Genomic DNA, 60948 nt, shown 5'->3' with positions numbered 1-60948 from the left:
TCTGCCATTCTTCATTTTCAACTGGGGTTTTAAAAGTATATTCCTGCTGCTGCATTGTAGTGAAGATAAACTGTGGTATGAAGGTATTTACCTGCATTGGAGAGCACATTCTAATATCTTGCTGCATATCAGCCTGCTTTGTCAGGCTGATGTCTGACTTTTTTGGCATCATTCCCCAGCTCTGAGATCTTTTAAAAATAGCTGTGGTCCGTCCTACTTTACATGACACGGAGACCTGGAATATATCAAGTCTGATGGATAAGAAGAAAAAAAAAGCTGAAGCTCAAACATGTTCACAGGAGGACGCATTCACAGCTTTATATTAGGAAAACATAGGAATTATTACAGTGGTGTAACACATTTCTGTGTTGCTTTAGGTGAGTCGTTACTCTTTCTCAGCCTGTTTTAATTGACAGTGATGTGGTGAAGCTGTTTAAACACTGAAGGATTTACAAGTCTGGAAAACGGGGTGGAGGAAACTTAAAGGCAGTTTTAATAGGCAGCATTTTTCTTGCGCACGCACACACACACACACACACACACACACACACACTGACACTTCTGTTACTTGCAGGTGGTAATATCTCTTCAAAATAACTTTATTTTTTATAATTATAACATCAAATAGACACACAAATCTCTCTTTCCATAATCCCAATATTCACCAGCATTAATTTGACAAACCATTGATCCAGTGCATCACAGCTCTCTCTTCTTAATATTAACTGCATTGATTTTGATGTTTAAGACAGCGAGAGAGCTCCTGTGGCTTAACCCTTTGAAACCTGGATCGACATCAGTTTTATTGTGCTGCGTTCAGACGCCTCTCACAAGCTAAATAACTATTTAAAACCTGAGCAGATTGGTTTGACTTCTTTTGAAAAATGAGGGGTGTGTGTGGTTTTTTTTTGTGTGTTTTAAATTTTTCCTTTTTTCGGTTAATTTACTTGTACCTTTGAACTAATTTCTGGCTATGTTGTGGGCCATGTCTTGTCTTCACCCCATGTTTTTGAAAGAAATACCAATTAGCTCAAGTTTCAAAGGTATAATGTATCAAATTAATCCTTTGTGGTGTTTAAAATGTGCGTTTTACTAGTTTAATTTAAATGTATTAACTCCAAATCGACCTGATTGTGTAGGTGGACATAAAAAGTTAGAGCCCTGTCATAAAATGCACCCCTGAAAGAATTTATGACTATGAGGGGAACAACAGGAAATAAAAAGTGTGGCTCCTTCTGTGATAGGAATTTGAGGCCTGGAGTGATTCAAGTTTTGAACCTCCGCATTAAGATGCCTTCCTTCTGACAAGCTCTCAAGATTTCACAGCGTCTTCCATTTATGGCTTGTTCCTTCAAACCATCTGAGCCTTGTTAGCTCTCTGTGCTTCATCATCAAGTCTTCTGTGCTGCAAAGAGCAGCTATGGAGAGGAGCGGCGACATCCTGTGTTACCTGACCTTTTCAGTCTCTGTGGCAGTCTGAGGTCTCACAGTGGATTTGACAAAGTCCTTTGTGATCACCTCGTCCTCGCCCAGCCGGCGGACGCAGCGCTGGACTGTTCTTAGTACCTTCTGTAACCTGCGGTCCAGCGCTAACAGGTGCGGCTCCGTCAAGATTGGCTGTAAAGAGTCTCCCTGCAGAGACTCCCTCATCACATCACTGAGTCTGTACTCTGGTCGGGCCAGGAGCTGGAGCCGCAGCAGTGTGGAGCGCTTTATCCTAAAGGGCGAGAAAAGAGAAATTCAATTTCCCTCCGAAACTTGTTTCCTTCTTTAAAAATGACAATAGATTTTCCCTATTTATTAGTTTCAGATAGCATTTTAAGTGTGTTCAGTTTTGATATTAAAGGAGCTGTGTGCGATATTTAGGAGTCTGAGCCAGGATTGTCTGCACATGGCTCTCAACATGGAGCTGGCTGAGAGATGCCCTGTAGCTCACCAGGTTCCACTTGCACTTTGCTGCCCCCCTTTCCTGTCTAGCTTCTGTCATGATCCGGGGTTTTGTCTGTTATCTTGAGGACTAAGTTTTGGGGTTTTATGTTCTGTTTCCTTGTTTCATGTTATTCATTCATGTTGTATCTAGAGGTCAACACATTATCGGCCTGGAAAAACCAATATCAGTCAACCCCTAGTTGTATCTGTTTCCTGGTTTATTTTGTAGATTCACTCCTCATGTGTCACGTCTGGCTTTACTTCCTGTCTTTGTGTGTTTCCTCACCCTGATTAGTATCACCTGTTCCTCAGTCCTACAGCACACTTGCTTGGAAACAGTGTGCACTATTGTGCTACGGTTTCCAGATTCAACAACATGTTTCCTTGAAACAGCGTGAAATGGTGCACAACGCTGTGCAACTGGCTTTGAGGTATGTTTTCTCCTGTTTGATGGGTGTGCTGGAGGTGTACCCAATCAGAAGTGACAAACATATAAACAAAATTCTGGTAGATCTTAATTTATTGTATACAGATTGAAAAACAACAATTTGTTCACAATTGCTTTAGCGACATAGATGTAAATTTTCCCATGCCAATAAAGCCTTTTTATATTGAACTGAAATTAAACCCATCGAATTAAAAGGCAGAGCACCAGTGTGACACAACTGGGTGTTCAACACATTGCATTTTCTGTTTAAATACATGCTTTGTTTTTAATCAGGGCTGATCTCCGCCCAGTTCTCACTCTCCCTGTTTTCTGTCACACCTGTCTTTCATCTGCCTCGTTTGTCCTTGCCTGATCTCAGTCTTCCTGGCACACCTGCTCTGAATCAGTCTCATTAGCAATAATCTCGTGTTCCCTACCACACCCTTGTCATCAGCCAACCCCTTTGTTTACCTCCTTTTGCCCGTGTCTACCTTCTCCAGCTGTGTCGTGTTCCACTGATTAGTTTCTGTGTATATATACCTGAGTCTCTCCTCTTCTCTTTTGTCAGTTTATCTGTGTTTGCTGCTGAGTTTTTCCTGTGTTCTTTGCTGTGTTCATGATGTCCCTTAGTTTTGGAGATTTTTTTTTAAAATCAGCATTAAAGTTTGTTCTACATTTTGGTCATCATCATGAATTAAACATAACAGCTTCAGCTGTATTTTCCCAAAAAAAAACCCCAAAATAATCTTAAAAAATAAAGTGTGAGGTGGCTGAACAACAGCTCCAACTGTTCCAAAAAAAACAGCAACAGTGTTGACAGAGCTAAGGGCGTTAACACAGGGTGGGCGTTATCCTTCCACAATGGTTATCAGTGGTAACCGCCATATTAGCGCAATGCAAAGCAGCAGCAATTAGTTTATCGGGAACATGCACGGACAGGGACTCACATGCACTAACGTGCATGCGTGGCAGGACCATCCACCACAACAGAGAACAGAGAAGCTCAGTCTACAACACTGAGGGAGTGTGATGTTGCTCTCTGCTCAGGACTACTGTATCTGTATCTTTACATAGCAGTAAAGCATCAGTAGTTAGCTGCTCTTTTAATACTGTGAAAGTCACATACAGAAACTTTAAACCTGTTAAAAGTGCAATTAAAAAGATACAAAAATACAAACGCTACCTAACTTGACAACATTACACTTACATGCAGCACTGAGATAGAGGAGCCAGGATGGACATCTCATCTTGAGAGTGCTTCCCAAACCTGAGCACAAGATGCAATGAGGTAATGAAACCATAGTAATCTCACAATAATTCAATGTTCTCAATCAATTTTTTTTTTGTCCCATTAGACCAAAAGCTCATTTCTCCAACAGCTAGTAATCCCAGACTCATGTTTCTCCAAAAAGAAACACACCCTGAAGTTGCACTACCCAAATGCCAAAAAAAAAAGTATTATATGTTTTCTGTTAACTTCTTGATATAATACTACATACAAATATATTCATCAAGAATGATTTGGTCACTGTGGGGTAAGGTTTAGGCACAAGGACCACTTGGTTATAGCAAACATATTTTGGATTAACATGCCCATGTTTGGTGGCATAAATGTTGCTTGCAAAGCAGGACGGGTTGGTGAAAAATAACTAGCTTCAGTGCCTCTGGGAAACGCCACAAAGTGTTGGTTATATGTGTAAAGAGCATGAACTGGTTTTTGGTGGCTTAGGTGTGGGAAAGACACTTGGGCAGAGAGTTGTTTTATGATTATATGTTATTATTATTACATTTTTCTTTCTTCATTTATTTTAGTGTTCAAAATAAAGTATATACAGTGAAAATAAATTAATTCAAAACACCTGGGATCAGTGGCTCAAATGCTGCTTGGAAACTGATATTAACTGAGTTTTTAGCAGAACTTTAGAACTTTGGATGTTTGTTTTTAGGATAAGAGGAGTTGAAAAAATGTGCTTTTGGTCCAATGGGATATTTTTCAGACCAATGGGGGTTCTGGGAAGTCGAAACAATGACATGTCTCCTTTTTCTCACCCTCTGGCATTGTCCAAGTGGAGAAGAAATCCTTCGTCCCCAAATTTTGTAAAAATCTCATAGTGGTGTCTGTCCATGTTGCCTGTAGCAGAAACACAAAAATGTATTTGATCTGACAGTAAGAGTTCAAGTTCATTTATGTAAATAGTAAATGATAAAATGTTTTTACATACTTGTGAGGAAGTCAAAGATGGACATGTCTATGATGTTGAGGAGCCTGTTGCCTGAGTTATAGGGATACAGCTGCTTTACCGTGTCACAGTAGAAGGGATTCACTTCCCACCTTTAAAAAAATATAAAGGACACAAATTACATCATTCACGAGATCTGATCCAGGAACTGTTTACAGCATTTGGATGTTTTTGACCAAACATTTGAAACAATTTGAGAAAACACTGTTTAAAATCACCCCTCGGGTTTTAGATTTGAAAGTATTATTGTGATAATACAATGAAGAAATCCACAGATTTATGGATGAAAACAGGAAGAGGTGGTTAGACGAATAGTGGATGGTGTAGTAAAGAAAGAAAGGGTCAAATTAAACAGAGCACTCTTTCATCTGTTTACCCTTAATTGGAAAAGCCTTTGACCATAGAGATAAACATCTGATTTAATTCAGCATCAACAGAATTTATGGGACATCTGGTCTTTTATTTAATTTTGAAAATACTAGAATTTACAGTCTGAGTGGAGGCCACCAACTGACTAAACCGCAGTTGGGTTATAGTCCGTAAAAGACCATACATTTGCACCTTTTAACCAAAACATTTGGCGAGCATATTTTCAAAAACATCCTTGCCACATACACACTGAACAAAAGTGAATATGAAAGCTACACTTCAGGATAAAAATATAAAAGCAACACTTCTGTTGAAAAAAAAAAAAGATCTAAGACTTTTTCTATGCACACAAAATACCAGAGCTTTTGCCCGCAAACTGAATGCTCATTTGTCTACCATAAGCCATATCTAGTGTTGTTTCTTAGAATTTGGCAGTACATCCAAGCATCCTCAAAACCACAGACCACATGTAACCGTTCCAGCCCAGGACCTCAACATCCAGTGTCTTCAACTGAAAGATCGTCTGAGACCAGCTTCCTGGACTACAATTTTGCAGGTGAAGAAGTCTCAAATAAGTCTAGAAAAAGTCTGAGATCTTTTATTAAACTGCATATATATTTATATTCAGTGTGTTATAATATTAAAGAAGTAATGCAAATACGTAAGTAAGTGTGTTAGTATGTCTATGAAACAAAATGTTACTCCTCTTGAGTGCACAGATGTCTTACTCTTCACGTCCAGCAAAGGTGTAGGAGCGTATCCAGGGGTTGGGGATGGAGATGCGGGGAGCGATGCTGAGGCCGGGCAGATATGCAGACAGGGAGCCCTCCAGCAGGTCAGGGCCCCCACACACCGCGTATTCCGTCTTACACACGTACAGGCACTTGGCAAAGAAGCACGTGTTGTTTGCTGTTGGGATCAGAAAGAAATGGTTGAATGCAAAATGACTTTTGTGTTCACATACAATTACATGCTGTTTGATCAGCTCTGCTTTTCTTGCCAACTGTGTGCTGCGCCACCAACTAGAGAAACATCAAACCAGAACCAAAATAACTCACAGGCTGAGTTTAGCACTGATATGTGTTGTTTGCAAAAATATAGGGACACACTGCAGATACTAAAGTGTTGCTAAAAATCAAAATCAATAGAAAAGTGTCACAAAACATCCACTAAGCATTATTATACAAATATCCAAACTTCAAAACTTTTCAAAGAATCTCAAAAGAAATCTAAACACCCACTCCCACCCTCAGACAGCCTGAGTCCGCCACTAATGAGTTGTATTAACCCTTTAAAACCTGACTTGATGTTTTTAAAAAAGCAAAACCCAACATCAAAACAAACAAATAAAACAAAAACAAGAAAATGACCTGAAAAAAAAGTTATTAAAAAATAAACTTGTAATTCAATTCGCTCCCTGAGCTACCACCTTATCGTGGTGGAGGGTTTTGCGTGTCTTTGCGGGGTTTTATGCCTCTGGTAGGGTCACCCATGGCAAACAGGGCCTAGGGGAGGGACCAGATAAAGTGTAGCTCACTGGACCCCTTCTGATGAAAACAAAAAATGGTTCAAAGCTTCCCTTGCCCAGATGCGGGTCACCTCAGCCCCCCCCCCAAAGCCAGGCCTGGGGGTGGGGCTCGATGGCGAGCGCCTGGTGGCCGGGCCTTTACCCGTGGGGCCCGGCCGGGCACAGCCCAAAGAGGTGACCTGGGACCTCCTTCCCGTGGGCTTACCCGTAGGAGGGGCCAAAGGGGTCGGGTGCCATGCCAGGTGGGGACCTTGGCAGTCCGAGAGGGATGTCTGGGCTTCCCTGCTTAGGCTGCTGCCCCTGCGACCCGACTCCGGATAAACGGAAGAAAATGGATGGAAAATAATTTCAAATATATAATTAAAATAATAAGAAATATAGTTTCCTGGACATTTTTTTTTTACCTAGCTTAAAAAAAAAAGCTAAATCTACTAATTTCTTGCAATGTGCAGCACATTTCTTGTCAATTTGCTCATTGCCTTTTCCCCATGTTTTTGAAAGAAAATCAAACCCATTAGCTCAGTTAGTTGTAAAAGGTGTCTGAACGCAGCACAAATAAAATGATGTCAATCCAGGTTTCAAAGAGTTAATCTTCTCATCTAGTGCTCTGCGAAAAAAAAGTGAATTAATGTACTTCCCTAAATGTTAAAGAATTTGTTTATAAAACACCTGCTGGTTCTTTACCTGGTGAGGTGAAGAAGACAGCTCGTAGGTCTTCATTGTGGGTCACCTGCAGGACTTCTCCTGTGACGTTCAGCAGCCTGCCGGACACCGGTGGGACCCTCCGGAAGTCCAGGATCCTAAAAAATAAGTTAATGAGATCAAAAATAAAATTGGAACTTTTTTTCAGTCCACACAGTTCATGCCTACATACATTTAATGTAAATGTAATGTGAACCCTGTCAAAATGATGGTATCCTTATCTCTGTCTCCTCATTTCATTTCACAGGAACCCGCGTTTCATTTTCACTGATTCTTATCAATTAAAGCGCCTCACTGACAGCCTCCATGCTGTGTAATTTTGCTGTCTGTGTTCATACACACCATCAAGAGCTTATACCTCCCAGAGGGCCATATTTCAGTCATGTCTCGCAAACAGTAATCAAACAATAATCAGTGTGTGAAGCTGAATGGCTGTTTCTCAGCTTGTTGGCATTCCCCAACTGCTGATTTCTAGAGATGATGATAAGGGCTTGGCAGCCAACGCAGACACAACAGGGAGAGACAGCACACCGCCACGCATTAAAAACACACCGCCATGAATTAAAAACAAGAGAGAGAAGATCTGTCTCTTTATGTTTGATGACAGTAGCTGTTACTGATTCTTATATTTTAAGGACTAATATAAAATATAAGCAGATATGTAGAGTAGTAACATAATTACAGTGTGACGTGGCACTCCTGTTGTTTTCTGTCTGGTGTGGTGAAGCGATGACTTATCATTGTGTGCAGCTTCTTAATGATACTGTCTAGCTCCGATGACTGTGTTTCAGAGTGAATCACCTCAACTTATGTGCAATTACACAAAATGTGTGTGTGTTTTAGAGTTTGCCCATAGCCTGTGGTTTTTACTGATCAGCTAGTTTGGAAATCCAGGGTTGGGCAAACATGTTGCAATCTTTGCATATGGTGGGTGGTTTATCTGTTGGCAGCAGGAGACGTAGTTTTCATTTATAAGTATTTGATGGAAACCATTTAGGATTAATAGGATTATTACATGACTAAGTTTTGTTTCTGTTCATCATCGGTATGCTACGACAGGAATGTTTCCTCTGTGTCTTTAAAGTTCCTCCGCAGGCATTGATCAAACCCCTGAAAACTCATCTCTGATCATTTAAATTACATATTTAGAAGTTAGATAGATAGGTAGATAGATATAATTCTACGCCTTTTGATATAATTCTACACCTTTTGATTTAGTATGCACTATTCTATGAATCTATGAAATTATGCTGGCAGCTAGACAGCTTTTTTTATGTGTTTTGGCCTGGACTTTGTTGGATTTTGTCCACATGCAACCTGTGTTTTAGGTCTCCAAAAACTAACCTTTTGTAGGTAAAGAACAGAGTTTTCGAAATGTGACAGAGTGTGTGCTGATATCTCCTTTTTAAAGCATCACAAATGAGATGATACTTTGTGCAATGCTGGACGTGGTGAATACAAGTTCTGGTTCTAATCTTGCTCAGAGGATTTTTTTTTACATGTTTAGCTATAAATGCACAGATACTCTTACACTTTTTTGAAGAACAGAGGTGTCAGAAAGTGTTACAAGGGTCACTGTTTTTTTTAGCTTTTTTTTCAGGCTTTTGTTTGGCCAAAATTTTCTACTTCTTTGCATGACTTAAGGGTTTTGGTTATAACTTGGTTTTTATATCTAACTGTGGATTTGCTCTTGACCTCAGTTGTTTGTGGGAGGGTTTTTTTGAGAACAAAGGAAGGAAAGCCCCTTTTACAAAATTGCCTGTGTCCATGTGGACGATGCCTTTAAGTCACTGGATCACCAGAGTCAGTAGGATTCATCCTCTGAGGACAATGAATGTCTGTTCAAAATTTCACAGCAATCCATCCAATACTTGTTGAATACTTCAGTCTGGATCAAAGTGAAGGACCGGCTGACATTGCCATACATCCCACCAGCCATGCCGCTAGCATGACATCAAAAGTTTGATTTATAAATAATGACTATGCATTTTATGTGTTTCGCAACTGATCATGATTTAAAAATGTTACCCTGCGGTTCACAATTTTTAACAGCGTTTGAATCCATTCATAACTCATTTTTACATGCTGTGTTCCTGTTTTTAGTTGTACATTTGCATCATGTATTGTGCTTTAAAAATAAAGGGCCGGAAGAAAAACATTTGTTGCACCTGAGTTTGCACCAGAGCCATAACTGAGGCAGTAAAATGACAGATGTGCACCAAGAACTAAAACTTCCCCCAAGGCAGCAGTGCTGCATAAATTCACTGATAGACGGTAGTAAAACAATAAAAACAATGAAGTGATAATGAGTATTATGAGTGGAGAGAAGGGCTGCACCTGTCCAGGTGAAAGGCAGCAATCTCTGCATTGTGTCTCTGAAAATCAACGAAGTAGAAGAAGTCTTCTGGAGTCTCCTCGTCCCTCTGCTGCCTGGAACGTGCACACACACACACACACACACACACACACACACACACACACACACACAGTCAAGACATACACAGTGATTAAGCTGTCAGTTATAATAGTCTACAGTCTATAATCAACACCACAAGTACTGTCATTTTTACACATACTAGATGATTTAGCTTGACTTAAACTAACATGGCGTGAGTTAATGTACTGTAATTTAATGTGTATGTGTTTAAAATGGATTGCAGAACTACAGTCAGCACATTTACATTATGTCAGAAAAAGTCGAATTATTGCATTGGTCTGACTAAAACTGGACTTACAAAATATATGTAAACATGTTAGTCTGACTGAAATTGAACTAAGTTGAATTTATCAACATCAGACTAACATACCTAGATAATGCAGTTGGAGTATGATCAACTCTTTCATGTATACGCCTCAATCGGACCTGAACTGGCCTAGGCGTTGTGCGCATGCTCCATAGTTCCCACGTTGGGCTTTGACCCAGAAGTTGAACAGCTTAAATTGTTGTTGTTGTTGTTGTTGTTGTTGTTGTTGTTGTTGTTGTTGTTGTTGTTGTTGCTGTTGTCACCGTTCAACATGCAACCCTTGCTAACTTGTTTGGTATGTGTTGTAATAGGTCAGCTGGAAGAAGAATCTGCGTATCATTCGTTCACTCACTTTTCAATATGAAACCAAAAATAAAAAAAAAACAGAAAGAACACTAATTTTTTCATTGTTCCTTTCCAAAACCAAAATAAAACAGATAACGACTCGTTTTCTGTTTTCCGATTTTGTGCTCAAATCAAATATGGAAAAACAGTATAACATGATCATATCCCATTTTATGTTTTTAATTTGACGCAAGTGGCATTACCCGGAAGTGACCTGAAAAGACCAGAATTGACCATAACTGCAGGAGACAGTAAAACGACATACTACAATCAATAATTCAATTCGCCCCCAGCTCCACTTAACTGCGCATGTAAACGTAGTGACTTCCAGGTTTTACTTATTGGGCACTGACATTAAGTCCATTGATGGTATTTGATATAGACAGCACTCATTAAATGTGTTTTCAGTCCTCACCTCATTGGTTTGAACATGGCTTTGGCAAAGTTTTGCATCTTCAGAGCCAGTTTCAGGTGATGTCCGCTGGGCTTAACAACTAAAGCAGAGACACAGAAAGACACAGAAACATTTTGTTTGCATTATGAAGAAATTTAAACATTAGCTTGATAGAGGTCAACACAGAGTATTTGCTTTTCAGCTGAATGCCCCAGAGGCCAGTTCAAACTGGAACACTTTCTAGATCTGCCAGTTCCCTGTGATAAAGTAATTGGGGGTTGGTCAAACAGCTTGCGCTCTGCTCTCTCAGCAACATGCGCTTCAATTTCTCTGTCTGGCTGTATATTATGTCACAGCAGTAGGCCAGACTAACCACATACATGCCTTGCCCCTGCTGTGCTCTGTTAAACTCCAGGGTACTGATAGTAGCAATCACATACGGTTTACAATCAGTACATTTTTTTTCTGGAAATGAGTCTAACAGAGCCAAAAACTGGCGTAAACAGCCTGGCTGATGAACAGTGTCGCTCTTTGGTAACTGAAATAATAAGTAAGTCTTTAAAGTTAAATTTAAACAGACGGGACGGATTGTTTTGTTGCATTTCTTCTTGGCAGTGAATGATGTTTGTGTGGTCAGCCACTTCGCTGTGCTGGTGAGGCACAGGCAGGACAAAAAGCAGTATGTGAAATGCTAAAAAAAAAAAAAAAAAAAAAAGGAGCTTTCTTAACCATCCAATTTGCTTTCACATTTTCACATAAAAAGTATACTGCAGCCTTAAAAGGAAATTTTGATATTTTCATGCATTACCAAATTTTCCCATGTTTTTGTGTCAAAGTGACTGTTGGAGACAAGTATTTTTGAAACTGGTCCAGTATTGAGAGAGAGTGCTGCAGCCAGCAGCTGTGCATGTAACCACTTCGGGCATTTGGCATCATCTATTTAAATCCACTTAGGTGCTTGGTTTTTGTCACTTACAGGCTGACATTGCTATTATGATCTACTGAGAAATAAATTGTTTCTCTTTACCTTTTGATGATCCGGTCTATTTATTACTGTGTGTAACCTACTCTTACTCCAGGACAAGCATTGTTCTGAAATCTCACAGACTTTTTCATATTATCAAAATCCATCATACTCTCAAGCTGAACTGGTCAGTGTGCCTACATATCAAAATGTGACATTCCAGGTAACCCTCCTGCATTAATTTTAGATGTTCAGGGATGGCGTGTCCTTTTCTGCTTATTAAATGCATTGTCTCTTTTCAAATTAAACTTTAGCTCTTACAGAAAATGTACAGTTTCTGCTTGTGAAATGCATACAGTCTCCTCTGAAATAAACTTAGAATGTAGGTTTAAAAACTTTTTAGGTTTACTTCTTTAGATCTAGGCAACCAAGAGCATGTGTTTAGGTTTAACACCATGGTTTGGCTTAAACTAAGTACGTCTGTTACTAACGTAACGTAACAGACGTAACATGTGCTATACATGACTAGCATAGTGTGCTTCACAATTCACTTAAAGTTGTTGCTTGTTTGGTTTTTATGTGTGCCTTTCTTTAACAATTTATTACTTTTATTTAGTGCTTTTTTTATACTTTTTTCTTTTCCTTTGTTTGTGTATGTGCATGTTTACTCCCGGTCTGGGAGAAATGAGATTTCAGTCCTGTGCATATGACACAATTGACTATAAAATTGACTTTGACATGCCAGCACACTACCTAGTTATCAAAATAACTAATCTGACTTTTGGTTTCACACACACAAACAGCAGTGTCCTGAGTGAAAGTCCAGAGTTTGTTTGACCAGCCCACCCTATACAGACTATCTTGCTTTTTATACCATGGCAGTTGCCTGGAGCAAAAAAAATTACGTTGTCCGGTGCATCTCACACTGCTGCTAGAGTGCCTCTTTGCGTCCATTTTTGATGCTGAGTGCCACTGACCAAGCACTGCTGTTTGATAAGTTGGGAGTGAGATCATGTTGCAAAATGAGCTAAATATTCAGCTATTACAAAGAAAATATCTGAGATCACTCTAAGCTATGCTGTCTGTACTCCAACATTGTAAACTCTTCCCAGCACTCCTCTCTCTAGCTCTCACTTACATTTCTACTGTTGCTTCCGACAACACGTCACCTCTTCCAAGATTTCAGAGTGAGTTTTCTCCTTTAGCAAGACTTGGTGGCACACAATAACAAACTGAACGGATCAAGAGAAAAATTTCATTTCTCAGAAGAGATCCTTTCCATAATGTTGTCAGACACAGAATAACAATCTGAGCCTGTCAGTGGCAACAACAAGCACTCTTTGAGGGTGTAAATTGACCAAAATGCCATGAGAGGTTACCCTGCAGCATGTTTTGCCACTGCGGTCGCTCTCAATACTGGACCAGTTTCAAGAATAGCTGTCTCCATTAGTCACTTAGACACAAAAAACATTGGAAAATGGGGTCCGGGTCAGAGAAAAACCCAAGAATTCTTTTTATATATCCATTTGTATCTGTTAGATAAAAGCCTTATGTTACTTATATTTATCCAACAGTAGCTTTGCATTACTTCATCCACCACATCTTCTATTTTCCCCCACAATAACATCCACTAAAAGCCCCTTTGTCAGTAACTTTTTCAATTATCCATCCATATATTTGCAGCTTTCACTTGCGTGCTGCTGAGAGGTATAGCAGGAGATGACAGCGTAGTTGTCGGCTGGTGTGTAGGTTGAAGCCTGGAAACACTGGCTTCCCTCAGTGCATGCAGACATCAAACATTTAATTAAAAGCTCTGCCTTTGAACACAAACGCACGCCTGCTTTTTTATGCCCCAGAGCAAGTGTCTTAGACAGACAGACAAATCTGGATTTTGATGCCAAACCAACACAAAATCCTCACTATCACAAAGGCGACAGTGTGTTTGTCTCTGACGGTGCCGCCAAGCACAGGGAGGAACAAGAAGAGAGAAACAAAGGGTATAGTCAGAAACTGAGCACTCATGCTGTTACAAGCTGTACATAAGATATAAAGCTACACAACATGACGTATGAGATGAAGAAACCCAAACAAATATAAAAGCCTACTGATCATACCTTGGGTACAATCACATGCTCCTTTTAGTGCCTTCTCATCTTGAGTGTAATCTGCAAGAAATAAACCTTTGTTAGCTCATAATTTTGCATCTAACAGCCTCTGTGATTCAGCACAACAAAGTCATAAAACTGCTCTGTCACTTTAAGGCACAAACCAGGAGGTAAAACCAATTGATGGCTACAATTTACATCAACCACACCAATCACAGTTAATTTTACACCGACATACTGATGTTTTTAATCCCATCCATCCATCTCTCACCTGCACTGACGACCGGCATGCCCTGCATATCCTTGAGGAGCTGTGGGATAGCAGGGTCATCCCGGGAGTACAGAGCATAGCGGCTAATTCCGAGGTGGAACTTCAGCCAGCTGGCATCGGGGTCAAAGGTCACTTCATGCTCAGTCACGGTGATGTTGGACACAGCCGCTGCCTCGTTGTAGTATTTCATGTGTCTGAGGGTTAACAAGCCGACAAAGGTTAACTGTAGGAAATGCACATGTGATATTGCAACTTAAGCAAAAGAAATGATTATCCAGTGGTGGAACAAGTACTCTTAGTGACTCTAAGTATCAAAGTAAAATGAAAAATGGCTCCTTTCACAGTATGATTTTTTTAAAATAACAACTCAATAAATGCCGTTTAATCTAGTTAAACTACATGCTTACATTTAAATGTCTTGGTTTATGAGTTTTTAAAAGTGGATATTAATATGTTTTTTTTATTTTAACTTGACATTATAAATCAAATGTCAATTGCACAATTTTAATGGTTATAGAATAATGACACCATCAGCATTTAGGTTTTCTGTTAGCCTTGCTTTGCTTTCACTCTGCTCTGCAGGCTGTTGTCATACACTTTTGTATGTATACCTGCAAAAAGTCATGCACCAAGATTTGTATATATCCTACATAATCATGAGCCAGTTTTGCATATAACTTTTCTGGGAGGGCTGCGATCATGTGACTGAAGCATCCACAGTAGCAAAGAAGGAGGAAGTCTCCATAAGAAATCAGGTTGGGTTGGTGGATGGGTCACAAAGTACAGGATTTTCCTGCAGTAGACTGCTGTTTGGAAATGAGTGAAACCAAGGGAACTAATGGACGTAAAAAATGTGTTTCTTTTTCTAAACCTAAACTACATAAATTTACGTTAAGTATGTTACATCATAAGGGGGGTGCTACTTTATTTGACATCGTTCAAACAATTTTAGGGGATACGTTGAATTCTGTCGGTCACTGAGTGCAATCTAACCCGTAAATTGAGCCTTGATTTATGGTGAAAGGGAAGTGCATCAGCTATTGTGCCACCAAAACAGGAAGAAGATAGCGCTTTCGTTTTCCCCGGTGCCCCAGTTTGCAAAGAGTTACAGTTCTTTGCAGGTACTATCCCTAGAAGTGGAAATGATGGACTGTGGAACGACCACTATTTTTAATGTTGTAGTTGGTCAATGTGGAGCTAATTTCAGATAATCTAATGAGTAGATTAGTAGTATAATACTGCATCATATTTTATAAGCATGAGCAGTTTTATGTAAAAAGTAACAATTAATTAATGTAGTGCAATGAAAAGTACAATATTTATCTCTGAATGTAGTGGAGTAGTGAAGAGTGTATTAAGTAGAAGAAAATGAAAAAAAAACGAAAAAAAACAATATGACATACTTAAGAACAGCACTTGGGTAAATGTACTCAAGTTACATTTCACCACTGGTTTTGTGATACTTGGGCTCTTGTTGTGCTCTTACTTAACCCGGCTTGCCAAGTGTTTTATTTTCTTTCTTTATTTTTTTTAATCCATTCCTTGCAAGTTTCGTCTTACAACATTTTGTAAAGGCAGTATTTTATTTTGGAAAGAACACAGATTTGATGGGACAGTCAGTGCCAGAAATTCAAGGCATTCAACAGGTTTTCACAGCAGCAGATCTTACAAGAATGTGTTTGAAATCAAAGAGGCACTACATGAGGAAATAGACTCACAGAGTTTATTGCACACCCTGTTTTATAACTCCTTTTATTTGCCTGTTTCCGCCTGTAGCGCAATTTTGTATTCGCATATAGAATTTTATTGGTTGTCTTATAGGCTCTCTGTCGTTTTTAATAGCAGTTGTAACAACATTTCGAATTTCCACAGCCTCCTCTCCTCTCTGCTATACTTAAATCCTGGGCAACAATAATCTGAGACCAAAACAAATAAGTCTGTGGTGAGTGCAGCACCGCATTGCCAGAAGCCAACCGCACTGAGTGGGACGGTCATCTCCCAACCCAAACAAACTCCATCACGGGCTGCATAAAGTGCCGAGATGATAGAGCGAAGTGCTATAAATATGAGCCATCAGTCACTCAGTGAGCTGAAGTGACAGATCAAGATGATCAGCATCATGGACAAGTGCAGACCACAGAGTTTAGAGTCAAGATAGCAAAGAGGAAGTGGAGAATGTTTCTGTGGTAATCTCTTGAACAAACACACATGAAGCAGGTTGAAAGAAAGGTAAATTTGTTTTAAACCTGTTTCTTTACATACTGGTTTTCATGTATGCTGTCCTAAAGCTCTCCTGGGTGTGTTTGTTGCAGTGTTGAGTTGCAAGAGTTTGCAAGTCTTAAACAAGGCTTTGGGCTATCCATTGTTTTTGTGCACATTTATTAAAGGCAGCAGAGAGTGGGAGATCCATTGCTCATATTTCTTCTTATTTTCCACCATGAGAGCCCAAAATCTGTATCTCTGGAGGGAGTGCACTGTGTCGGGAGAGACAGACAGCTTCGCAAGCCAAGACGGCTACGGCTCCCACAGATTAAGATGGGCTTTAGCAGTTTTAAATCCGTGTTTACCTTAAAGAGAGCGTTCCAGATGCGAGCTCTCAGAATGACATGTTTGCGAGGGGTTTTCTGCTACTGGCCCGCTCCACGTTGGACTTTTATGACGCACAGAATTGTCTACACATCCTGCTGTCTGTCTGTGGGTGTACATCTGTTATCATGAGCACATGCACAAGTGTGTTTTTGTGCTTGGATGTGTGTTTGTGTGCGGTGGGTTTGACTGTGGTGTCGGTGACCCTGCCCTGTGACCACAGTCAAGCCCAAACAAGTCCCTCGCAGCCAAAATGAACATCTTCTTTCACAATAAAGTTGAGTAACACAAGCTGTGTTTCAGTCACAGCTTGTGTCATTCAGCCATTACAAAATCATTTGTACTTTGTACAAAATAAGTCTAAATGTGATTTTTAAAATCCAAAATGACACCTGAAACTCACCTTTCCCAGCGTGACACCTTCTTCCTGTAGTACTCCATCAGCTGCTCCACCTGCAGCAGCCTCTCCTCCGGCCCCAGCAGCGGAGTCTGGATGTTGTACAGAGGGTGAGCAAACAGCCTCCCCAGCTTTGACCCCCCATCAGTGGGTTCAGATGTGGTACCATCCAGGGGCAGCGCAGAGGTCCAGTTGGAGAGCTGCGGGCTGGCGAGACCCCCGTGTCTGGGAAGGGTGAGGTTGCCAGAACCACATGGGCAGAAGTGTCCGGATATTTGCCCCACACTCCGCAGCTTTGGCAGGAGAATAAAGTAAAGGTCAGCGGAGAAGATGGCTGTGAGGGTCACGGCGAGGAAGAGACGGTCTCTCCTCATCATTGTAGCAGAGAGGAAAATGTAGAAGGAAAGTCCTGACTATGTGCTGCTCCAGGGAGTGCAAGGCATCACTTGTAGGCTGCCTCCAGTCTCCCACACAGTCAGCCAAGGCAGAGGCGAGAGGTAAGCAGTCAGAGGTTGGTCCAAGGCTGTCTCTTTCTCTTTTCTCTCTGTGTGTTTTAGTCTGTTCCCTCCAGCTTCACTTCTCCTCCTCCTCCTCCTCCTCCTCCTCCCTTGGCAGCGACTGTAGAAAGAGCCGAGCCGAGAGCGAGCATGTGTTTGCAACAGTCACTGACAGTTTGGCTGCTTCCAGGGAACCTGCTGCTCTGAGGACGAGAGAGTGAGAGTGTGTGTGTGAGAGAGAGGGAGTATGTACACTGTGGCTGTGTGTGTGCAGGTACGTATGTACACAAACATCACATTACAGGTTAGTAGATGGACAGTGAGTGCAATAAGGGTGTAGAAAACACACTGAAGAAGCAGTCCTCGGGAGAAGGAAGGGGAGGAGAAAGTGCACTTCTTCTTGTCACAGCAGATCTGAATGAAACGTCCAGCTGGCGTATCTACTCTGATGCAATGCAAGTGAGTGAGTGTTTGTGTATGTCTCTCTGTGTGTGTGTGTGTGTGTGTGTGTGTGAATGTGTATAGCTGCATGTCCACTTATCATTCATGTGTGAGTATGTAAGCTGACTGCCTTTCTTCCAATTTGTTTTTGGCAGGAAGATGGTGAGTGTGCAAGTGTAGATTTACAGGTTTAAAAATGTGTGTGAACGCGTGACTTGCCTTGACATCTGAAGAAGACGTGGAGACAAGCTTCCCTCTGTCATCTTCCAACCTGCTCATTATGTAAAGTCCACTTTCACTCCTCCTTCATCACATCAAGTCTCCTCTCCTCCTCCTCCTCCTCCTCCCATCTCATGGCATCCCTGCTTAAAACTTTCATCCTCTTTGCTCCTCTACTATCTTTTCTGCCACTCTGCTTCCTACTCTTTGCCTTTCCCTCGTCTTTCCTTTGCCTTTTTCGCCACAGACCTTCAGTCTGTTTCGCTCCAGGCAGAAATTCCCAGCTGCACTTTCCTTCCTGCTGCAGTTTCCCACACATGAATCCTTCACTTTTCTCCCTGTCACGCTGATCTACAGAGAGACGCAAGTTCAGAAAAAGGCAGTGCTGGAAAAAAAAAACAACAACTTCTTGCACAACTTCAAATGAGGAAACATGCAGGGAGAAATAACACCTCCCCTCGTTCACAGGCTACCTTTTCTTTACTCTCTCCCTCGCTGATTCCTGTGAAAACATGCAGTGTATAAATTACGATGGCTGCTTGTTGCCCGGTTCAGCTCTAAAAGCCTTAAGCAGCTTTATACCGAAGCAATGAAGACCTCGCAGGGCATTTCCCAGCCTGCATCTGCGCTGTTGTCGCTGTGGAACATCTGTCGTCTGTTTGTGTGTCTTGTTGTTGTGTGTGTAGGTGTGTGTATGTGTGTGTGTATAAGTCTGGCAAAATTACGCCTGAGTGTCTGGGAGTTGTTCTCCAGGGTGTTTTAGCATCTCTAAAGAGAGAACAGGCTGAAAGAAGTCTTTGCTAATGTTGGAAATTAGTGAAAGGAATCTTTAGCCTGCCATTTAGCCAAATTGTAAAAGAGCTTCTGTTTTGCCTACAGACACACACACACACACACACACACACACACACACACACACACACACACACACACACACACAGGCTAAGTGAGTGACTGCTTTCTGAAAGTGTTTCTGCAAGTGTGTTCACATAATACAGATACAAAAACAAAAAAAGAGGCACTTTTGTTCTTTTGACCAAAATGCATGGCGTAAAAAAAGAAAAATCTGTTTTTAGACCAGCAGAAACCACATATTTCATAACTGAATGAGCTTTCCATTTGAACTTGCTGTCAGTTGTATGTGTTCTCTTTAAACTGTAAATTTAAAAAAATATCCCACAAATAAAAGTTTCACTGACAACAAACTGAGAAATGTATGAATATGTCATTTGGTTTTTATTCCACTGCACAAAAAAAGCTCAAGATAAATACTTTCATTTGACAAAGTAATAAATGTCAAACTATAAGTGTTCATCCGCAGACAGAGGATATTCCTGATGACACAACACATTTCAGCAACGCTATGTTGTCTTGCAGATGCCTGAGGAAGCAAAAGTGCAGTCTAGATGACTTGCCCTGTTTGTCCCAGCTGCGTCTGTTTGTATTTATCCCCGAGAAACAAACCCTGCCATCTCCCCCGCTAAAACATCCAGACCGGTGCTTAAAATAACCAGGTTTTCAGGGATGAGCAGGCAAGCACATGCAAAGATGTTGCAAAATCGAATATGGAAAGACAGCAAGTGAAAATAGGGCATTGAGTTCTGCGTCACCAATTTGTGCAATTCAGCAGACCTGTGATGATACAGCATACAGGGTTGGGCTGAGATAAATGGGTGAGATGGCTCAGTTGTCTGTCTGTCTGTCTGTCTGAGCGACCCAGAAGTCTCAAATATCATGAAATTTCACACTGCTGATAAAAATACAACAATAGGGGTATTGTGAAGCTGCTGTTTCACAAATACAATGTACCACTATTTATACATATCCCATGTCATCATAAGCCAGTAATCTGTGTATAAGACAAGTGTTTGGGAAGGCTAAGATCACGTGACCAGTACACTGACAGGAGAAAATAAAAAGCTGAAAGCGGTCCCACAAGGACACAGTTAAGGGGCATGTGATATATTCATTTTCATGTGTGTTTGTCCAGTTCCTGTTTTATTTTGAAATATTTTCTCAGTGCTCAGTGCTAATTTTACTTCCTGAGTTTTTCCGCCTTTGTTGATCACCTCATGTGTTTCACCTGTGTCTTGTTTCACTCACCTGTTTGTAGTAAGTAATCAGCTCTTGTGTATTTAAGACCCAGTGTTTCCTCCATTCAGTTGCCAGATTGTCATTGTTGCTGTAGTGTGTTCATGCTCACCAGCCTTTTTCTTGTGTTTGATTCCCTGGTTTTTGATTCTGCTTGAACATATGGACTTTGTGTCTTGCGTGATGCCCTGAACAGATTTTTATGCCTTTGCTGACTGCCCTCATGTGTATCACCTACGTAAAGATTTGGATCTGATAAACTTGTAATGGTGTTAGGTGCTTTTCTCTGCAACTGAGTCCAAGTTTTCTACTAAGTCGTTAAATATGGAGTGATTTCAATCTTCTCATCTAACTCTTAGCATAGAAGTGTAGGTCTGTTTCCCAAAATGTCAAAACTATTCCTTTAAAGTAAAAGAGACCAAACATCAGGAATTGTGAGCAGTTTGGAATTGATTAAAAAGAAAAAGATGTGGTGCAGTGTATATCACAAGCTGCTCTGAAGGGGAAATACTGCCGGTACAGTATCCATGTGACACATTTAAACAAACATATTCAATTTACAGTTTCATGACAACTTTATGCAAAAAAAAGGAAAAACAGCATTCATGTCTACATCTTCATTTATATCTAACTGGACAGGTAGGAATCTCACTTTTCCTTCCACATGCTGTGAGCTGAGCCTTTTGCTGCCAGTCAAACACCGATACCACACCCAGGGGATTCTGGGTAAATCCTCAGTGGAAGCATCCCCTGGAAAAAAAATGTAAAAAAAAAAAAGAGGAAAATGAAGAGCAGATTTTTCAGCTTTAGAAAACAACTTTTGTAAAGATGGAGCAGAGTTTATAGAGCAGCAGCAGCAGCATCAAGGCATTTCTGAAACTCTTGCTTCAACAAACATGTAAAGCAGTCAGATGAATCAATGGAAGTCTTTTGAACTTCCTGTCTGACCTCTCAGCGGTCAGTCCACAAAAATTGGCGGCTACAGGAATATCAAGGCCACGAATGCACAGTGTGGTAGCAAAACACATAATATAAAAGGACAAGGTCACAGATGGGAGAAGTAAGCAGAGAGAGAATGATGAAGTTCAGATCAAGAAAAAGATTTAGAGCAGTTAAGATTAAGAAAGAACAGAAGAAAGTGGAGAAGACATGCATTTTCCCATCAGATGTTTCTAAAATAGAATGGCAGTATCCCTCTATTTCTTCTTTTTACCCCTCTTTCATTATGCCCTCAGATTCATTTTTCTGGACAACTTCAGCCTGAGCGTGGAGCGCTACAGCCACAGCCGGGAAGAAAGGAAGTGGAACTGCGCCCTCACATTCCTCCAGAATTGATCGAGCCTTTTATAGTCGCGTGTGCTAACCAGTATTTTTATGTTGGCAACTACTGGATGTCCACAAACCTAGACAATAAACACTCCCACTATAGAGCATTTACATAATACATTCAAAGCTAAAATGCCACTGTCTAGGTCATTTTATTGAATGTTCAGTAGAAAATCAGTCATTACAGCAGCAAAAAGCAGAGCATTTTGAAAAATAAAGTGAGGCTATAACTTTTGCTAAATCGCAGCCACTTCAACTCTCAATGTAGCTTTATAATAGCACAAGTAGCAAAAACTCAGAAATTTAGCAAACTGACTTACTTGATCCAAGTTCGCTCACATTAGCCACAACAAGCCACTGGTCATATGAGACTAGGTCAGACTGTAGCAGCAATTCCCAAATTATTTTATTGAGCAAAGGTGGGTTTTTTTCCCCCATTGTTTAGAAGTCGAGCTTCTCAAATGTGAGGAGAAAAACAGCATCATTAATTCTTTAAAAGTTGCATACTGTTGTTTTAAATGGTAACTGGTATAAAATGTTGGATAATCTACAATCAAACTCGCGTCAAATGACTCTGCAATCGTCAGGGGTATTTATCGCCTCTGGCTCCGATCAGCAGGGAATACAACACCCAGGTGAATGTGCTAATTTTAGCTCCATAACTGTTAATATGTAATGACCACCACCAATAATCAGCCCCCGTCTCCACATAAGCAGAGTGCAAACATTGATTTAAAAGAGTCTGCACAGAGTTTGAAAGAGAGACTGAATAAGTAAGAGATATATAAAGAAAAATAACCACCATAAAGTTTCACAGACTTCTGTTCCTACTACTGTTTAGTGTTTACATGTGGCTTGACCGTGAAATTGAACATGACACATCAAAAAAACCCAATCACAACAACAAAAAACCCACACACAGGAAGACATACTTGTCTGCAGCAGAGACATGCACACTGCTCTGCTCTACTGGCAGTTGGAGAGCAGTTTATGGCTCATTCTTAGGGGGTATACTTGTGTTTAAAAAACTGCATGCACACACTAATTTTGATGAAAAGTGAATTTCTGTGTTTTTTCAGTAGGAACAGAAAAAATCAAGCATGAAAGTCACCTGCAGGTCGAAAACAGCATATCAACAGTGATTGCTGTCACGAATGTCATCAAATAGATGTCTCCTCTCTTGACACGAAGCTACTGTCTGGTAAAAGTCCTCAAACAGATACTGACACACACAGATGAAGGATTAATGTACATGCACAGAGGCAGAAAGGAAGTTAACTAAGATGAGAACAACATGTGTTTACACTCATTGGCTGCTGATTGTATGTTTGCAGGTTACCATGGGTTGCTGGGGTTGCTTGTGGTCAATCTCAGCTGGACTGGTGGATAAAGCTTAAGTAGAAGACAGGAGACATCATCAGTTAATGTGTGTGTGTGTGTGTGTGTGTGTGCGCGCGTGCGTGCACACATAACTGTGTCTGTCTGGGTGTGGTTGCTAAGAAAGCACAGCTAATCGCTTATTTTGGCGAATACTGAGTAACGGGCAGACAGTGAAAGGAAAGTGTAGGAAATGTCTTGCAGACCCGCACACACAGACACATACACATACACAAACACACACACACTAACCTTGAGCATTTGTGCAATTCAGTTTTTAATTTTTTATTTTTTTTTACAATCTGGCCTGCATCTCTGGAGCAGAACATTGCCCAAATGTTCCCAAGCTGAGCTCCAGACTTCAGAGGAGGAGAATGTGAAGAATGCTCTGACTCTTCTCTTCATAATGTGGTGAAATTGGACATGATTTAATCAGAGTATCAGGTTTAATTAGCTGGGAAGGCCATCCCAACCTGTACGTTCAAACCCTTTTCTGCAGCAGAAGCTACACACACCCGCACACATGTGTAGAGGGATTCTGGCAAGAGTGGTAATTACGGGAAGGGACATTCCCAGTACACAGCCAAATGTGACTGGAGATGGACTGGGTCAGGGAGAGGCCATGTGTGTCTGTGTGTGTATGTGTGTGTGTGTGTTTACAGCACCTCCAAACACCTGTTTGCACTGAATGACTACCTTCAGAACAGCATTCCTGCTGTGAAGTTTGACCCCTGTTGTTGGGGTGAAGTGCTTGACTTTTGACGTTGTAGAACCCAGTTTTTTCACTCTTGGTCCTCTCCTCTGTGTCGTCTTTCAGTTTCCTCTGTGTCCTCCTATGGATGTCAGAATCAAAAGACATTGCTCTTTGCTGAAAGGAATTCACTTGTGCAAACACAAAGCTGTTTACTTTAGATTAGACAGGTTTCCCATTTTTGTTCGTTGCTGAACCAGACAGGATCCTTGATCTATGCTGGATGATGTTTTGTCACAGAGTCTGATATCTGTGTTACTGTTTGTTGTTAGATTTGATTTAAACCAGAGCTGGTCTCCATTTCTGTGGTGTAGTTGGCCTGCATTTGAGTACTCTGTGTGCTCCTTCTCTGTGTGTGTGTGTGTATGTGTGTTTGTGTGCTTTTAGGACTGCTGTCTTAGTAAATCAAAAGTGATTACGATTCCATCATATGTAATTGTACACTGATTAGCTGTTTAAAAGGCATCTGAAAGTTTTGAAACTTCTGTAGCAATGTGAGAATGTCATAGCTAATGCTTAGCAACCTCTATGTTTATGACAACACCTTGCACAGTAATGCATATGTGGAATTCTTTTAAGCAAAAAGCAAATTTGGGATGTTCACATTTGCTAATGCATTGTAAAAACATGTGGTAATGTACAGTATTTACTGATTACAAGCTTATTTCCTTTATTGCTTGGCTATATACTGGACAATACATTGCCAAACAAGTCTAAAAGTGTACAGCCATGCAAGCAGCTCAGGCACATCCAATGACTGTATATAAAACTGAACCCAAAAGTGAAGTCAAGAACTCTTGATTTCCCCCTGGTGGTTGGCTGTACTATAGGTAACAAACCCCGTCCCCTCTGTGTTAGCAGATAGGATATAGGCCTCACAAAAAAAAAAATCAAAGAAAATGTTATATAATTTTTCTTCAAGATGGTTTCTGTCATTTTACATAGTTACCACTGTATGTTCAAGTGTTTCTCTGACATGTTTGATTTCAATTAGTTATTTGATACTATGAAACAGGGGAGTAACATCATGACTGACAGTTGTGTGTGTCGATTGGAGCGCTCACAATTGATGGCACTGCTTGCAATTCAGTAGGATGTGTATAGGGGCGGGATCTCGTCATGCTCCAAAAGCAACAGATGACTGTATCCACTATATTTTGGATTCATTTTTGCACCATGGGAAAAAGTGGAGACACATTGTCCATCGTTTTAATAATTGGGCACAGCACTTTGAGACTTATGCTAATGTCAGCATGCTAACATGCTCACAGTGATAACCCTGATGTTAAATCAGTATATTGTTGACTACAGTCTTAGTTTGGCATTGTTAGCATGCTTACATTTGTTAATTAACACGAAAACACAAAGTACAGCTGAGGCTGATGGGAATGTCATTTGCTTTGCAAGCATTTGGTTGGCTGATTGACTGACACCGCCATCCCTAGAGCCACGGTGCTGGCACGACTAAAAAAATGTCTTGAGTTATGCAACACTTATGCAAGAGGTACAGAAGAGACATTGAAATGTTGTCTCATGCTCTGTGGATGGTCTTCCAATCAGATGCCAGAGAGGCAGTGACAGAGACAGAGTGAGAAGAGATGATGCAAACAACATAATTGACTTTAAGACCACAACTTTTTCTCTCTTACTTTCACATGTATATAGGCATGTGCTGACTCTGTCTGTCACTTCATTGTACGTTTTCATCTCTCTCAAACTAAATTACTTCAGAGTGTTCTCTCATTTTTGGTTCATGTTACCCAACATGTGACAAAAATACAGTTGAGCACAGAGCAAAGGCTTTGGGCCAAGCCAGAGTGTATAACCTTTAACAGAACTGAAGTTTCTATTAAAGACTTGAACGTCTGCGGAAAACAAGGGAAGTTTCTTTTGGAGGAAGCACTTAACCATGACGTATTCCTCTATATTAGATTTGGCACAAACCATTTACTGTTGACATCATTACTTGTTTGGACATCTCCTGCACACTCTTTTATGTGTTGGCCGAATTTAATGATAAAATCCCCAAAAGGTTGCCATGTTTACACACGTCAGCCTCAAAATTGGGAGTGCAGGATCCAATTTGCTTCACGGGCTGCATGTGTGCAGTCATTTTTAGCATTTATGGCCTCAGCCATGGAAGAGTTAGCACAATGAGCGACACAGAGTGTATGTGTTAACCCTCGGTGGGTTCAGCAAAGTAGGAAAAGTTCTCCACTGTTGAATTTTTGTCCTAATTTTGACATTAAAAAAAGGCAGTGCTCATAGAGGCACTGCCACTTTTCAACTCCCTCTGTAACTGTTTTTTATTTTTCCTATTATTTCCAGGGTTCCCAAAGAAAACCTGGAAAACTCATGAAATTGAACCATATCATTTTCCAGGCCTGGAAAAACAATGGAATTTGTAAAAATTCTTAAAAGTTCTGGGGAAAGTCATTCAATTTTGTTGACTGTAATCAAACAAATTGTTACAGGAATCTCCAGGAGATAACCTTCCATGTAATGTAACATAACGAATTGATTTCCTGTAACTTAGCTGTTGACATAACAAAGCACTATTATGCTGCACAATATATCGTTTAAGTATCAACTCTGCAGTGTGCGATAGCCATATTCAAGGATGTGCAATGTCAAGTCAGGCAAATTAACTTAAATAACTAATTTGCTGCTTTATACAAGCAGAAAACTTGCACGGTTCTCATTTTCCATGACTAATACCTGCCAGGCCTCTCCCTTTATGACAGACTACCTCTAAATGTGACATATTATGGCAGTGTTTTTTGTGTGAACCAAAATTCTACTATGTGTATGCAGAAAAGCACTGTAACCAGGTAAGTGTAGCAGGCGCAATGAAGTGCACGCTTTTCTGAAATGGAAACTTTTTTATGGGTCCTTGAAAAGTCATGGAAAAGTTTTGAAATTGTGTCCATGAAAATGTGGGAACACTATTTGACATGTACTTCTAAGATGAAACAGAGAAGAGCTCACCTCTGGTACGTAGCTGGGTCACTGATACTCCATAAAACTTCCTGCCCAAAAGAACCCACATGTTCTCCGTCCTTTGTCCACAGCCCAGTAGAGCCGTCAGCTGAGGCTGCGAGGATGCACAGTCTCTCAGCCACCTCAAGGACTTCCACACTTACCAATGCTCTCTCATGAGCCTTCCAGCACTGCAGCAGAGGAGGCCGCTCATAAATCGACTGTGTGGAAAGAAAACACCTCAGGTATAAGGGAATATACAGGACATACTTCATTTTTTATTAATCTACAGCAGCTCAAACACACAAAGACAAACACTCACCTCGTGTTGGATGTCCAGTGCATAGTGACTGATGTCCCAGATTTGAAGCCAGCCTGCTGTGTCTCCAGAGACCAGGATGTTATTTGTAGTCTGATCTGAGCTCAGGCTCATCACACGCTCACCTGGCTGCTCTGGAGCAAAGAACTGGCCTGGTTTGAGGAGGAAAAACTGAATTGTACTCACACAGTTTTCCAAACTTAACAAAACAAAGTTAAATCTTAATAAAAAAAAAATCATTTTTACAGTAGTCTCCTGTAGGTTTGGGCTCCTGAAGATCTACAAGGGCAACATTGCATGCAAACACATCTAATTATAGTTCGATTTTTTTGTGTGTGTGTATTTTTGAGAACACTGTTTCAACTTAAATGTACTTCAGAGACAAATTGCTACCATTTCATGGTATGTCACACATCTCCATATTATGTCACACTCAAATTCCTCTCTGCTAGAAAAATGCACATGCAATATGCAGACCTTTACACACACACAAATGCCCACTGGCTCACTCACACACCCATGCATGCTCGTACACATATGCTGCGGTCACAGTGCATGAATCCCACACCACTAAACACAGATGGGATCTGGAAAGAGACATAGTTGTGGGCTGCCAGGAATGGTACAGGCGGCAGGCCAAGTCAACAGTTCAGCCTAACTGCCACTGCTCTGGCTGTTTGTAAATCCATCTTACAGGAGGATCATTAAAACTGACAGCTGCTCATCAATTGCTTGTTTAGTGCTTCCACCGCCCTTATACTGTGAACTTTATTCTAAATACATGTAATTTTACTTTTTCACCCAGTCCTTCTTAATGATACTCTCTGCATCAACACTCCCCGTCTCACCATAAGTGTGTGTCTGTCCAGCGATGCTCCAAAAACAGAAACAGCCAGCGTGTGATGACACCAGAACACCTTTGTTTCTTAGCTTCCTGTTGCCAGCTCGATGCTGCAGGAACAAGAGACTGTCCACGGGGGGTATCGCTCTGGATGCAAACAAGCAGGGGAAAAAAACAAACAATAACAAAGGATACCACCCACTAAGGAAGCAGTACTCTTGACAAAGGTTTGCTACTAGAGATGATATAGTGTTGCCAAAATGTGCTTTTGAGGTTGTTGGACAGTAATGTTGTAGGACAGAAGAAAAAACAAGTTCTGCTAAATACATCTGTCTTTGTTATTTAGATTTTTTCCCCCCAATCTTTGCCTATTTATGTTGAATAATATATTATTTCCAGCCAGACTTTTTTGTCACTAAAAGTAGTCACTAAACCAAAAAGTTTAAAAACAACATATTGAATCTTTAACAATGCATTGCATTTCCTAAAGTAATCATGTTTTTTTAATGCAGGAGGAAAAATGTAAAGCCTACACTCTCACTCCAAACCAGAGAAGTTGAATGAAGACATTTCAGTCCTTCTTAGATCTTTGTCAGGTCAAAAGTTTGAAAAGATGAAAGCACATATATACCAACGGATTGACAAACTCTATGGTGGCAGGTGTGGTAAACCATCTGTGATTGTTTTACCATCCTGAGTGGATCAGATGGTTTACTATAGCTGCTACCACAGAGCTTGTCAACATGTTGGTGTGTAGTACATATAAATATAGGTGTGGTTTCAACTTTTCAAACATTTTGACCTGACGAAGATCCGAGTAGGCTCAAATGGTTGTTTTCCTACTTCAACCTGCAGAAGGCAGCTACTGTGCATATTTGAACACAATATGAGGAATTTTAATACTTAGCTCTCTCAACCAGCAATGCTACTATTTACCCATAATAATAACTTCTCAGCTGAAAAAAAAGGGTTTAAACAGTTAAGTTACTCTTTAACTTTGCATTTTGGCTGTTGCCATCTTGGATTCTTTGAGCCAGAAATGAGGCCAAAATTGTTTTTGTACCAGGCTGTAAACATGTTATTGCTGCTGTGAAGTTGGGCATTTTCACATGGGACTGACTCACCTAAAGAGCCAGCCTCAAGTGGCCACTCAAAAAACTGCAGGGTTTTTTTTTTTTTTTAAGGCTGCCACTTAATGAAGACACACACACAAACACACACACACACACACAGTTACATTTCTCACCCGTTCTGTGCATGTCTTTGTAAGTGAAGCACAGGTCCTTGCGTCTCCAGCCTCCAGATAATAACCTCTCCATCATGGCTTGCTGTGGCAATGACCCCCAGAGCAGAACACTGACACAGAGCCAGGATGTCTGATTTGTGGACACCGCTGGACTTCCACGACATTTCAGCTCTGACATACAAATCCTGCGTGCAAAGTACAGGTGTAAATATTAAACGACAGCAAAGCTTTTTATTCATTAAAATCCTAAGAAAACCTTTGTATGTTGAAAATCAGCACAACATTCAAAAAAGGTTTTCCAGGAAACATAAAGTGCAGTGCTATCTCCAGGCTCCACTGTGTGTGTGAGCTTTTTGGTTGAAATTGTGCAATTCTTCGCACATCACTTCCCACCATGTGACAGTTTACAAATGGTCTGAAATAACATGAAATTGTTTGTGTTGCCTTGTGGAAAGCAGCTCTATTTCCTTCTCTGGTTTGCTGATTTTGTTTATTCCTCCGGGCTACAGTGTTGAGGTCAGCTCTTTAAAATGAACTATGTGGGAGCTCAGCAGGGTGGACGGCAGAGAAATACAGCTACAGATGTCTTTGATCTCAGCAGGTGCATGTGTAAATGTAATTTACGTCATTAGCTGATATCAATTACCCCTAAAAACAGTCTTCACATTTTTTTGGCCATAAAATGTTTTCTTAAACACCTGGCTCTGCGGACACAGGGCGGCTTTACAATGAGAAACATTATGAACGGGGGGAAAATAGGATTGAGAATTTGCTGGAGAAGCATTAATACTGAATGTTACTCCTGTAGTTAAGGAATGAATCTAACCACAGAGCAGATGGTAGTGAAAGGTTGAGAGGTAAAATGTAACACAAGAATCTGAGGTGTGAAAATATGTGCCTTCAGACTTTTGTCTCACATTGCAGTTCATGCCGGTGTTTATACTGGCACTGGCAATGCTTCATCTTTATTTCCTGAGACCAGAGCGTCAGCATGTATGAATATGTAGGCGGATGTGGGGAATCTTTTTTATGCTCTGAAACATTCTAAACAATACTAGCAATAAAAAGAAGAAGGTGTTTTATGTAAATAGCCACGTTCTTAATAACGGCTGTTAAGTCAAGGTCAACTGCATTTGTCCAAGTTTCATGCATGTGTCCCTGAAGTTTGTTTTTTCCTCAGATGTGCCAACCCTCAAGAGCAAAAGTGTTTTTTGTTGATTTTTTTTGTTTCATATGACAAAGATAGTCCTTAAGCACACCACTACCTCATTTTCACATTTTTTGCTACTATTGCAGGAAATAATAACTCAGTTAGCCAAAGTAGTGAGATCAAAACAAACTTGAGCTCTTGGCAGAAACCTTTTTCTATGGTTTGGTGTTATTGTTCATCCATAATTCATATATGTTTAGTTCTTTCAACACTGGATTGTGTTGTTAATGTGCTAACTGGCTAATGACAATCTTTAGTTTTCCCTTTTGAATGACAATTACAAAGACTGTTGCCTGCTGGTATGGAGAGTTATTTCCTCTTATGCTGGTGCAGAACATATTGGTTGGCTGTCAGTTTAAGTGTTTGCTGTATGCTCATGTGCAACTTTTTGGCTGAGACACAGGCGACATGAGTCGAGGCAACAGTTGGCTTTCGTCGCTGCTAGTTCTCTGATGTCAGTTTGGTGTGTCTGCGCCTTTCAAATTAGTTGAGAAGACTTTAAACTTTTAACCTGAGAGGGCACTGGAACACAGCTTTTCAGCCTGTGTTATGTTACTCTCTGTAAAACTACATGTGGATTATCAGTTTAAGGCAACATTATTTTTACCTTGGCAGCTGCAATGTCGTACTGAGCGATCCTCTGGCTCCACCCCACAGCCAGAAGCTGGTTGTCATGGAGACAGGTCAACGCGGTGACCTCAGAATTGGTGACAGGCTCCAGTTTGTGCAAGTTAAGGCCATTTAGTAAGTTCCACACCTGCTCAGGGAGTGGTCTTGTCATTAAAAAAAAATATTTTAACTTTCTTTTACACATTAAAAAAATTGTCACCTTAGAATTATACTGTTCCAAAGTTTTCCATTTAAAATCATAAAAATTATGCATAAATATCTAAAAAAACAAAAAGTTGTCACAGAATAACAATTTATGAGTAACTCAATTTTGACAAAAATGTTGGATAAAACATTGCAATTCTAAGGTGATGAAATATTTTCACAAATTTTGATGCAACTGCTTTAAATTCACAATATTTTTGTACAAATTGAAAGTCAAAAGTGATATTCCACCTTAATAGTGCCATTGCAAGCCCCAGTGATCAGTCTTTTGTGGAGGGAGTCTAGTGCCATACAGGTGAGCTCATCTTCTCCATGAGCATTTAGGATCTGAAGCCGCCTCCTTCCCGTCTCCACGTCCCACAGAGACATAGATGAATCGACATGTCCAGTCACCAACTCTCTCAGGGTAGAGTTGTACAGAGTGCAGGAGAGGGCAGGACCAGGGTGAATTTTTGGTCCACGTTCTCTTCCCTCATCTGTCAACCATCCACCCCCTCCTCTTCTCACTTCAGACAGGTTGAGCAGTGCCAGGTAATCTTTGCATCCCACCACTAAATGAGACTGTGTCTGCTCGGGAAGAGGAGGGCTCAGCAACAGGAAAGGGAAGTTGCCGTGTTCTGGGGTTCGGCCTGGCAGCTGGCAGGGAAACTGCAGGTGGATGGTTTTCAGACAGTGATGGCTGGAAATGTCCCAAACCCTCAGCTCCTGGTAAAGGACATATTCAGGTTATGTTGTAATAATGATACACAAAAAAAAAATCCCAAATACAATTTTATATGATAAATATCATCCTGGTCAATTATCGGGGCCGATATTCATCATTTTGCCGATTATCTGTATCAGTTTTTTATTTTATTGATCGTAGATAAAGTCAATTAATGAAATAGTGTGCATATTACACTCAACCAACACCAGGGAAGACAGTCTGCAATGCATGCAAAGAAAGTGTCAACATGGGTGGAACTTTTACTTTGTAAAACCTCAGGGAGCTATTTTTATTCATTCATATTTTATTTAAATTCTCAGTTGACATTACATAAAAGTTGCAGGGAACTTGCTGTATATGATGTTGAAAGATTCAGTTTTGATTAAACATTTGCTAAAGGCATTTAAACAAAATTTTGTGTTGAAGTTTGTTATATTCCAATTTATAAATTTAGACCGAAATATTTTCATTTTTATTGTAAATGCGTATGGGTTTCAAATATAGGTCTCATTAAATACGAATAACTGGTATCGGTATTGGCCCTGAAAAAACAATATCAACCAACCCCTAATAATAAACGAAAAAAAAATTGACTTATTTTCTTTTTCTTTTTCTGTTTTCTTTCTTTCTTTTCTTTTTTGGAGGCCAGTTCTTTGTTTCAAGCTTCATATTAAATGACTCACAGCATCTCTGGAGTAGCTGAAGATCTGCCCAACAGGTTGGTAGATTGCAACATCCAACACAGTGGTGCGATGACCCAGCAGCGTAGCTACGGGACGTGTGGTCACAAATCGAGTCCACAGTCTGACTGCTCGGTCACGACCTCCTGCGACCATTAACTGCAGAGACGCGTTGTAGTCAAAACATTTAGCTCCCTGTAACGAGACAGAAACACAGAGATGGTATACAGACTATGCTGCTCACTTCTACTAATACAGTTCAAGTTAGCTGGTCTTATTATTCTGAGTTTTTTTTAGGGTGGCCTCATTGTTAAAATGTCCAGACAGTTAATTGGAGTATAAAATGAATTTGCTCATTCAAAAAAAAAAAACCCATTGTGAATAGCAGGAAGCATCACCACCCAGTTTAATAACGTTTTGTGCAATTACTTCATTTCTCCACAGTCAGTGGCAGTGTCTGCTTCTGTATGCCAAACAGGAGTCAATTTTAGAAATAACTCCCGTCTCATATTGGCTTCTCTAGATAAAACTGTCTGGGGTTAATTCACTGAATGACTTATACACTATTTGTATTTGCCACATAAGGACATTCATACACAAATTTAAAGGCGTGAAAGTTGATTTTGAAACCATGACCCAAACTTTTACATCAGGGTCACCCAGACCAGAGTACTGTGACCTCCATCTGCACTCCATCCAGATCAAAATTGGATAACAAAAATCATTACTCTCCCCTTTTGTTCGTTTATTTTGTCACACGGTGACAATGTTCATGGTGGAACAGATGTCTGGAAATAAACTTCTCATGCTTAAAAACATGCTTTATATTAATGAGCACTACACAACAATATGCAGAAGAGATCTGTGATTTTGAGGCCCCAGATGAAAAAAAACATTGAGTGCTTAAACCTGACTTTGTGGACTTTGTGTGTTCTAATCAGTTCAGCAATTAACCCTTTAACACCTGGATTGATATCCGTTTTCTTGTGCTGCATTCAGATGCCTTTCACAAGCATTTTAACATCTGAAGCCTGAGAAAATTGGTTTGTTACCTGCTTAAATTTCCAAATATAAGGCTGCTGCCTCAGTGTCACATTCATAAAGACCACAGAGGTGGTGTCGCTTTCTGAAGATGTCATGATGACGTTGGCGTCCGGCTCAAACATCACTCTGTTGATTGGTTCCTGGTGGATGTTTGGGATGTGACGGTAGGAGACCATGTTGCTGTGTTCACTGAGGTCCTGTTGTCACAATGGATAGCAATAATTGTTAAAGCGTTGGAGTGTATATTGGAGTGTAATCATTGATCTTTAACAGCTACACTGTTTACTACTGAGGCCTGCGTGACATTTTTCTCTGCAACTGGCTGAGCAAAGTAATTAAATTGACAAGGCCAAGCTTACTGGGAAAAAGATCCTCTGCGGGCCGTTCTCTGCCTTGGATGGCTTATTGAAAAGCCCTTTACATGGATTCAGAAACCACATGAGGTGGACTCCTCCTCTTTCATCCCCCAGTATCAACAGGGAGGGTCGTTTGGGACACTTGGAAGGAAAAAAGGAATTAAAGTGATGAGTTTTTTTGATTTGGGGGTGGATTTGTGATGCTGAAAAGAACACCTCAGAGGAATAGGCTTACCTGATCATCATACCAGTAACAGAGAGCAGTCGGAACACTACTAAACCCTTGGGGCAATAATGAGACAAAGATTTAACGCTTAAAAAAATATGATTTTTGAACAGTGACTGATTTTTATTAGTGGCCATTTCAGTATAGTAACATTTAGTATGTGATAGCAATGAAGTATACCAAACAAGTGGACATCCTCAAATAGACTGCCCGTGGAGATGTTGACAAAGTGTAAGTCCCTGCAGTCAGTTGCTACGGCAACCTTGTGAACGTTGCCCATAGAGACGGCATCAGTGGTCCAGCCTCTGAATTTCCTTGTGTTGGCCACTTCCTCTGTTGGGTCTCCGGCAAGCTGCAATAAATAAGATTAAATATAAAAAAGTGTGAGTGTGAGCGAGTGTGAAGTTCCATGTAGATGTAAAAGTAGTACCATGATGTCACTCACCCCTAGAGTTTTAAGGATGTGTAGGCTGCTGTTCCAGACAGTGATCTGACCTCCCTTACTGACACTAATATAGCGGAGTGGAGGAGGGTGGGAGACAGCAACCACACGCACTGTTGGCTCCCGCTGCAGAGGAAGGAGTTTAAGTAAAATTAAATTTTAAAAAAGGCCATTGGAGTAATAAAAGTATTACTTTTAGAAAAAAAATATGCAGAGGAAGAAAATAAAAATAGAAAACTGAATGCAGAAAGATGGGAAAATGCAGCTAATAAACCACACACATATGCTGCAGGCAACTTTTGTTCAGCCTGCATCACAGCATTTATATATTAATTCTTTTACTTTATGTTATGTATTTATATTTATGTGGTGAGCTGCTTCCATACAGTCTGTGGGTGCTCCTCTTTCCAGTTTGTGCAATCATGTAGCACTGTTGAACACAGTCTCAGTCCTTACTCCTCCCAATCCACTCCCCTAATCAAGGTCTGACTATATAAGGCCCTTGTTGGCAGGACCCAGATTTTAGGCTTCCTTGGCTTGCTAACATTAGTCTTTCCTCACAAGCTAACATAGTTAGCATAGAGTATTACTTTTGTGCTAAAAAGTGCATGGCAAGTTAATAACTGTGGTTATTATGGTTTGTAAATATATAAATTGGCTTTTTCACATGTAGTTGTGGTTACTAATGTATAGTTTAAGAATGTTTTGTTTTATTCCATAGAGGTTAATTGTCAGGGACTAAGTAGAGATACAAAAACCTTACTTGCATTAAAGGAACAGTGTGTAGGATTTGGCAATTTTTGTCAGTGGTGACCACTGCAGTTTGCAAAATGTTTAAATTTCTTCTGGTTACAATTCCTCCAGTGTTCATTGTTCAGGAGGTTTTACTGGAAGCTGAAATATCCCCAGAGGTCTCTTCTTCTCCAAAATGAATTGAAACAGGTAAAAACACTGAATACAGCAGTTTCACATTAAAAATGAGTGTTTCATCAACACTGTTCAGCTTGTTGCAGATGGGACGCTGTTTTTCTCTGATAAACTAAGATCCAGATGCTCAGGAAGTTTTTATCAGGTTCCAAGATATCCACAGTGGTCTCTTCCACTCCAAAACAAACAGACCTAGTGACTAAAACCGGTAAAAAATACCAAATAAAGGAGTTACATGTTTAAAAAAAAAATCTGTTTCTCTGACACTGCTTCTTGCAAAGGGGCTGCTAACTATGGCCCTGTCTAGAGCCAGTGTGTGGTTAGACCTTTCTAGGCTACCGTAGAAACATAGTGGTGCAAGATGGCAGACTCTGTGGGGAAGACCTGCTCCCTATTATTGGCTCATTCTGATTGATTATACACAAAACAATAGGCCTACTTGTTATATTATATTCCATTTCTGCCAATATCTCTCCTTAAATCCTACATACTGGACCTTTTAATTTAGCTGATGTCATACAAATGGAAGCGATGCTGTGCGATTCTGGTATTAGCCAACTTTACATCTGCATTCCTTGAACAGCTATAATGGGTGCAATCTGTTTTTACCCAAAATGACAGTGGGATCTGTTTGTCTTTGAAGAAAAGCTTTACTTTTGCCACCTCCATTAGGCCTTTTAGTGTAATTTTCTAAACACGGGAACATCCAACAAAGATGCATCATTACCTCTCACTTCTCATGTTACCAGATACGGGCTGCTGGATTCCTACCTTGTTATGGGAGCAGTGTCTGATCTGTGGCTGGGAGTCTAGGAGAGCAGCTCTGGGAATGGAGGCTCTGTCTCTCTCAGTGTACTCCAAAAGCAGATAGGAGCAAACCTGCTGCCACTTTACCTGCCCAGTACAGCTGATATCTACCTGGAAATGAAACCGCTAGAATAGTCACAATGACCCTACATCATCATCTTCAAACACATGTGATGGCACAGTGAGTTCGCTGATTTATACTAAACACTGATCAGCCACAACGTAAAAACCACTGACAGGTGAAGTGAGTTACATTGGTAATCTTTCTACAATTCAATGTTCTAGTGGGAAACCTTGGGTCCTGGTATTCATGTAGGTGCCACTTGACACGCACCACCAACCAAAACACAGTTACAGACCAAGTACATGCCATGACACAGGACCTCCAGGGGTGTCCTGTGGTGTCTTGCACCATTGGGTTGGTGGCAGATCCTCTGAGCCCTGAGGGTTGTCTGTGGGGTAGCACCAAGTCCCACAGACGCTAGATTGGATTGGGATCTGGAAAATTTGGAGGCCAGGTGCAGGTTTTTCTGCATTCAGATGCCTTTCACATGTATTTGAACCTTTGAAACCTGAACAAAAAAGTTTAATTCTCTTCAATAACATGGGAAAAGGCAAACTGCTGTCATGTAGTGCTGTTGCTATGACAGGGAGCTCTTGGTCTGCAACTGTGTTTGCATAGGTTGAGTACGTCAAGTGTCATCCACGTGAATGTCAGGAGCAAAGGTTTTACACCAGAACATTGCACTGTATCAAGATAATCCATGTTTTTCAGTTCGCTTGTCAGATGTTTTAATGCTGCATTGATCAATGTATAATATACCTGTAAAGGTCCTGGCTGATGTGCAATTCATTTTTATCAGTATTTTATCAGTACACATCTATTTCTCTTTACCTCACTGAAGAACCTCTCTACCCATGTGTCCTCAACATCTGGACCGACCACAGACCTCAGAACCTCCCGAAACTCTTCAAACTTCATTCCACGCTCTTCATTTCCTCCTCTGTTCCTTCCAGTCCTTCCTTTCAGCCTGTTTTGGAGTATCTGTGCCTCCGCTTTTGGATGGGTAAATGCATTTCTCAGTAGCTGCAGGTGCTCGGGGCTCAGTTTCTCAGCAGGACTGACTCCACAGGCTGGATCACTGCAGATATAATCATTTAAAGGAAAATGTTAATTTGTGCAGAAATTGGACCGTTTTTTCCAACTTACTCACGTCTTGCATGTGCAGCTGGTCCAAAACATGCAGGGCATGGGCGTTCAGTAGAAAGTGAGGACACTCTGGCTGAATTTGAATTAAGTACTTGCAACTATTGTTTTATAGTTATTGTTGTATTGTAGTTTTTACTTTACTACATTTATCTGACAGCTGATGTTACTTTACAAACTATAAGATTTTTGCATAAAAATCACGAGAATAGTTTATAAAATATGTTTTGGTATTAATTAAACTACCCAACAGTTTCTAGAAGCACAGCTGCAATTATTAGTTGATTGATCAATCCATTGATACAGAGAATTAATCGCCAATTATTTTAATAAACACTTTGATGAAAAGTCTTTTTTTAGCATTATATTGGATTTTTTGAGGTTTCTTCTTTTTTATTTTGAGTTTTAGAGTGATTTTTGTCTTTTACTTTTGGTCTTTTAGAGATTTTTACTTTCAATAATTTGAGTAGGCTACATTTCCCTGAATATACTTACTTTTACTTAAGTACCATTTTCAAAGCAGGACTTCTACTTGTAACAGAGTATTTTCACAGGGTGGTATTAGCACTTTAACTTCAGTATGTACTTTTTTCATCACTGGCTATGTAAGACTGAAGTGAAAGATTAATCAGCCAAGGACTATTTTGTGTCTTAGCATTACTCATCTTTAATTTTTGTTAACGAGTTTTGACTGCGTATTAACTCAATCAGTGACTGGTTTACAGCATAAATGAATGCAGCGCTCCCAAGTGGCAGCATCAGGACAACACACTGCTGTTCAAAGAATCTGTCTTTCAAAAATCCCTTATGATGCATACTTAAATGAAATATACTATTAGTATCTGGAATATATGCAAACTGAACAGTAGCTCTACCATGTGTACTTGGTAAATGTGGCAGATGGGGAATAAGTTTTATGGGATGCTTTTAAAACATCAAAGTTTTCTTCACCAGCAGCTCCTGTGTGGCCCTGTTGCTCAGGGAGACTGCAAACTGAAACAATAAGTCACAAGTCTCAGCATTGTGAGCTCTTTTCCAGGTCCTTCAGTACATGCATGAGTGGTCCTTTACATCATGCACATTTCTTACCAATGCTAATGGAACCGTAAAATAATCAAGTAATAAAAGTTGGCTGAAAAAGAAGCGTAAAGAGGCTGTTGTATCTGAAAGAGCTGGTGAAGCTGTGTTGAAGGGTGGAAAAAAATCCTTGTCAGTGTCCAAGTGGAGAAAATATGTGAATGTGAATGAGAGAGATGCAAACGAACAGCTTCACAGAAGGCTTGACTTCTTGTATTGTTGAAGAATGATGGAGTTGTGGGTAGATGGATGAAGAATGAAGATTGAAAGCAACATTTTTCACAGTGATTTTTTTTTTTTGGCAGCAAGAGATTAGAAATCATAAAATGGTATGATATCATGGCAGAATATAATAAGGTACGGCTTAAATATCAAATGCAAAATTAACAAACAAGCTTTATATGCACAACAGGCCAATACTCAGTTAACACTATAAAATCTGAGCAAAGTGCCTAGATTTCTTTCAAAAACATGGTCAGAAAGCAATAAAAAATAATCCCTAATTTGCAAGAAATATGTTCAAAAAAGTGAAAATTACCATTTTGTTTAAATGGGAAAAATGGAAAAAGAAAAAAAAATACAAAAACAAACAAGGCAAACAAGACTTGGAAAATGTGCTTAAGAATTAAAAAACAGAATTCTGTGACGTGTTTCTAATAATGTATTTATGATTTTAGAAAATCATTACTGCATTCATCTAATTCTTTGCAATTTGTGAAACATTTCTTATCTACTTACGCATTGCCTTTTTTTTTACATTTTTGAAAGAAATCACACCAATTTGTTCAGAGCTAAAAGATTTAATTACTTGTGAAAGGCGCCTGAAAGCAGCACAAGAAAAGTGATGCTCCAGGTTTCAAAGAGTTTATTTACAGTGATCAGTTTATATTTATCAAGATAAGAACAAGACAAAGGAAACTCACCAAAACCTGCTGTGAGCCACTTCTGTCTCATAAAGCACCCATGGAGTTTTCTTGATTCTTAAGGTATCCATATAGATAAACTGAGCTAAACTGACTAAAAAAAAACAAACCTGTTTAAATTTTTCCTTAAACGAGATACTGCTCCATCCTTTCCTGTTGGATCTTCCAGATTTAATCCAGATTGATCAGCATTTCAGGCTCTTTAGATCCAGATCTTGGTGACAAACAAAGCAGCACTCACAAGTGCTGAGGCCAATCTGAGATCTTGGCCGTGCTCTGAGTCTAAACACACATGGCCTTTGTCTCCATCCCTCCCTCTGTCCTCTCAGGCAAACCTGACTTGCTCAAACCAAACTTCTTGTCTCCAGACAGGGAAGGAATGTCCACATCCACGGATCAATAAGCCACCAGCCACAAGTGTTTGACCACTCTGAGAGGGCGAAAGTCAACACATCACTGATGTGAAGACCACAGAGAGTTTTCAAAATAACTGAAAGACTGCTGGGGGTAACAGAGCAACAAACCCTACAGACAGGCCCTCAGTGGATTAATCATTTATAGCAGCAAAGTTAGACCCGACCCAGGAGAGCTGAGATTAGCGAGTTTCGAGGAGGACAGTTTAGCTCTTCTAAAATATTAAGGACTTGGCACACATCTGTTAAATTATACTTATACAGAAGTATATGTCCTGTGCAAATAAATAAACAGAGTAAAATAAGTAATACTTTGTGATATTGTCACTTTTAAAACTAATGCTGATTAATTATTGCCAGGCAACCCACAACACTTCACTGAGCTAGAGTGGCCTCTCACCGTGTTTAATGAAGGTACCCAAGTCCCTGTGGAGTTTTGTCTGCTGGGCAATTCCTTGCACCTGATCTAATGTTAGACATACATACACTAGTAGCCTGTACTAACTGGCTCAAATATCTACATAATTCATGTGATATATGATGCAATGACCAGTGATCAACAATCGAAAATAATGGCACATGGTAAATATACATTTTTTCAGTGCATATTTGGGTTTATCATCGCAAGAAAAACACAGATAGAACTACTAACATAAAGAAGCTGACTATTTTTCTATGTTTGCCTTTTAAGGTAAAACAAAAGTGGATTTTAAATTAATTTTGACCAAATTCATGGGGACATATTTGTCAGCATTACTATAGATATGCTAGTATTTACTGTAGCTGCTGTTCCCATGATGTTAGAAAGCTGGAATGTAATTGTTTAAAAATGTATTGTACAATACAAAAATCAGGCTTTTTTTAAAGACTTTGTTTTTTTTTGGATGGGGGGGGTGGGGGGTCTGTGGTTAACAAAGAACCTTGTATGATAAAATAAGGTAGGCTATTTATTAAATTGGGATAAGCCCACTGTTACCACTCAAATATAGGCCTACATGTTATTGCAGCAGCACAGCCACTAGATGGAGCCAAAGTCAACATATTAATTAGCAGTTGTAGTCCGTTTTATTCTACACAAGAAAAACAATTATTTTTTATGTTGGAGTGGAGGATGAGAGAGAGTTAAGAAGTTACAATATATTTCAATCGCATACATTATGTTTTTTTGTTGTTGTTTGTGCTTGTTCATGCAACGCAATTCAGATCTTTTTTTAATTACAAATACGATTTTTAGACTGTTTTGTTTTCATTTTTCTATTTTTAACGTAAAGACTTGCCGTAGTAATACAATAATGTAAGATGAGTCCTCCCAGTGCAATACATCCACTAGATGGACACACGTCCAAAATATCAGATAGCAGTTGTAGTCTTTTACTCTACACAAAGAAAAAAATGTTTTATAGGTAGCGTGGAGAATGAGGTGGGGTTGATAAGTTGCATTATATTTCTTTTGCAAATATATATTCTTTTGTTGGTTTTTGGTATTGCTTTTGTTGAAAGGCGTCCCATCTCATGCATTTCAGACTTTTTCTGCTTTTTTTTTTAAATAAAAAGCCTTGCAGCAGCATTAATTGCCCACTCCCATTGCAAACTCTCAATTATACATGCTATTGCGCGGTGGGGCCACGAGATGGAGCCAAAGCCAACATATGTGATCAGCGCTCAAACGTGCAGGGGGCACAGTGAGAACCCCCAGACTGGCAGAAATGCCCTGTATAGCACCTGAGGACATTGAACTAACAAAACAAAACAATCGTTTAGGCCGTTACAATGTATATTTTTATTTCTGTATTTAACTTTAGAAACACTCTGTCCCTTCCTCTGTCAGTGGTATAAGTTTGTGCCATCTCTTCTCAGCTGCACTCACACGATGGCAGCAGCAGCTCACTGATTTCCACTCGGAATAATTACACCCCCGTGATCCGCCCCTATTTCCCCCTCGCTTTCTCAAACGGGACTTGGAAATGTACTTCCTCAGCCCTGCCCTGTCTGCTTCAGTGATGGGGCAATGAGGATGCCAAAGCACGACAAACCTGTGTAGACGTTTTTTCCCCTATTTCATCCCTCATTTTTAATGATTGAATCAGTTTTAACCTTGTTGTGACCATGTTGCGTGTTGTAGTAGAATCGGCTAAAGGGCTGCCTAAAAAGAAGCTTGGAAGTCCTGATCCAATCACCTCTGTGATATTTAAAGGTAAGGCTCTTTTTAAAACTCTTAAAAAGTTTTCATTGTGAGCAATGCAAGAGAAATCATCACTTGTTGCCTAGTATTTGTTCTTCAAGACGGATGTGGAGTGTGTCTTTGAGACTAAATTGTAAGTTTATAGTTACTCAGTGAATTAGACTTTCAACAAGCATGACGTCACTCTATGGACTTAATAGCTTTGATGAGATTTTATCTGATAGTCTAATATACAGTGTCATTCTTTAGTTTTTCTTGTGCATTGCATGGGAGGCCAAAAGTCCATTTAGAATTTAAAAAGTGGCTATAAGTGTCACCACGGTGCCTTTTAAATGCAGTGTGCATGTTTAAAAAACGTAATCTGCACAATAGGTTACTATTGCATCACTGAAAGCTTTTCCAACTTGTTGCAGCACATCCAGATGCAAAGACAGTTGGGTTAGGGACCATGCTTGGACATGTAGTGTATATATGTGATAATAGAGAGGAAAAAAAGATGCCTCGAATAGAAATTAAAGATGAGTTTGAAACTGCAGGGAAATTAGCCCTCGGCTACTGAATTAAAATGGTATCAGACAGAGTGTGTCATTGGCTCCTTGATGAGGAAATGATCCTAGCAATCAGCCCTGGTTACTCTCAGGTGTTTTCTTTGTACCCCTGTCATCATCATCACATACAGGTGTGGCAGCTTCTCTCTTTATTTCCCATTCTTCCCAGTAAACTGTAGCCCACTGACACCAACTATCACTTTTACCATCAAGCATGCAAAACTCTAAAGAAGTTTAGATAGAGAAATAATTTAACTTCAGAAATACATGTGGGTAAAATGACTGTCAATGCATTCTTGGACTTTGTTGACCTATGTGTTATCTAATCTACAGAGATCTTGTACCTTACAGTGTTTTACTTTTAAATGAGTTTTTGAAAAACATTTACAAAAAAGTATTTCACTTTCAGATGAGAAGAAGAAAACAAAAGCAATTGACAGTGAGCTGAATCCTGTCTGGAACGAGGTAAATCTCTCACACACATTAAAACATGCACACGTCTCGCTTTGATTTTTTTTTTTTTATCAGTTATTTTTTAATCAGCTGCTAAAGAAAGCAGGAATAATTTCTGGACTTTAAGACATTCCGTCTTTAAATGCAGCACTAAAAATCACATGGTAAACATGTACTGTGACAATCATCATATGACTGTCACAGTATGTATCGTCTATGCCAAAACATTATGTAGCTGATATGGAAAAGTCAAGGAGTTTGTTGTTGCAGCTGGGTTCCAAGTCATTATTTACTCAGGTTATGTCAATTAAAGGTCTTGCTCTTAGATAAAATTTTGCTTTTTCAGGACATAACATGCAGTTGAAGTACTATATCTGATTGTCTGCTTATCCCACATATTGTCTTGCAGGTGCTTGAGTTTGACCTGAAGGGCACTGCGCTGGACTCAAGCTCCTACATAGACGTGGTTGTGAAAGACTATGAAACTCTTGGGAAAGATAAGTAAGTGCAATACAATCCCTTGAGACCAAGCTCTCTGTTTAGCTTTTGTGCAACAGACAGATCACAGTGATGAAAAAGAAGATGTGTGCCTTATCTCCCTGAATCACAGTGCAAACAACATCTTGTCTGAACAAAGAATTTATTGGGGAAAGGAGTTTTTTTATTAGTATCAGGTTGGTTTACAACAGTGTTTTCAATTGCACGGATGTCAATGGCTGTCCAGCATAAGCTGTCATTAGGCCAGTCTCAATCTGAAATACAGTGGCTGTGAAATAAGTATTTGTACATGCCACCAACACCTGTGGTTAGGATACACATCATTATCAACACTGTCACAGTAACAGACAAGAAAAGTAAGCTAGATATTATCATAGTAACGCTGTGTGTGAATGATCTTGCTGGCTGTCTCTGCTCCCTCACACCCTGCTTGCCATGCTGGGACTTGCTGGGCTGTGTGGGATGGCTGATCCTGATTGGGTAACAATGACTGGATGAATTGCTGTTTGTTTTCTCTCTCACTCTTTTGGATTTTTGTGGTGCTGTAGGAGCTGAGGACAATGACTCAAATGTTAAAGGAAAATATGCAGTAGTTATTTGCCAAACTATTGTAGCGGTGAAATCGCAGTGCAGCAGGGTACAGTATGAATGAAAAGTTTTAATGTTGTGTGAGGACTGGTGCTGTAATCCTTCTACGTTGCCCCAAAACAGTTCAACGTTGCTGCTTCCATATAAAGCCAGAGTAACATATGGGACCAATCTGGACCAACCACAAAGAATGTTTCCTCGACATCACTAATTACTGCGATCAAAGTCTTGTCTGTAGTAGGAAAACAAAGCACATGAAAGTATCTGTTTTTTTATAATTAATGTCTAAGAGACCATGTATTGTATGTATATATATATATATTTTCCTGTTCTTGAGCTTTATATAAAGTTCCCCCAATGCATGGGACAGTCATAACTAAGGGAGGAGCTTTTCAAATGTGCCTCTCCAGCACACGAGTCCGTGTTAAACAGAGTAAAGTTTTCCACTGGGCTGGCCCAGCTGACACACTCCCTAAAGATCTACACAGTGGGAGCAGAGGAGGACTTCTCTCTCTCTCAAATAGTTTTCCAGCTGCTGTTTTGGGTAATCCCTGTTGTCATGGCAACAAAGGAGGAACCAGAAGAAAAAAGCAATGAGTGTGTGCCTAACTAACTTAATTTTAAAAAGGTAGCGGAACGGTGAAGGACAAAGTTCCCTCTGTGTAAACAGCAGCACAGTTTTAATCACAAGATCTTCGAATTGATTTTTCCCCGACAGTGAATTTATGAGTTTAATTATGGACAAAATGTCTAGTTTCTTTACACCTATTCAGTGGATGTGAATAGGTTTATTCTCTTCCTGGTCATCCACACCCTGCCTGTAGTGGCTCCATCCCCTTCATGGGGGCCCGCCCCACATTTTGAGAACCACTGTGTTAAAGTATTTTAGACACGCCAAAACAAGACTTCAGCCATGAGTCTACAGCCGTGCCAACAGCTCTGTGAGGATGTATTTTTAAGCATTTAGCTTAAAGCACAGCTGTGCTTGAGTCAGCACATGCTAACAGTGAGCATGCTGATGTTTAGCAGGTAATGTTTGCAGATTAACATATTTACATTTGTTAATGAGCACACAAAGTACTGATGAAGTGAATGGGATTGTCATTATTTTCACATGAGTTTGTTCATAACCCCAAATTCTGAAATGATGATGGCGCTTGATGAAAATTCAGGCGACCACCAGAGTGATTACATCATCACAATATGTCCTCTGAGGACCATGAATAATGGTTGTACAGCAACCCATCCAATACTTCAGGTATTTGAATTAAAACAAAAATACAAACCTCATAGAGAAAATGGCAGGGGATCAGTGGAGTCGTTAAGATGGATCCTCTGTATGTCTGTACAGAGTTTTGTGGCTGTCAATCAATGGATATTTCATTTATAACTGTTTCACTGAATAAGTAAGAACTTTGATTTTGAACTTTGGTGGCTCTGAGCACATGCCAAGAGGCCCACCAGAGTCAATAGGATTTATCCTGTGGGAACCCTTAGTATTTACAGCAAATTTTACAGCAATTTAATGTTGTAGTTGTTGAGATATTTCAGTCCAGACCAAAGTAGTGGACCAGTTGGCAGACTGACATTATCATCCCTAAAGTAAATGAATACAGTTAAAAATATCAAGACAGTTAATTTTTAACCATGAACTAGTTTCACAAAATTTCCTGTCATCTCCTGCTTTGCGCCTGCTTTGCATGCTACTCTTAAACAGCTTTATAATGTTATCCATTTTCACATTATCTAGAGAAATACACTGAAGCTCTGCAACAGTGCTGCAGACTTAGAAGTCAATGCACGGTTAGTTTTTTGATAACTCACACAACAGGGAAATGGCCTCTTAAATATCACCATTACCATTAAATGTTAACTTGTTCTGCATCAATGCACATAAAAAGGTCAAATGTGGGGATGGCAAAAAAACAGGTTTGATTTTTTTTTTTTTGTCAGGATATGGTTGTAAAAATGTTTTCACATCAGAAACCTCAGAGTATTGTTTCATTTCCCGTCTTTATAAAACGCAGAGTCAGACGGTGAGTCTGTCCAAATATTTCACTTACATTGTTTATGAAAAGTACTTCTCGATTTTAAGCTGAAACCTCTGTTAGTAAATGTGATGCATAATCATGGAACTATGGCTGCTGATTTCACACCCAAGTCTCAGATCTGAGATGTATCACACTCATCCTCACCGAACTGTGAAAGACGATTAATTATTCTAGGCGGAGGATGTTAATATTTGAAACTTATCCCAGCCAAGGACGCACTTGCTTAGTCGAGCTGCGAGAAGTATGGTGGCAAAATGCACTACTGCCTGTTGTTCCACTGGCTATAGAAAGGTGAAAAAGGGAAAAACAGTACATCCAATAATAACTGCGTGCACGTGATTTCACCCTGTCTGTGGATGACTGTTTGTACGTGGGGATTTAATCAGCTGTGGTGGGTTGTTCCACTGTGACTCAGCGACTGGCAGCAGTCGGTCTGTTATGGTCGTTCCACTGTGTGTTTACATAGAATACAATGGGGAAAATATTGCATCAAAGCATGACTTACATATTCTGTTCACAATACACACATGGTACTGGGCAGTGATCATTTCCCCTGTCTTTTGGAAGAAGCTCAGGCCAGTGTCACTGCCAGTCAGGGTTTAACACCGTACAATCTTACTGTATGACTCTCTTTTATATTTGAATGCTCTTATCAGAATGCAGTCAAGCTGAAAGCAGGAGTAGTAACATGAAAAATATATGAAAAAGGACAACCCAACATTTGAGTCAGGTCACCCAACAAACTTTTTTAAATCCAGGGTTTAATTTTTCCTAGTATCTGCAGTGTTCCCACAGTCATGGAAAACCTGGAAAAGTCACGTTTTCCAGGAAAAGTAATGGAATTAGTAAGGTTTAGGAAAAATCCAGAAACTTTGTTGTGTTCACTAAATTAAATTACATTAATTTAACACAACGTAGCTTTAATATGCATTGATGTGTGATAACGTTTTGGTTGCTTTTAATAATTTGTACATCGCATAGTTTCTTAATTCCCCCATGTTCTTTCTCTCCTTTCATGTATAACCACGAGGCATGTCAAATCATTTTTTAAGCACTTTTGGAATACAACTGTAAAGTGAAGTTGTATTTATTTTACCCCAGATTTTTAAAGAAAGTATTGTTGTAAGGCATTTTGAGAGATTTTTTTAATAGCAAATGTAAACAATTTTGGCCATTTTCTTTCTTTTTTTTTTCTTAAAATTTATTTTTATACAGGGCAAATGCAATTTCTTAAAACATTTTGAGCATTTTTCTTCTTTTTTTAATATATGTTTATATTTTTGGATATTTAAAAAAAAATAATGGGAAAATGGCTTTGGAGTGCATGTTTTCTTTAAAAAAAATGCTAAAATGACACTGCTTGTCATAGCCAGAAACTAAAAACAGAAATTATTGTTGGATTTTCAAATGTCTAACAGTCCTTGAGCTCCTTGAGACGGAAAAACTCATTGGAGAGTGGATGAGTCACATCCTACCTGAAGTCCAAATCTTGTTAATATATAGCTGAGAAGCCATTATAGTAGAACATATAGGCATTGTTGGTCACCCAGTGAGAATCAAGGCTACATACCAGGTTTATAGCGTCACTGACTCCTCGGAGAATCCCTGTGTCAGCCTCCTTCCTGATGTGATGCTGCCAAAACAATAACTCTCCATCTTCTCTCCTCCCAGCAAAACTCTGTCCAAAAACTTTTCTAGTGACCTTGAGGGTTGGTAACATGATATGCAGCTGTCTGAGTAATTGTACATTGAATTATGTATTTATCTAACTTTACTTCAGCATAATTCTTATGGTCTAATGCTTCCCCTGTATCAGTTTTGTCCTCCAAATGTTACATTTATAGAAATGCCTTCCTAATAACTGTAAAGTTCAAATTACCTATCGTAAGTTTAGTTGGCTTCTTGCAGCATGGTTTTCTTTGTCCTATCCAGGCCAAATAAAATTGGTTAGCAATGGGGAAAAATACATCATTTTAAATATTTGAGTCCAATGGAAAGCTTAAAGTTCTGGCCAGCTTTGGATGTGTCTCAATTCGGAGCGTCCAGTTGTGTCAGTGGATCTGTGTTTCCTCCCATCAGGAATGCTGCCAAAATAATATTACTCTGTCCACCCAAAGCATGATAAAGTTTAAATGATTAACTGCATTCCTGTAGTTATACTTTGTTACTTCGGACACAACAGTGAACAGTGAACATAGTTTTATTCAGCCAGACATACACTGAGTTGCCAGTTTATTGTTAATAGCAATATAGTCTCCTACCACAGTTTTGCAATAAATCCTACCTTCATGAGAGTTATGTTTGTGTTTTTGTTGAACAGATGCAGTTTGAGGTGCTGTGGAACAGTATTGCATTGTACAAAGAGGTGTTTAGTTTTTAGCTTATCCTCGTTCATATAAACATAACAGAAAAATCTGTGTTTTAAATATCCGGGCCTCTCGTGGTTCACTGGCAACATTTGAAATTTGGGTTAAAAAAAAAAGTCCTCCCAGAGTTAATAGTTTGTTGTTGCCTTCATATTAACTTATTAGTGTCTGAGTGTAAACAAACCACCCGTTGAGTTGTGTGGTTTTTGGCTGCACACCAAAACAGACGCAACAACCAACCACAAGCAATAACAAACTGTTCTGAACAATTTTTTCAACTGACACGACATGAAAACGCTACTGTACTTGTCTAACAAGAATCCAGTATTATTGTCAGTGAGATCTAACAGAGACACTTTGCCTCGTTCAATTTTTATTTAATTTTGTCCTTGAAATAAGAGACGACAGAGGAATGCGATTGTTACATTTCAGCTCTCATAGCAGCTCTAGTTACATTTAGTCCTTCCTTCAGCCTTTTCATGACAACCATTTGATTCAGTAGTGTTTTTATTTTTTATTTAATCATTAAAATGTCAATGATTTATTCATTTCTCAGATAATGTTGTCATTAACAAACCATGAGGAAAATGTTCGCAAGAGGCAAATGACTCACTAATGCAGACAACAGGGATGTTTTTTTTTGTTAGCAGGTGGTGATCTGTGATTTTCAGCCAACTTTACAGGTTTATTTTTATGTGACAAATGGAAAAATAATAGGTGCTCTAGTTTGAACGCCTTCACAATCATTCATAAATGACCTTCAACAGGCAGAATTGGTTCATTTCAGTTCTCAGATGATTTAAACACACAGTGATTCACTGGCAGGTAGCTTCTGTGTGGTGTTGACTGTGCGCTGGCTCATGGGGTGCGTTTGTTTGTCTGAGCAGGCAGGGTTTGTTAGCTCTGGGTGGTGACCTGCTATATGCCCCTTTTGTGAACGTGACTTCACTAAGTGCACATACAGCGTCTCATTTCTGTGTGGTCTGTAACCCGATTACCGATATGTTGTGGTGACTTCTGCCCTTTTTATTGCAGGAAATCAGTGCAGAATCGTCAGCAACAAGCACGTTACAACAGTCACATATACTGTACATTAAATTAGAGTATCTGAATCTTAATCTCTTTTTTTACATAAAAAAATATATATATTTTTCACATAAACATCCAACAACATAATACACAGTGAGAGACAAAAATAGTAACCCTCACAAGGGAAAGAAAAATATAAAAAAATAAAGAAAAATATATACACGCTTATATGATATACTATATTTGTGTTACCTTCTGAGAAAAAGTACAGAAAAGGAAAAAAAGTAAATATCATATGCATAATCATATAAGATTCGTACATTTCTACACTCATACTGCACATACTGTATGTTGGGCTTGTATACTCTTTTTACTCTTACTATATTTTGGCTAGATACATCTTTTTTGTATATAATGTTTCCCTGCTGTTTTCTTTTTGTATCCAGATTCCTTGGGTCAGCCAAAATCTCTCTGAGAGATCTTGCCGCAGGTCAAATGAGATCACTACCATCCAAAAACGTTCCTTTGGTCAATGAAAGTGGACAGAGTATTGGAGTAAGTTTTTTCCTTCTATTAATTAAAAATAAAAAAAAAAGCAACGGGAAGTCTAACTTCCTTTAAAGACATGAATAAAATAATAGACCAGCCAATCATTTCCTTCCAGGCTACAATCGACCTTGTGATTGGCTACGACCCTCCAGCCAGCGCTACGCCAAACCTCAATGACCCTCAAGCCGGAGATGCCACAGTGGACGCTGGTATGTTTATGAAGTGATGCAGCAATAAAGATTTAGTGATAGCATTAATTTTGATTAGAGGCATGCCAGATATTTGATCATCTTGTTTTTTCTGGTTATTAGGTGGTGGTGGTGAGGAGGAGGATGAGACTCTACCAGACGGAGGCCAAAGTGGCTCCGCAGGGGCCCCCTCAACCCCTGGTCAGAAGGCTAACCTCCGCAATCGGCTGGCCAGGGCACAAAATCGCCGCCGACTAGTCAATAAACCTCAAGACTTCCAGGTCAGTTTGGTAGTGATGTGCTAAAGAGCTATATTAAGTTTTCCACACTAACACCTCCTGCATTGTTTTTGTTTTAATACACAAATTAAGAATAGAAAAAAAATGAGATTTTTCTGAAATACAGAAAAAAAGAAAACATATGACAGCAAACCACAGAGCATACTGGGGAAAAAAACACAAACAAGCATATGTAAAAAGGGAAAAAGCAGCGTTGCATGTAGGCATACATGTTGCATTGGAAGACAGACATGTATCTCTTATGAACTGCATGGATCAGGGAGTACACAAATATTTCAGCAGCAAAACACCCAAGGGACCCCATTAGACACTCATGTGGACACTAAAAGGACACCTGTCTACAGTTTTATGTCCTCTATGTACTAGGTCTGCTGTGCAGTTTAAAAGGTAGTCTAGAAAAGCCCACAGTTAAACAAACTCTCTCATTCCCTTGTAATTAAATATTTAAAGCTACGTGTACAATGTGCTATGTTATTAAAGTTTCTTTTAAATTATTCGGATGGCATACATTTCTATTTGAAGAGAAGTGAAGCAATTCTGGTAAAAAATGGTGATACTGTGTTGCTTTTGGCCCAACCAGTCTCGCTGATTGTGCAGTTAGTGTAGCAGCGTGCATTACTGTTTGCACACGTATTCACCTACCTGCTATCAGACATAGATGCTTGTGCGTGAGGATTAGAGGATCATTAGCAAGCACGATTTCCTTTCATTTTATTACAAAATAACCATATTCAAATTAAAAACACTTAAGTTTTAACCAATGGGGCAATTTGCAAAGGCATGTGGAGCAGGACAGTACCACAGTATGGGAAATATTCAAAATTTTAAAAAGCTGTCCACATTGTGACACCAGCACAATATGTAAATGTAAAAATAAGCTGCATTCATCATGGTAACAATGAAAATGATTTACTACAGGTTGATTTTGGTAGGTTACTGTCACACTAAAAGGTGTCTTGAAAGCCAGCAATAAGAAAACAATCAGGCTGGAATATTTTTAGAATTCATTTTTTGGCACAATTACTGAAAAATAATTTCCAATCTGCAAGTAAAAAGAAAGACTTTTCACCTTCAGCTTTTTTTTTTTTCTTCAATTGAAATTTTACTTTGCTTTCTGGTGACCACAACCTTTAATTCTTGCTAGTTTAGGTTTATTCTGGTTATGTATCTTAAAGTCTGTCGTGTACTTAAAGAAACTGAGGTGCTCTTGGTCAGAATCTGATGCTGCCATGAGTTTTATACATTCATCCACACTGATATTGTGATTCTATGCATCTTTCAGATTCGTGTGCGGATCATTGAGGCCCGTCAGTTGTCTGGCAACAACGTGAAACCGGTGGTGAAGGTTAATGTGTGCGGACAGACCCACAGGACGAGGATCAAGAGGGGAAACAACCCGTTCTTTGACGAGGTGCTCTTCTTCACCCTTACACGAAGAGACAACAGATGACACAGATTTGAAAATTAACAAAACTTGTTCCTTTTTATTAAATTTACCTTGCACTTGAAATATTTTTGTAAAGTTTGAAAAGTGCTTAAAGCATGTTTAAACAAACTATCTTATTGGAACCGTGTTTGATTTTTTCTTTTCTTTTTTTTGTGAACAACTTTTTTATTATTATTTATTTATTTATTTATTTTATTTTGTATTTCTCCAGATTTTCTTCTACAATGTCCACATGCTGCCATCTGATCTATTCGACAAACACATCAGCTTCCGGGTCAGTACGCGCACGTCTGTTTTGACATCCTATCCTCTGTCAATGTGTACAAATAAATAATCAGTGAATTCTCTCCTCTTCAGATTTATAATTCTTATTCACTGAGGGCTGACAGTCTCATGGGAGAATTTAAGGTACCTGGTGTCATTTTGTCTTCACATAATTAGTCAAAGAATGTGGTCTGAGTCTTAATATGAGTTTTGCTGATTTCCTCTTGTTCTCTCACACAGCTGGACGTCGGGTATGTTTATGATGAACCAGGTAAGTCTGTCCTGAACCACAGATTTGTGTGTCATTTACATTTGTTTAGAGAATGCTGTTTGGCTTGTGGAGGTCAGAAATGCGTTTGCTGGTTTGTATGTTTGTCAAGAATAGGTTTTTCTCTAATGTGATGAAAGTGGTAAACATGTTTTTTTTTAATGTAATCTCATAGCAACTATAATCATTCTTCTGTCAATTAACAAAAGGCCACACGACTTCTTGTGCAGTATGTGAATGATGTCACTCATGATGAAGAAACCACAGAGAATAAGATAATCACTCTGAAGTTTCCCTTAGTACTGTGGAGCTTTAGTGTCCTTCAGCTCATTGTTTTGGTTTTCTGACCTGAAAATTGGATTTTCCTCAGAACTTTGTGGAGCCCAAAATGGAGATAAATGAAGTGTGACTATTAGATAAACATTTGCTAGGTGGCCTGAAACATGATTTAAACAGGATGATAATGTCGCCCTGTATCTTCTGTATGTGTAGATAAGCGATGCTAACACGTTCACCATACTTTCAATAAAAAAGGTGATGTGTCAGTTTTGTTTACAGCTTGTTTTATCCTGACTGTAAGAGGCCAAAAAAAAGAATAGTGTGAGTAAAATCAGACAAACATATTTCTTAAAAAAAAAAAAATCTTTTCTGTTTCTGCACTAGATATACATAGCTTTGCAAAATTGCTAGATAATAAATTTAGTTTTCTTTTCACCATGTCTGGGTTTCAAGTTGTGTTTTTTTTGTTTCTAACAATAATTTTAAACTTGGTTTTAATGCTATGATAATAACTTAATGGGAAATAATATGTGTAAACTCTCTGTACAAGCACACGGTGTGAAGTGCTTTTCATTTACCTGTGCATTCTACCTGATGGTGCTGTGTGTATTAATATGTGTCCTATAAGTGGTTTATTTATATGTTTGTGTCCCATTGCAGACCACTCTGTGATGAGGAAGTGGCTCCTGTTGAATGACCCAGATGACTCCAGCTCCGGGGCTAAAGGCTACCTCAAAGTCAGCCTCTTTGTAGTCGGCGCTGGAGATGAGCCTCCGGTACGACTGACTGACTGCAGCATGACAGACGACTTTCAGCCAGCGGCGCTGGCTGTTTCCTCTTTCCTCATGTAAATATGGTGGCTCTGTCCCTCGCTCCCTCTCACAGACTCTTTTCTGTTCTTTCATACTGCAGGTGGAGAAGAGGGAGTCAAATGACGATCAGGATGATATAGAGAGTAATCTGCTGCTGCCGGCTGGTGTGACTCTGCGATGGGCCACGCTGTCGCTGAAGGTGTTCAGAGCCGAGGACGTCCCCCAGAGTAAGACTGTAGTATTTATAATTAATGACATTCTGAATATTAACAACCTATTCACCTTCAAACCCCATTTAAAAACACACATTTTCAAGCTGGCATATTTGGTCTGATTTTTTGGTGACGCACTCATCTTGATTTGCACTGATCATGATGATTTTGTTATAACGATTTTCTACCTATGTTTTATGAATATCATTATTATCGGTTATTATTTAAATTTATTACTGAATATTAAGGATTCTTTGACTTCATGATCTATGGATTTATTATCTATGGTTTTAACTACATCTTGTAAGGTGTGCTTGAGTGCTTTAAAAGACGCCTTTAAATAAAATTTATTATTATTATTATTATTATTATTATTATTAGTAGTAGTAGTAGTAGTAGTAGTAGTAGTAGTAGTAGTAGTAGTAGTAGTAATGCTGTTATTTTATATTTATAAAGAAATATATATTTTAGTTTGAAGTGTAACTTGTTGAAACATAATTTTTTCCCATTTTATTGATGCCAAGGCTAGCAAGAACTAAACTTCATTACATGTCAAAATTAAAACAGAGTAGACAAAAAAAAGTTTTGCAAAACTAGAAAATCACATAGTAAAAATCATCATAATAGAACAATAGTAAAGTTATTAAAAATTATTTAATTATTAAAAAAATAAAAAAGCACCAGGGCCACAATAAAGTTAAAAAAAAATGAAAACTTGAAACTAAGCTGGAACATTAAAGATATAACTCATATAAATATATATATAAATACAGACAGAGCTTGCCATTCTAGCATACAGAGGCAGTGAGTTCCACAGTTTTGAGGCATAAAAACGGAGAGCACTCTCACTGGTATTTTCATGGGACACATGAGGAACATTTAAAGCTGTGGAGGACACCTTAGCAATCTGGCTGCAGTGCTGGACATAGCACATGCATGCATTGCTGATTGACATTTTGAATGTAAAAAAATATTTTTTTTTTGGCAATATTCCTTTGAAAGTTTGATGTTTTTTTAATGTCTTTGTTAAGGCCACCAAAGTGCAGTTTTTGTTTTGCTGCTTTAGGTCCTATTAATGAAATCTCTCTTTTTTTCCTCATTTAGTTTTAAACAGTAGAAGTGTATCGAAGAATAGTATAATACTTTGTTAAATAAATCATTTTTCCAATGTTTTCCCATTTCAGTGGATGACGCATTTGTCCAGACCATGAAAGAAATCTTTGGAGGAGATGAAAACAAGAAGAACCTGGTGGATCCCTTCTTAGAAGCTCGCTTTGCTGGAAAAAAGGTCTGTGATTATTTTTTCTTTTCTCTGTTTAGCTGCAGTCTTTTATTATTCAATTTTACAGAATAAAAGCTGATGTGTGCTTTTTCCGTCCCTCCAGCTGTGTACTCAGATCATCGAGAAGAATGCAAACCCAGAGTGGAACCAAGTACTGAACCTCCAAGTAAAGGTAAGAGGATAAAAAGCTGAGTCTGACCCACAACAAGATTAAGAAAGTAATAGACAGCATGAATAATCTCAGTGTTTTAAACCTGCTTCTTGCATTTTCTGTAGTTCCCCTCCATGTGTGAGCGTGTCAAACTGACAGTCTTTGATTGGTAAGTCAAACAAGATTAGACTTTTTATGTAGGAGACTGAAGCTTGTGTCATTTTTTGTCTCAAAAAGAGGCAGTAATATTTTGTTCATGGAGTTATTCGGGGCTGAGAAAGTGCACCACAGTATTTTTACACTGTGTGTGTGTGTGTGTGTGTGTGTCCGTGCCCCACCGCCAACCACATGAGAATAATGCACCAGCCCAGTGACTCAGACTGTGCAGGCCCCTCCCTTTCCCCTCACTAACATGCTCTGGGATCCTGTTGGCACCGTCTCCCAACTAATTTTCATCATTCCGTGTTTCTGAGCGAGCCAACAGTCAAATGACTCAGGTCCAGGAAGGCTGAAGGGAAATAAGTGCTAGAGGAAAGGTTAGAAAAACTGTGTGCCTCAGGAGGTGTGTATTCAACACCAACTCTGATCCCAGAGCTGATAAATACATTGTTGAAAACATGCAGACAACATGCAGACATGAACAACTTAGAGAGAGACATTGTTTTTTCATACTTCCCTTGTAGAGAGGTAGTGAAAAAGCAGAGCATAACAATGTCCCTACTCTGTGAAATTTGCATATAATTTAACAGTTAGTTATGAGTGTAGTCCGTTGCGTGGAAGCAGTACGAGTCTAAAGATGTTGTGTGTGATTGCAGGGATCGTTTGACAGGAAATGATGCTATTGGCACCACATACCTGAACCTGGCCAAGATAGCCTCCTCTGGTGGAGAGATAGAAGGTATTATTTTTGAATTTTGATAAATATTAAAGTCATATTTTTGCTATAAATAAAGTGCCTTATAAGTCTGGATCTTTTGTGAAAGCCTGTATGGAAAAAAAGAAAGATTTCATCATTTGAAACCATTAGTAAACTAATGTGCACTTGTGTTAACATCTAAATGGAACTTGAATTGTCCTTTTTCTCCTGGAATAGAGGAACATGCGGGAAATGGGGAAATGCCGTCATATGAAGGTTCAACTGTGCTCTTTATTTTGCTCTGTGTTGCATGCGACGTGACGCATTAAGCATGTTGTACACGCTAACAATTAGTGAAAATCTTTGCGTGCATATTGCTAATAAAGCCATCCTGTGCTGTGTTTTGCCGTTAGTATTAGGATTAACTGTTTTATTGTTGTAGTGGCTGCCATCTGCTTCATGTGTCCAACAGCACCGCCTTACCTACAGCATCACCGACTTACTAACATTAAAGCTTCGCTCAGCTTAGCTTGAGTCAAATCATAAAGAGGTTAAGTACATTTCCGTTTCTCCACAGCGAACACAGGGCAGTCTGAAGTGGGTTTCCTGCCCGTCTTTGGGCCCTGCTATGTCAACCTGTACGGCAGCCCCAGAGAGTTCACCGGCCTGCCAGATCCCTATGAGGATCTTAATTACGGCAAGGTAGTAATGATTTGATTTTTCAGAGTCTTACCTACAATTTTAATCTTTGTCTTTATTTCTATATATGTCTTACCTTAGCTTTTTTGGTTTTCGGCACTTCATCATCAATATCTTTACAGGGCGAAGGAGTGGCATACAGGGGCAGGGTCCTGGTCGAGCTTTCCACTAAGCTGGAGGGGAAAGCAGACAAAACAGTGGACAGTATCCCCAATGATGACATCCTTGTGGTGCAGGTATTTTGACTGTTAAAAAAGTGCAGATATATTACCAGAAAATGACACTGGTAGAAATTGAAGTTGACTATTACAATATTATGTTGGTAAAAGTCTTAATGTATGTGATATTTTCTGTACTTAAGTATCAAAAGTTATTTTATGATATTAAATGTACTTAAGCGTTGAAAGTAAAAGTACAAGTGAATGCTGGTAATACAAAAGCAAGTGGCCAAATTTTTGAGAAGTATTCAATTAATTCTTTTGTAACATACACCACCTTACAAATGGAGCATACATAACACTTGCAGAAAACAAGGTTTTTCTTATAAGTTACAGGATTTAAAGAGCAAAAATCAGGTTTTTCTTCACTCCTAATCCGTCATTAGTGCATCTGTCCCCTCCTCCCTTCCTCAGTTCCCTCCTTGTTTTTATAGTAAGTAACTAAAATGCCCTGAAAAAGTAGCAAAGTATATGTATCCTTTTTTATTTAGGAAATGTAGTGGAGTTAACAGAAATATAAAAACTCAAGTAAAGTACAGATACTCCAAAAAATACTTGCAGTGAAAACAGCAGCATTTTAATATTGTGATACCAAACTGTAAGTTGGTTAAAATATTTTTCATACCTCGCTTTCCCTTTTCTTCCATACATCAGAAGTACCAGCGGCGGAGGAAGTACAGTCTGTGTGCAGTCTTCCACAGCGCCTCCATGATACAGGAACCAGGAGAGCCAATCCAGTTTGAGGTCAGCATCGGTAACTACGGCAACAAATTGGACACCACTTGCAAACCACTGGCCTCAACCACTCAGTATAGCTGTGCTGTATTTGATGGTGAGTGAGGAAGCTGCCATTTAAATGTGATACACTAAAAAACACACTGAAAAACTGATTTGTCAAGGGGACTTTTATATTAGGCTTGTCATTTTTCTAGGCAATCACTACTATTACCTGCCCTGGGCAGACACCAAGCCTGTGGTTGTGGTTCTCTCATTCTGGGAGGACATCAGCCACCGCCTGGATGCTGTCAACATCATCCTCCACATTACCCACCGCCTGGTAATACTGCATTATCCTCTGTAATCCTCCAAACCATAGAGTTTATGATTTATTGATAGGCTTGCAGCCATTAAAGTACACTGTATTGTATTAATGTTCACTATGTGTGCATACAGTGTGAAGGTTAGTCATAGATATTTAAGATAGCAGTGTAATCTTAACCCCAATTTTTTATTTTTACAGGAATCCAACCTGGAGGAATTTAAAACTGCCATCTTGGCTAAAGTCTCGGACAACCAGCTTGTAGAGGTGTGGCTTAAGTTGCTCAATCAGCTGATTGAAGACCTAGAGAGGTAAATAGTGGGTGTGTTGTTGCTGAATAATACAGCAAAATCATTTCTGTTATCTGTGCATCTTTCAGTGGGATCCTTCACTCACAAAACAACCTTTTGTACATCAGTTACTCTCCACGTGTTACGTTGAGTTAGTGAAGAAATGTTTATTTCTGGCATGCCTCCTCGGTGAATGAGTCCATCCCTGTCCCACAGGAAAATCAGCTGAAAGAGAAACTTATTTATGCTGTCTTCAAAGCCAGACTCCATTGACAAAAACACAGGTTTTACTCATCGAACTCTGGCACCACCAATGCTTCGATCGGTAGTTTGTGTTAACGTGTGACTAAGTCGCACGTTACACAAACTAACTCTTTTGGCAGATGAGGACCAGCTCCCTTGATCAATTCGTGGTCAGAAAGGGCTGTCTGTTTGGAAAGCACTGGGCATATGACAGGATAAATGATACCTGTATTATACTGCACGAGTTGTGTGAGTTTGTAAATATATAATTGACATAGTTTTGCCATTCTTAAATGTGGCTGCCTATGACTTTAATTCATCGGGAAACTTTCTCAGTTCTTGGATTCTTCATTCAGTGTAGAGGCATGCAAGAAAAACAAAGTTTTCTTTACAAATGTAACATAACACAGGGTGAGTAAATGATACAAATAGTTAACTGGGGGGTTAAATATTTGCTTTAATCTAATAAAGTCCAATAAACCTAATAAACCCTAGGAAGGTGCATTCAGTTTCACCAAAAATCAAGAATCCTCATAAGGATTTAAGGATTTACTGGTCAGTTCATTTGAGTTCAAACAACATTCAAACTGACTTTATACTAAATCATGAAGTCCCATATTTTCTCCATTCTTCTCCAGTTTCCCAACACCAGAGCTGGAGGGCCGCTCCAACCTGACATCTCTGGACATCCAAATCAAAAAGCTGCGAGACAACGCTTTGGCCACCATTAAGGACGGAGCCAGACGCATGAGAGAGGAGGCCAGAGAGATCCGCGACACCCTGTCTGACTTGGAGTCCTGGGCAGACAAACTTAATGTGCTGGCTGAGGAGGTATGTACACAAGCAAGCACTTGTTTTGAACATTTAAAATTACACTTTCCAAACATTACAAAAATTTCATTGAATAAACAAATAAAATATAAATACATAAATATTGTTTGTTTTGCCCATGCATAATTCTGCATTTGTTCACGTTTTTTTTTTCCAGCCCCAGAACAGCATGCCTGATGTGATCATCTGGATGTTACGGGGTGAGAAGAGGGTGGCCTACAGTCGCATCCCAGCTCACCAGGTCCTCTTCTCCACATACAGCGAGCAGGCCTGTGGTCAGCACTGTGGCAAGACGCAGACTGTGTTTTTACAGGTACACGTCTACAAATTAGTAATCAATTCTACTAGATTTTTTCTGAACAGCTTTAATCCCTTTTAGTTATTTAGTTCTTTATTTGTACATAAAATAAAATAAAACAAAAGAAAAAAAAGATGAAATGAATACTCTTTTGGAACAAGAGAAAAAACATGGAAAAGGGAAATAAAGTTTAATCTTACACGTATTTGTACTGCGTACATACACTGAATCATAACTCATTTACATAATGTTGTGCTTTATCAGGAGAAGTTGTTTTTAAGATATTTTCTTTTTAAATTAAATGTAGGGTAAAAGTATGAGTGAATGTGAAGTATAGCAGGACCTCTGTACCTAACTGAAAACTGGCCAAGGTTAGTTCAGATCTGGTGTGATAACAGTGGATCTGAGCCCTAATTACAAAAACTTTGAAAGGTAATGGGAAGTGAATTATTAAGAAATTGAAATACAGTAGTATCTATCTTGGGTTTATTGATGTCAAATATGTGAAACAGCTTTTAGTGTCTCTGTTATATAAAAAAAAAAAAAACCCAGGGTAGCAGCTTGGTACTTTGCTGTTGGACTCTGTTGGCTTAACTGCACTAGGATGATTTTTTTTAAGAAATCATAATCCTCGTGATTTTTTTTCCCCCTCCTCAGTACCCCATGGACAAGACTAAGGGCCAGAAGGTGCCGGTTCAGATAAGGGTCAACATGTGGCTCGGTCTGTCTGCGTATGAGAAGAAGTTCAACTCCTACTCTGAGGGAACCTTCAGCGTGTTCGCTGAGATGGTATATCACTCTAATCACACAAAAAGAGAAATGATTGTGTACTTTTCTGTATTCAGGAAGCATTGTTGTAAAATATCAAATTAAAATCTTTTGATTTTTCAGAGCCAGCAGTCAGCATCTAAAACAAAATCTGTTCTCTTTTTAAATTACAGTATGAGAACCAGGCCCAGGTGTTTGGAAAGTGGGGGACCACGGGACTAGTGGGGCGCCACAAATTCTCAGACGTAACGGGCAAACTGAAGCTAAAACAAGAGTACTTCTTGCCTCCGAGAGGATGGG

General features: G+C 39.4%; 3 protein-coding genes across 7 annotated transcripts in view; 1 reads left to right on the top strand and 2 right to left on the bottom strand.

Moving 5' to 3' along the window:
* Nucleotides 1-583: 583 nt before the first annotated feature.
* Nucleotides 584-17709, bottom strand: fam20a (FAM20A golgi associated secretory pathway pseudokinase). Its single transcript, XM_042508527.2, has 11 exons — nt 17008-17709; nt 14019-14212; nt 13757-13807; nt 10700-10778; nt 9533-9625; nt 7178-7293; nt 5694-5874; nt 4579-4688; nt 4406-4487; nt 3564-3623; nt 584-1717 (listed from the first exon to the last, which is right to left on the bottom strand). Exons 1-11 carry the CDS (start codon nt 17376-17378, stop codon nt 1447-1449), a joined length of 1608 nt encoding a protein of 535 aa, XP_042364461.1. The 5' UTR covers nt 17379-17709; the 3' UTR covers nt 584-1446.
* Nucleotides 17710-20113: 2404 nt separating this feature from the next.
* LOC121958591 (cilia- and flagella-associated protein 337) lies at nt 20114-39989 on the bottom strand. Its single transcript, XM_088069778.1, is given in 18 exon segments — nt 20114-20999; nt 22687-22967; nt 23649-23785; nt 26692-26903; nt 27005-27153; nt 27850-27989; nt 29089-29273; nt 30906-31055; nt 31364-31837; nt 32522-32713; nt 33571-33759; nt 33922-34059; nt 34154-34200; nt 34325-34496; nt 34590-34712; nt 36285-36431; nt 37216-37462; nt 39528-39989. Coding segments are annotated over 17 exon segments (3033 nt in total). The 5' UTR covers nt 39599-39989; the 3' UTR covers nt 20114-20999; nt 22687-22707.
* A 1908-nt stretch (nt 39990-41897) lies between these two features.
* Nucleotides 41898-60948, top strand: part of LOC121958911 (myoferlin-like) — a 36640-nt gene continuing 17589 nt past the window's right edge. For 3 of the 5 annotated variants that reach the window (XM_042508090.2, XM_042508089.2, XM_042508087.2), the window contains exons 1-26: nt 41898-42134; nt 43080-43135; nt 43533-43624; nt 50102-50210; nt 50320-50413; nt 50516-50673; nt 51974-52102; nt 52350-52412; nt 52496-52546; nt 52643-52673; nt 53610-53725; nt 53862-53988; nt 55158-55261; nt 55359-55427; nt 55532-55575; nt 56222-56304; nt 56500-56538; nt 56840-56964; nt 57084-57197; nt 57834-58011; nt 58112-58236; nt 58420-58529; nt 59390-59582; nt 59740-59895; nt 60538-60669; nt 60822-60948. The exon at nt 60822-60948 is cut by the window's right edge and continues 37 nt beyond it. In XM_042508090.2, the coding sequence (XP_042364024.1) occupies nt 42047-42134; nt 43080-43135; nt 43533-43624; nt 50102-50210; nt 50320-50413; nt 50516-50673; nt 51974-52102; nt 52350-52412; nt 52496-52546; nt 52643-52673; nt 53610-53725; nt 53862-53988; nt 55158-55261; nt 55359-55427; nt 55532-55575; nt 56222-56304; nt 56500-56538; nt 56840-56964; nt 57084-57197; nt 57834-58011; nt 58112-58236; nt 58420-58529; nt 59390-59582; nt 59740-59895; nt 60538-60669; nt 60822-60948 (2713 nt within the window). In that variant the 5' untranslated portion in view covers nt 41898-42046. Of the gene's footprint in view, nt 42135-42807; nt 42940-43079; nt 43136-43532; nt 43625-50101; nt 50211-50319; nt 50414-50515; nt 50674-51973; nt 52103-52349; nt 52413-52495; nt 52547-52642; nt 52674-53609; nt 53726-53861; nt 53989-55157; nt 55262-55358; nt 55428-55531; nt 55576-56221; nt 56305-56499; nt 56539-56839; nt 56965-57083; nt 57198-57833; nt 58012-58111; nt 58237-58419; nt 58530-59389; nt 59583-59739; nt 59896-60537; nt 60670-60821 lie in introns of those variants that run through there. The other 2 variants (XM_088069731.1, XM_042508092.2) reach the window with 2 other exon arrangements.

This window comes from Plectropomus leopardus, chromosome 19, assembly GCF_026936395.1.
Source record: "Plectropomus leopardus strain MGB_pleo_1.0 chromosome 19, ASM2693639v1, whole genome shotgun sequence".
NCBI lineage: Eukaryota > Metazoa > Chordata > Actinopteri > Perciformes > Serranidae > Plectropomus > Plectropomus leopardus.
Note: the sequence above shows the minus strand (reverse complement) of the source record. Positions and strands in the feature narration are given on the sequence as shown.

Excerpts from the sequence above, each read along its gene's own strand:
- fam20a (XM_042508527.2), bottom strand. The coding sequence starts at position 17,378 with ATGATGAGGAGAGACCGTCTCTTCCTCGCCGTGACCCTCACAGCCATC. Across the intron at positions 14,213-17,007 it reads AAGGTGTCACGCTGGGAAAG|ACACATGAAATACTACAACG; the intron begins GTGAGTTTCAGG and ends GTTAACCCTCAG. Across the intron at positions 9,626-10,699 it reads GCCATGTTCAAACCAATGAG|GCAGCAGAGGGACGAGGAGA; the intron begins GTGAGGACTGAA and ends TGCACGTTCCAG.